Consider the following 70449-nt stretch of genomic DNA (forward strand, 5'->3'; position numbering starts at 1 on the left):
CAAAAGCACCATAAAATTAAACACCTGTTTCTGCTGAAATAAAGTCATAACTTAATAGTTGATGTTTAACAAACATGAGGCCTGTTGGTGAAATACAAAACCATTCCCTCTTGAACAGGTAAGGGTGCCCTTTGGATCACCCTGCCACACAACATTTTACTCAATGTCCCTGCCAATGCAATAAGGCAAGAAAAAAAAAAAAAGGATTAAAATTTCAAATAAGGAAGAGTGTCATTATTTGTAGGCAATCTTATTGTATTATTTCCCTAGAAAATCAGCTAACAAAATAACAAAACTGATATGAGACATCAGTCAAGGGGAAGTAGGTAGACACCTGCACAACACTTAAAATTTAATAATTTCCTTTACTACATAATAATCCACTCTAACATGTAATTAAAACTCCCATTCATAATGAGGAAACATACACGCCCTCTCTAGGAACAAATCTAATAAGAACTGTGCAAGACCTACCTGTAGACAATTATTAAACTTTATGAAATGGATGTTAGCAACCATGAAAAATCCTGGAAAATGAAGAGTCATGCCCCAATCCTGGATGGGAAGATACACTGTAAAGATATCAATCGTCTCCCCAGAATCTTGATATTCAGTGTAACTCTGATCCTAATTTCGGGTGGCCTTCACCTGGAGTCAGATACGCCTTGGCTTTCTTTCCCAGGCCGCTGCTGGTCCTGGTCCGTCCAGCCCCGCGGGGGAATTCAGACCCGCCCTCCCCCCCCCCCCCCCGCCCCGCAGTGTGTGCAAAGCGCATGGCCAAGCCCCTGCATCCACACACCTGTGCTCCGATGTCCACCCCCCCGACGAGAAGCAAGAAGGCTTGTGGCACCTCTGAGCGCCCATCTCTCGTCAGCACTCCCTGGCCTTCACGCCATAGTTATTTTCATTCATAATTATTTCCATTCAGTTTCCCCCGAGAATGAGGGCGAGCAGGGGCTTGATTTTGTTCACGGTTTGCCCTGTCCCCAGCACCTGGAAGCTGCCTGCTCCCCCCCCCCCCCCCGCCCCGCCCCGCTATACATTCAATAGTCATTGGATGAGCTCAGGAAGCCAGGTGGCCTGCCTCTGAGTCCCCCAAGCAGGTCAGTTTCACCCTCTCCTGGTGATGTGGCCCTGAGCACAGTCCTGAGCCGTGGCCCCGCAGGGCCTGAGACCTCTGTGTTAAGATCCCGGTGGTGGGTGGACCCCTCTGATTTGCGGCCTCCCAGGGTCCCACACAGATCGCCCTTCTCCTTCCTGGTCTGCAGTCTCATTGCTTCCCCCCGGAAGCGTCCAACAAGTCTTGCACCTTCTACCTCGCGGGCCTCGGCTGTTTTCTCCTCTGGGCCTTGGTCTCCATTTGCTGGACAATGTAACCCCCAAACCTCCAGGCCAAGGACAAGTCAGGGCTGCGCGGGTGCGGCGGCGGCTTCTGGGACGGCGGTCCTGGATTGGCATTTTCCCGCGAGTTTGATCTTACACATTCCCCTGCACACCTGGGCCGCGGCTCCAGCAGACTAAAGGTTTCCTGTATCTCCTTCCACACCCACACGCAAGGAGAATGGCTAATGTTCTGTCAGCCGCTGCTCAGCAGCTTTCTTTCCCGGGGTTTTGAAACTTCACCCAAAATACTGATTTCTTGAGGAAAGAGCACAGTCAATGCAGCTTCCCAAAGGCGTCCCTGAGAAGCGTGTCTGCCCGCCTGAGCCACCCGGTCTGCGTCCTGCGGGGATTTAGGACGTATCACATGACACGGCCATGCCCAGCCCCCAGGCGGGACTCAGGGGTGGCTGGTTACCGGGCTCACTCGGCACTGGGGCCGGACCTCTGGGCGAGGCGGCCTGCAGCGTGGAAAGCAGAAGAGAAGGAAAGCAGGCCCCGTGCAACCTGCAAGACCGTGGGAACGAGAGCTGGTGCCCCGGGCCTCAGTCTCCACATCTCTGAAATGGCCGTAAGCGCGCTCCCCTCTCTAGCAGTTCTGGGCTGTTACCTGAGACCAGGTGCCCACCAACTGCTCCCTCTCCCTCTGTGCCTCTACAACCCGTACCTCATCCCTCCGCTAAGAAACAAGCCCGGCACGCGGTGTTTTGGGAAACCCTGTGACAGTGTCCATGCAGAGGCTGGTTTTGAGCAAAGCTTTGCGCTGCCTCCGGGGGGAAGCAACCTGGGGACGGCACGGAAGCTGCTGTGGGAGTGTCGGTCGTTTGCGCGAGGCCTTCAAAGGAATGCCTGCACCCGATGGATGCCCAGTCGAGGCGGCCTCTCCTCCAGGCCCTGGGGACAGAGTCCAGTGCTGGCCGCTGCCAGCTGTGGCCCGAGGACCACGGCTTAGCCTCGCGGAACTCGCTTCTGTAGCAGGAGAATTTGCTTTTTAACAGCCACCGTCTGCGGTGGTTGTGGGACTTTTTTAAAGCCTAAGTAAAATGGTGTGGGTGAAACATGTAATGCCGTGCCAGGCATGCTTTCACGATTCCACGCCAGTCAGGGAATAATTAAGCGAGGAGCAGCCGGCAGACGGTGGAAGGAACGGAACACGCTCTGATTCTCAGCAGCGTTTGCTCCCACCTCCATCCCTTCCCAGAGCGGGACAGGGTGCCTGGGCTGGCAGCGGGGTGTGTGCTGGGAGCAGGGCCCATTCAGATTCCAAGTCCAGTTTCCCTGTGACCAAGGCTGGGTGGCTGACCTCCCAGTGCGTGTGAGGGTGAAATGATGGAGGGTGCATGGGGCTGGGCCAGGGCGAGGGGCAGCAGAGGCCCCGGTCCTGCCACTCTTCAGGGTGAGGTCTTCTGGGGTTGGTGAGGGACAGGCTAGAGAGTTGGGGGCAGGAGGAAGGAGGGGGTCTCGGAGGGCTGTCACTGTCACACCAGGACGAGGGAGGAGAGAAATGAGGTCCCAGGAGCCGCAGACACGCCTCAGTCCCAGGCAAGCTGAGGTTGGTCATCCTAAAGGCTGGACTGAAACAGCAGCACCGGGAATAGCTGGGTCCAATAAAGCGGCCGGGGCAGGAGAAACAAGGGTGCCCGGAGGCTCCTGGCGAGGAGACTTCAGCACCACGGACAGCGCCCGGCAGGCAGAGCCACTGCCTGAAGCAGCTCAATACAGGCGATTGTTCATGGGGACATCTTGTCAACCACGTCCCCGTCCCCGGTGGCTGGGAGTCACAGACCTTGTTCCCATCCGTGAGTCCCCTGCCACAGGACTGTCACTGAGAGAGAAGATGCTGACAGAGCCATCGGCCCTCTGGCCCAGGAGAAAATAGATGCTCAGAATCGGGTCAGGCATGGACTGGAGGACAGAACAAGGAAACTGAGGCACGTGCCCAGCCCCTGGGCAAGGAGGTACCAGTGGTGAAATCCTCAGAGAAACCTGTAATGATGGTCCTGTGTTTGCCTTCACAGTTTAAAGAATGTGCCTGTGATTTCATAAACCAGGACAAGCAACAGTAATTGTGACGGTAGCTAACATTCCTAAGCACCTACTGTGTGCTAGGAACCCACGGGTTTATGTTTTTAGTCCTCACAGCCATTCTACTTATTGTGCGAGGTGGGAGCTCTATGCCCATTGTACAGGTTGGGAACATGAGGCTTCCAGATCTCAGATCACTTGCCCAGATCACCTGGAGCCACAGAAGAGCTCAAAAGGTGGGCCAGCTAAGTCCCAGCTTCCACTCTTGACACGCCAGGTGGAGATCTGTGCCCCAAAGAAGACGGGAGGCAACACCCAAGCCCGCAGCCCAGTGCCAAGCAGGGCGAGCTACCTGCAAACGCTCGCCTTGAGCACCGCCGCAGTCAGGGCAATCCCACCTAAACTTCAGCCTGCCTGAGCCTTTGTGTGTGTCAGTTATAGGGTCGTTTAAAGCAAAAAGCCTTTTAGATGCAAAGCCATTGGCCATACACTCCACGTGCTCCAGCCCCCAAAGACTGGTTTTGCATTAAGTGTTTTTCATTTCTGACAACTGATAATGAATTCTCCCTCAATGTGAGAACGCTTCTTTTTTGTTGTTTTGTTTTTTTAACCTCTATGAAAACAGGGTGTGCAATTAACAGCTCTTTCCAAAGAATCGGGCTGCTCTGGCTGTTTGTGGTGTTGGTCTAAGCACTGAAGACTCTACTTGCACAAAATTATAAACATAATCAATCATCCTTCCCGAGAAGCACTAAGTGGGGACCTCTTTTTCTGGAAGGAAAACAAAGCAAACCTTTTCTCAATGACAAGTAAGTCACACAAGGAGAGGCAGTTTGCTTTGTGGTCTGAGCCGCCCTGATGAGATTCCAACCCCCGTCCTGCCCTGACCTGCTCTGTGACCTGGGACAAGCCCCTTAACCACTCAGAGTCTCAGTTTCCTCATCTGTAGAATGGGGATGAAATGTGAGGTCAGCAACATCGTGCCTGTCAAAGCGAGTCCCCGAGTGCCTGGGACAAAACCAATGCTCACTAGCATTTCTACTTGGCACCTTGATATCATGTCATCGAATTACGACGATGGACGGTGCGAGCTCTTAGTAAACTGCCAACCCCTCTCCTCTTGCTCAGTGTCCGGATGACACGTTCACCGCCTACACCTGAGGAAGTCACCCCTCTCCCCCTTGTCCTCTGGGAGAAGCCCAGACCAGACCGTGAAGCTCCGGGAGACATGAAAAGACCCTCAGGCTATGCTCCCAGGCCTCAGTTTCCCCTCCGGTCATGTTCACCCCAGTGGCTGGTTGAGAACGTTGATGAAAGTGTAGGGAACATACTCCTCAGGGACCAGCTCATAGTTGCTGCTCCACAAACAACCTTTCTTCCTTCTGGTGCCCACTCGGTCCTTCTTTGCTCTCTACAGTCCTAAGAGGGAAGCAAGACAGGGGTCTGTGTTCTCGCTGGAGCAGAGAGGTGACGGATCCCTCGGAGGCACTCGCGGGAAGAAGCTGGATTGTAAGTTCCGTCCTTGGCTTCCACTCCTGCGTTCTTGTCAAAGTTCCACGTCGCGCCACCTCACTTATTCAGCAAAACCTACTGAGCGCTCCCAGGTCCAGGCCATGGGCTGGGCTACTGCACAGTCCAAGCTCCATTTAGCAAGAGCCTGGCCCCGAGCAGGGGCAGCTCAGAGGGGTGAGGGGGCAGCTCTGTGTCTCCTCTCTGGGTGCCTCCTCCTGGCTCTCCCCTGCGTAGTCTCCCTCTCATTTCCTCTCTCCAGAGCTTCGCCACCCACACAGCCAGCCGCATGCTGATGAAGTTAATAACAGGGGTGTCAGCTTTAAATACCAGTTAGCTCAAGGGAGAGAATCTACTTGTCAAAAAAAATCCAGCAAGAGGAAAATTCCAGTTGAGCTAACCCATTACCACAGCCCACAGTGCTCACTCAGCCTGTAGGATGCTGTTATATTGCATCCGTCCGTCGGTCCGTCCATCCATCCATCCATTCGTTCATTTGTTCATTCATTCTCCAAAGAAGTATTTATTTATGAGCATCTATCGGTTAGACATTATTCTAGGCCAGAGCTTTTTCTACAAATGGCAAGAGAGCGGCTATTTAAGGCCTCCTGGGTCGTGTGGGTTCTGTCCCTAGGACTCAGCACCGCTGCTGTGGCACAGACAACACAGAAACAAAGGAGGTGCCTGTCCCAGGACAAGTTCACTGACAGACATGGACTAGCAGACTGACAGACAGACTGGCCCACCCTGCGCTGGGCACCCCCTCATGGAGGTCAGAGCCTGGCGTGAGGACAGCCGTGGGGACGCACTGTGGTGAGAGACAGGATGGAGGGCACAGTGACAGTGAGAGTCAGTAGCTAATTATACACGGAGTGCTGCCACATGCCAGACACGTTACCTAAATTATTTCACTTGTTTTTCCAACAACCCTGTTGGAGGTATTGTTTTTTTTGTCGTTTACAGAAAATGAGGCTCAGAAGGGTGAGATGACTTGTCTGGGCCACATGCTGGTGATAGGTGTGGCCAAGACTGTCTGTGTGTCTATCTATCAATTATCTATCTATCTATCATCTATCTATCTATCTATCTATCTATCTATCTATCTTAAAATTAGAATTCAGAGGTGCTATAGTTGTCTCAAGATCAAATGTATGTGAACTGAGTAATGAAGTCAGATGTTTTCTAACAGTTTGATTTGGCTGATGGTTTACATAAACGGCCTTTCATGTCGGTGAGGGCAGGTATTTTTCAAAATTGAGTGACATTCAGGACGTAAGCAGATACTTAAGAGCACCCATTAGCTCCTTAGGGTCTCCCCCAGGGGAGATCTGGGCGGGCAGCAGCCCTGCTGGGGCGAATCCTGCTCCGTGGGGGCAGCACCTCCCCAGCCCGCACACGGGGGTCGGGTGGACCTCACAGGCAGCAGCCCGGGGGGTGACCCGACGCATGCACGGGCCAACGGCAACCCAGACTCAACTACAGCAGCAGGGCCCACCTACCCCCACGGGGACATTCCTGGAGCACCCGGCTCAGGTGGTCAAGGAGCCTGCGCCACTGGGTCCCACAGGACACCCATCACATAATGCCACCTACCACGCCTGGGAGACAGACCGGGGATAATGGGGTGGGCGTGGCTGTGCGGTGGGCATCCGTGGTGATGATGTAAGGGAGGCCTAGAGCAGTGGTTCTCAACCTCCTGGCCCTTTAAATACAGTTCCGCATGTTGTGACCCAACCATAAAATTATTGTCGTTGCTACTTCATAACTGTAATGTTGCTACTGTTATGAATCATAATGTAAATATCTGATATGCAGGATGGTCTTAGGCGACCCCTGTGAAAGGGTTGAGAACCGCTGGCCTAGAGGAAGGGGCAGTGCTGTGAGCATCCTAAGTCCAGGGAGAGGAATAGGCACATCACAGCCACTGCCTCATTTTAAGCCACAGCAGCCCTATGAAGGGAGGGGGGGGGGTGCTATTTATAAATAATTCCAATTTAGAAATAAAAACACTGAGGCTGAGTAAGACACTTATTCAAGATACAGTAGCTACAATTTGTTGAGAACCTGCTACAGGTAAATCTGTAAAAATATTTCATTGAATTCTTGCAAAAAGAGCAGTCGGTACAATGATCATCCCCATTTACAGATGGAGACACAAGCTCAGGAGGGGCCAGAGTTGGTCGAGGCTGGAGATCCAGGAGGCCTGAGGCTGGAGGCCGGGCTCCTCCTGGCGGCTCTGGGCTCCCCTCTGCCCCGGGCCCCACCCCATACCCAGCAAGGCGCTGGCCAGGGACCCCAGAGAGGCAGACACAGGCAAGGACCCATCAGGAGAGACGAGACGGAGAGGGAGAGAGGAGACAGGGCCCAGCGCAGGGAGGCCGCCTGTGGGGGCAGCTTCGGGGTGCGCTCGGAGTCTAGGTTCTCAGATACACATCATCCTGAGAGGAGGGCAGGCAGATCAACACCCGCTGTGCCAGGCTGCGTGGGTCCGCGGACGGCGCAGTGTTGCCATGGAAACCAGCCCTGTTCTAGCAACTGCTCAGGAGACTTTTTCCTTTCCCTTTGAGATGGTGTCGTGTGCATCTTGGAAAAATGATCGGGTATTTCTTTCTTCTCCTTTCCTCACATGACTCCCCAGTTAGGTGAGTCCGCATCACAGGCGGGGAGGGGGCGAACTCATGGACAGCAGCTCCCACAGGTGGTCTTTCCATTTTCCAGGAGAACGTCTGTCTCCGTCTCCTGACCTGGCCACTGGCGGGCTCACCGGGCGCCATCCGGCCTCTCCAGCCCCGACTGTGAGCCCGCGGCGTCCGCAGCCCCTGCACCTACCGAACCTCGGTGCCCAGCCCGGCGCAGGGACACCCAGGAGCAGCCCCTGCACCTACCAGACCTCGGTGCCCAGCCCGGTGCAGGGACTCCCAGGAGCAGCCCCTGCACCTACCGGACCTCGGTGCCCAGCCCGGCGCAGGGACACCCAGGAGCAGCCCCTCCCACCCCACGGGCTGTCCCAGGGCAGACAGGAGGCTCTGCGGTCTCCTCTCCACCCCCCGAACTCCTCCCTCAGCCCCGAGGCCTGCTCCCCACGGCCCCTGCTGACGCCAGTGATGCCCACAGAGACACCCGCCCCGAGATCGGCTGCCCAGGTCCCCCGCACAGGCGAGCTCCCCGGGGCGAACGTCGGAGTGTTGGCGAGAAGACGTGAAACGCGTGCACAAGCACACACAGCTGCCCTGTGAACCACGTGCTGTTTGTCAGCATTTCCTGGCTCCCGCCCCCTCTCTGCCGGGCAGCTGTGCCCGCGGAACCCCATCCCCCAAAACCAGAAACCGCCCCTCCAGAACCCCGAGCGGCTTCTCCCTGAGAAGCCCCTTTGTTACCCTCTCCGACCCCCCGACCTCGGGGCTCCTGGGGGCAGACAGGGCCTCCTTCCTTCCGAGGAGAACCCCTGACTCAGCAGGAGCAGCGCGGCCCGGTCCCTCTTTGGGGCCCCTCCGGCCCTCACTCTCACTCCCGGTCCCTCCTTGGGGCCCCTCGGACCCTCACTCTCGCTCCCGGTCCCTCCTTGGGCCTCTCCGACCCTCACTCTCGCTCCCTATCCCGCCTTGAGCCCCTCCGGCCCTCACTCTCGCTCCCTGTCCCTCCTTGGGCCTCTCTGGCCCTCACTCTCGCTCCCTGTCCCTCCTTGGGCCCCTCCGACCTTCACTCTCGCTCCCATCGCACCTGCAGCCGCGGGCAACGGAGCAGCAGGTCATTGGTGACGGAGCGTTTGAACCTGTGTCCACTTAGCCGCGAGCTGACTGTGTAATTGGAAATCCAGCGTGTTTACAGGGGCTGGAGGCCGGGCTGTGTGCGGGTGGGGGTGGGGGCTGCCTCACGCCCCAGCTCGGCAGCCACAAAGGGCAGGAGCCACGTGTCCTCCCTTCCTCCCACCAGCACGGCTGCCGGTCACAGCCCTGGTGCAGCCATGAGCTTGGAGTCAGCCTCCCGCTCCGCCCGGTCAGGCCTGCCCCCCCGCCCCCAGACGCCTGCCCCCGTGGGAGAGGAGGGGTGAGCACAGCTCCCGGCTCCCACGGCTCCCAGGCCCACGGTGGAGGGGAGCGGTCAGTGCCGACTGGCACCGTGGTGACCATGACGGTACCTGAACCCGCGGAGCTGCCTCCTGACCGCGGGGTGGGAGCCAGGGGCTGTCCTGCCCGGGCCCTGCCTCCACCTCCAAACGGGGTGCTGAGCACATGACAGCGAGGAGGACGCTGGGTCCCCACCTCACGGAGGTATCTGAACACACAGCGCTTAACCAAGGCACGTGGCGCGGGCACGTGGCTCGGGCACCGGCGTCACTGTCAGCGTGAGCCCTGGACCCCGAGGCCGGCTGGGGGCGAGCCAGTGCTGGTGACTCTGCAACTTGATGTCTGAGGATGAGCCGCAGCCTCCACAGATGAACAGACGGACGGACGGACGGACGGCTCAGGGTCCTACAGAAGCGGGGCGGGGGGGGGGGGGGGGTGAGCGGCCAAGGAGCACATACCTGCGTTTGAATCCCAGCTCAGCTGCCACAGCCCTCGGGCACCTCTTCATCCCTCTGAGCCTCAGTTTCTTCATCTGTCAAATGGGGTCCATAACCCCCAGCTCCCAGGTGATGAGAAGATTTCAATGAGCCAAGTACGAGTGGGCCCCACCCATCGCCCAGCCTCCCCCTCAGGCTGGGGGCTCGCGGCCAATCGCATTAGGTCAGGGCAGAGGTGCTCCTCGCCCTTCCTGCTGCTTCCGCATTGGCTCCACCTCCAGGCGGCAGGCAGGGAAAGGCTGGGTGCTACCTGCACAGCCGGCCCCCAGGCGCTCACAGGGCAGGACCTGGGCCGCAGGCAGGGAAAGGCTGGGTGCTGCCCCGCACAGCCGGCCCCCAGGCGCTCACAGGGCAGGACCTGGGCCGCAGGCAGGTAGGCAGGTGCCTCTCTTGGTTCTTGCTTCTGACCTCGGCATTGTTTCAGGATGGAGGTCCCCCCACCGCCCAATTCCAGGCCCAGCCCCGGGGTCCCTGCCCCAGCCTCTCCCCGCCGGGCCCCGGAGCAGAACATAAAGGAAGGCCACGACTCTCAGACACATCTATCTTTATTTGTCTCCTGTCAGAAAAGTTCAAGAATTACACAAAAAATACTCAGCCTCTGCTACCTACTGACAAAAATACACCACAAAGTTAGAAAGCGCTCAGCAGCTGGGCTAGGGACAGCTTGTCATGGGCTGTGGATGACGCATGGAGGTGGGTGACCTGCGGCCGGGCGGAGGGGGGGAGGGTCGGACGGTGGCCTTGGTGGCCTTGGCGGGACGCTGGGAGCCACTGGTCTCGGCCCAGCTGCTGTGCACAATGACACAATGATGGCCGCACAGCAGCCACCCAGGCCCTGGCATGGCCGTCAGAGCTCCGTGGGGAAACCTCATCTCAAATCACACCTCCCAGCCTGCAGCCCTGGCCCGCAGAGTGGGCCTCCCAGAATGTTTGTGGGCGCACCGTGGGTGCGAGGGTGTTCAGGGCCGGGTGGGGCGGGCTGAGGCCGGTGCTGCCTCCTTGTCAGGAGCATCTAAACCAGCTCAGGGGTGGACGGATGTCCCTTCGACACCCTGCGTGGGCAGGAGACCCAAGTGTGCGCCTCCTTCAGAACCAGCTCGCTTCGCTGAGGCCCCCGCCTTGGGTCTCCGGCCCCTCCTGAGCTTCCTGGTTATGACCTTTATTGTTCTTCTCATTGCTATTAGCACTTTGGGAAACAAACAACCGAACAAAAGTTTAAAATGGGTGCCTGTGCGCTTTCTGCAGCCCCCCCCCTCCCCCCCCCCCCCCCCGCCCCGCCCCGGCCTGTCAGGAACGAGGGCAGCGCCCAGGTGAGGTTCTAGAAACACCAGGAAAAGACACAGGGAGTCGCCCGCTCCCGTTTGCGGACACCACCCCCCCAGGCGGCTCGGAAACCCTCACACATCTGTGCTGACCTGCAGGGCACCCCTGCTGGGGGCTGTGGCCGTGAGCTGTGGCTCCCACAGAGCCCCGCTGTGTCCCCAGAGCCCACACAGAAGCTGCGGCCCCTCATCTGAGCAGCCGAGGGTCCTCGCTGCCCTCCACGCCTCCCCACGCAGCCCGCTCACCCTTTTCCTGTTGGTGTTCTGTCTCCTTTCCTGTTTTTAATGTTTCCTAACAAACACTAAGCAGTGGCCTTGAACATGTCTTACATGGGGACGGTCAACACGCAACATGCCTTTGTACACGAGCCGGACTCGGGGAGAAGCGACAATACCAGGGACGAAAAGAAAGCGATTTGGACAACGCCAGCGCATGGAAGTTCAGGGGAGCCCCCCGCCCCCCACCCCGGGAGGACAGCCTTGTCTGGTAACTGGAGCTTTTAGCCAGCGGGGTCCCCCCTGCGCCCCGCCCCCTGGCGGCGGCAGCCCCTAGTGGCCCTGGGTCTTGGGCGGCTTGGGCTCGTGGATGACGGCGGCAGCCGAGAGCCAGGGCCCGATGGCGCGCGCGGTGCTCTGCTTGGCCACGCTGTAGTGGCTGATGACCGTGTAGAAGCGGCTCCGGGAGCTGGGCTCCTGCGATGAGTAATAGGCGTCCAGAGAGGCTGGGATGCAGCGCTTGTGCTGGGGACAAGAGAGCCGGTCAGCACCGCGCACCCCCTCCCACCGCCTGGCAACACCCCCCCACTCCACGGGGGGCCCAGCCACAGAGCAGGGGACAGCGCCCGCCGGCCCTCCCCCCATGGTCACCATTGCCCTCAAGGCCGACACTCCCTGAGGCGGGAGAAGGAGGCCTGATGGTGCTGACTCAGCTGCCTCCTCTGTTACTGGCTGGTCACCGCCGTGGTCACTGTGGGCGCCACCAGGTCCCCTCACCTGCGGCTCCCGTCACCCCACCCCACGCACTGCCCGCAGCCGTGGCCGCCTATTTCCTTTAGTTTGCTCTTGTGTCTCCTCCCCATCAAAGCCTTGGTTCCCGCCCTGGCCGGTTTGGGTCAGCACCGGCCTGCGAACGAAAGGGTCCCGGGTTCGATTCCACTCAAGGGCACATGCCCGGGTTGCGGGCTCGATCCCCAGTAGGGGGTGTGCAGGAGGCAGCTGATCAGTGATTCTCTTATCATTGATGTTCCTCTCTCTCTCCCTCTCCCTTCCTCTCTGAGATCAATAAAAGTATATATTTTTAAAAGCCATGTTTCTTCATTTTCCAGTGCATTTCTTCGGGAGCTTCTCTGCCAATGTCAGCACACCTGCCCCGCCCCTCTCCCTCACACACGGCAGCACCTCTGCCTTCGTCTTATCCTGGGGGGGTTCTGTGTCCGGGTCCAGACACCTCCCTGCCTTATTGTCACCGCAGCACGGAGTCCCCGTGTGGTTACGTCGCAGCGTATGCACCTATCCCCGATGGCAGTGTCACCACCACCCAGAGCCCGGGCTCCTGCTCAGGATGTGTCCTCGGGAGTCACGTGGCACATGTTTCCTGGGGAACCTGTTTTGAAGGACGTTCCACGAGCAACTCCCTCACTTTGCAATGTTGGGTGACGTCTCAGAAACCGCTGCTCCCCAAACGCCCTTCACCTCCCTTCCCTCGGATGGAAATGGGGCGAACCCCCTGTATTTCTCAATGGGGTGCAGCTCTACGAGGGAACGTGCATGAAACGCCCAGCGTGGGCTCCCGGGAAAGGGTAATTTACGAAGGCGCACGTCCCCTGCTCTAGATCCAGACCAGACGTCTCTAGTCTGACCAACGTTTGTGGAGAGCGGTTATCTAGAACAGTGGTCGCTAACCAGTGGTCTGCGAGGTGTGAAAGGCTGGCGACCGCTGATCTAGAAGGCCCTTTGCGGGCTGGCTTTACTAAGTTCTCTCCTTCAGGCCTCACGAAAGCTGTGGGCGGATGATGCGCGCCCATTTGGCAGGTAAGACAGCTGAGGTTCAGAGGGCGAGGAGACGCCCCGGGGCCATGCAGCCGGCTCAGGTCTTGGAGGGAAGGAGCAGAGTGGGGCTGCGGCCTGGGGGCCCCTCAGCAGCTGCCTGTCATCCATCTCTGCGGGCCGGTGGGGACAAGGACACAGCCCTCAGACCAGGGCGCTCTGGCCAGGGAGAGCCCCGAGGACGGGACGGGCAGTGTCCCCGAGGGAGCGGGACTCTCCTCACTGCGATGTGCCACAGCAGGGTGCACCTCGTCTACTGTCCCCCGAGACCAGTCCTTCGTGCCAAGTGGCAGACCCTTGGCCACCCCTTAAACAGTCTGCAGGGAGGGGTGGACCCAGAATCTGGGCGCCACTGAGAAGAAGACCTTGATAAACCCTCCCAGGGAAGCTGCTGTCCCCGGGCCACTCACCTGCGGAGGCCCTTACCTTGTAGACAAACCCCTCCGGGCAGCTGTGGTCGTAGGTGAAGGCTTTGTAAACCACCAGGAACACGATGCAGGCGAGGAACGCGAGGGCCAGGCTGACCAGGATGGTGACCTGGAGGGACAGAACGGGGTCACCAGCCGGCTTCCTGCCTCAGGCCCGCAGCCTTCGAGCCTGGGTTGGGGGGGGCGGGGGGAAGGGACGGGCTGTCGCTCACTTGCAGTGTGACCCTGAGCAAACCACCTGTGCTCTCTGGGCCTCAGTTTCCCCTTCTGCCAGATACTTTCTGAAGCTGCTTCTGGGTCCAACATGACTCTCCCCCCTGCCCCCATTTGCTTTCCCTGCGAGCTCTCTGGGGGGCGGGGGGCCGATCATTCCCTCACCACCTGGCGCCGGCACCGAGGTCCACTCTCAGGTGTCACTGCTTGCTCACCTCCACGTGGACGCCCAGGACATGTTCCCGCCCCCAACTCCTGCCCTCCCGCCCCCGACCTGGGCCCTGCACGTTCCCGCCCTCGAAGGCTCAGGCCAAACCCTAGACGTCCGCCTTGACTCTGTTCTCCTCAGGTTCTACACTCAGCCTGCTGCAGGCGCTGTCCCTCTGCCTTCAGACCCGTCCGCCATCCGTCCGCTTCTTGTCACCTTGGTCACCTCCACCCTGGCCCACGCCATCGCCGCTTCTCCCCTGCGGCCCCTGCGCCCCCACGCGGACTCACACAACCGCCACCAGAGGCCGTTCAGCATCGAAGGCCCGGCCCGGCTTTGCTGGTCTCATTGCCGAGCCCAAGCCCAGCCCCTAACGCGAAGGACAAGCAAGCTTTCAAAATAACACAGGCCCAACAAACCGGGGGCGGTGCGGGTCGATGGGAGAGGGGTCCTGGTGGATCCCCGGCCCCGGGGGCTGGCCTGGCCAGGCCCCTGTGCACAGCTGGTGGGCCCAGCCCCAGGACGGCACGCATCGGGTGTTACATAACCAGCTGTGTGTTTGTCTGATGCTCTTTTTATTTCTTTTATTTTTGCATTTCTTTTCTTTTCCCTCACCACCTGGCGCCAGCACCGAGGTCCAATATATATGTTGTTTATATATGTTCTTTCTCAGGTCCTTTCAAAGCTGGCAGCCCGCTGAGTCAGCTGGCCTAGAAACATGGAGTTCTCCTCTCATGAGAGGAGGGTGTTTTGATTCAGAAGAAAAAAAATAATCATATCGACGTTGGGGGTCCCCATGCCCTCTCCTGGCCGCCCAGGCAGGGGGCGCGCAGACAGGAGGAAGCGGCGCATGGCTGCCCCACAAATGGGGTTGTTTGTTGGCATCTGGGCGCATGGACGGGAGGACTTGGCGAAGGGAGAGGTGGACACGGGGCGTCTGTCTGAACCCCACGGTCAGACCCCGTCCGTGTGAGCATGAGCTGGAGGGTGGAGTCTGTGTGAGCATGAGCCGGAGGGTGGAGTCCGTGTGGGCATGAGCCGGAGGGTGGAGTCCGTGTGGGCATGAGCTGGAGGATGGTACATGTTTGGTCTCCATTCCCAAGCTGGGACCTCCAGCCCCGCCCTGACTGAGGGAGGAGGGAGAACGCTGGGTCTTGCTCTGTAAGGAACCTCCTAGAAACCCCAACTGAAGAGGCTCGGGAGCTTCCGCAGCATCTGGGCCCCACAGGCCCCACAACTGCCCTTCGTTGTGAGGAGGCCACACCCTGGAGCCCCGGAAGCAACAGACCCAGCGCATCAGGAGCGGGCGCTTCGTGGGGAGATGAAGCAGCTGCCCGCGGACATCCGTCCTTTGTATGTGACAGCTGGGCCCCCAGAGACAGACGCTGCCACCCTGCACCTTGCCAGCGGCTGCAGAAGTCCCACCCCAGGGACACCTGGTCCCGCCGCCTCCCAGCGCCGGCCGGGCCAGCAGCAGGAGCAGCGCCTTTGGGGCCAGGCTGTCCAGATGCAAAGCCCAGCTCCGCCCTCGCTGTGACTCTGGGGAGTTCCTTGCTCTCGGGAGGCCTCAGTTTACTTCTCTCTGGACGGGGCGACACTGGTGACTTTCTCACGCTGTGAGGCAAAACGGGGCGGTGCACGGAGCCCCGGGCTGGCCTGCCCGAGGTCACGCCCTTGGTTAGCACGCGTGGAGTGCAGACGTGTCCTCGCGGCCTGGGCGGTAGGCACCATCACTGTGCCCATTTCCAGACGGGCTTTCAGAGGCGGAGGGAATGACGGCTTTCCATGCATGCGGCAGAGTGAGGCTAGGGACTCGGGTCCGAAGTCCCGCTGCCACCACATGTCCTACTGCCAGTGTATCTCTAACTACATGAGCGCTATTTTTATTAAAAATTCATTGCCCTGTGATTAAAAAGACAAAGGTGGAAGTCCCAGAGGAAAACAGCCGTCACTTCCGGCCACCATCTCAGGCACGTCCTCACTCGAATGCCGCCTGTTCCTATGCACACGCGTCCCCCAGGAACCCGTGTTCTCCTGCGGCTTCCCTTTCTGCCCCTTGCGGCCCAGGACCAGCTCGCATGCCTGCCGGGACCAGTGGAACCGAGGAGGCCTCAGTTCTCCTATCTGGAAAATGGCTCACCACCTCACCAGTCCACACACACGGACACCAGGGACAACCGTGGCGATCCCGTGCGAATGTGAGAGTGACCGGCGAATGCTTCCCGCTGCCATCCCTGCGACCACGGAGCAGAGTTTGGGTCAGGGGTTCCCTCGGCACGAGGACCAGCAGGGTTTGCTAGTATACCGTGCTGCCATCAGCCTTGATCTGTGCCCCCCAACTACCTACACCCCCAGGGCAAGGCTGTGCCCTCGGTCCTGGGGCCTGCGAGGGCCCGTGGGTCCTGCTACTTAAAGGGTCTGCTGGTGGTTTGTGCTGATGGGGCTGAAGCACCTGAGGTGGGCGTGTCCTCCCTGGCCCCTCCCATCCGTGGCCCCTGCTGCACGGAGGGATCTCCCGAAATTACTCCTCTGAACAGTTGGTGATGAGGCTGAGAGTGTGCCACACCCCTCGTGGGCTGACTCACGGCCTGATACCATGGGCCTGCGACTCCCTGAGCCTCAGAGACATGTGAGGAGGTAGATCAGATACAAAGTCCTGGGCCCTGCACCCTGAGGTCCCGGCCCCCTGTCGGTACAGCGCCCAGGAACCAGCATTTCCACGCGAGTCCAGGAGGCCATCCGTGCACCCGCCCCGTCAGAGGCACAGCTGTCTCAGTGCATCTCAGCCCATGTCTGCACGCAGCCTGCATCCCATCGCCATGGAGACACCAGCCCTGCAGCACACAGCGCGTTCCATTAAGCTACTTCCATTCCTCAATCCCCTTTCTTGGCACAAGAATTGATAAAGAAAAGAAAATCAGGTCAGCAAAATTGGTTTGGAAAATGAGAAATCGTCGTCTTCCAGCTCCAGTGTGTGGCTCTGCTACGCGTGCCAGTGGGGCTCCCGGCCAGCGAAGCTGCTCTACACCCCATAGCTCCTGTGCAGGCGAAACCACGCCAGCCGCACGGCGACAGCATGCGCAGGGTCCCGCACAGCCGGCAACGCTGGGGACGCAGCATGTCGGCCCCACTCTCAGTGTGCATCTTCCCAGCAGGAGAAAGGGTTTCTCCCCAGTCTCTGCCTCCTCACCCCTCCCGCCCTGTACACACACACACACACACACACACACACACACACCAGCACACAGACACACAGGCATACGGACACACACACACACACACCAGCACACACACACCAGCATACACACACACACACCAGCACACACACACACACCAGCACACACACACACCAGCACACACACAGACACACACACACACACACACACACACCAGCACACAGACACACAGGCATACAGACGCACACACACTGACACACACAGTTGCCCCCTGACAGGAGTTCTCACAGAGAAGGGGTGACAGCGGGGCCTGAGGCTGCCAGCCCTGGGAAGGTCTGCTTACAAGGTTGGCCTCTGGCCTCTGGCGTCGGGGGTCTGGGCTCGGAGGAGGGCCCCCACCTCTCCCAGAACTGGTGCGAGAGGCTCAGTGTGACACACGTGCCACCAACACCAGCGGGCGCCTCGGTGAGCCAGCCTTGGGTGGGAATGCCGAGCCCCGCATGGCAGGACCGGCCGAGAGTGGGCGTCTGCTCTGTGAACCCTCCGCTGGGCTCAGCACCCGGACAGGGAGGCAGCTCGTCGTATGGGCCAGGCTCCCACATCCAAGATGACTTCATTGGGAAAGATTAAGATGGACATTGAGAATTACTAACCACAGTGAGGCTGTTTACCTTGATCTCTTATTAATGTTTAAAACCAGCCCTTCCAAGTAGGTCTCACCATCTTCCCATTTCATAAATGAAGAGCTTGAGGCCCAGAGAAGCCACGTGCCTAAGGGAACTCAGACGCGGCGCCGGGGCAGCAGGGTTTGGGCTCCGCTGGCCCGGAGGCTGTCCCTGTGCACTCACCCCAGGCGGCTGCCTCCGGAGCACAGGGGAACGGCATGCTCCCACCCCACCCGGAGGGCTTGTGCCATCACCCCGCTGGGTCAGCTCCCCGTGGAAGCCCCCAGCCCATTAAGGCGCCCATGTTGGGGGGGGGGGGTGAGTCTCCTAGGTGGGCTGCCTTGTGAAAGGAAAGGAAGCATCTGTGGCCTCAGGAACCCAGGGGGCACCCCCGCAGGAAGGAGGTGGGAGGTGAGACTGGCCAGGGCCAGCAGTGCATTAATATTGGTGGAACCCTTGACAGAAAAAGGCTCGGTTTACACTGGAACCTGCCAGAGCTGTAGCTCAGTTCCCAGTCTAATTCGCTTTCGCACGAGCATTAAAAGTAAGGGATGAGGGGCGGGGCCTGGCTGATGAAAGAGCTCAATCTCTGGCCTCCGACTCCTCTGGGTTTCTCATTTGAGAGCTCACACCACGGGTCAACCTGAAGCAGAGGACAGAGCCGTGGCAGCGCGCCCCCTGCAGGACGGGCACGGCCGTGCCACAGGAGGTGGTGGCTCTATCAGCAGTAAACCGAGGACCAGTACAAATGAGACCTGGACACGGCACCCAGATCCAGACCGCCTGTGGGAAGGAGCCACGCTTCCTCGTCACCCCTGCGTGCGGGCCCAGAGCGGACAGGCGGCAGGAGCCAGCGAGGACGTCCCGGTGTGAGGAAGGGGCGTGAGGGCGCTGGAGGGACGGGAGGGAACGCGCCCATCTCCCCCAGCACAACACCTGTTGGCAAGGACAGGAGAAGGCCAGATAATGGCTGACTGGGCTTTTCAAGAAGAGACAGGCCCTAAACTGTGAGTTCACCTCCTCAGCTCTTAAACCGGGGGCAGTGGATGCAAATCTATGCTTTCGTTTTTAAACCTTTCAACAACCTATTTTACAGGAAACAAGGTTTCAGAAGTGGTGACTTCAGGATCAGGTAGCAGTAAAGGCTAAGACCAGACTGCCCTACCCCCTCCGCCCCCCACCCCCGCGTCTGTTCTAGAAGCGGGGATGATGGGCCCGAGGAAGTCAGGGAGAAGACCAGCAGCACCTGCGACCAGCTACGTGCGGGTGGGTGGGGGTTAAAGGGCCAGGACTGCGTGTCCATGAAATAGCTCCCGCGCCCTCTCCTGCAGAGGCGGGAGTGGGGGGCGGAGAACAAGGACCTAACATTTACGGAGCATCTACTACCAGCCGGGCCCCGGTGTGCGCCTGGCGCATGGAGCCCGTGCAGGAGTGGTCTTACCGCGGGGACTCCTCGGTCACAGCCAGGCCAGGCTGCACCCCTTCTTCCTACATCTCCCCACACGCCCGGGCCTCCTCCTGCCGGGCCGCTGGGCCGGGGGAGGCGTTGGAGCTTCCACTGTGACCTCGTCAGTCGCCTGCATTTTGTAAAAGGTGGTCCAGAGACAAGAAGGCCCCACCCATCGGAGCAGGGCTGTTGTGACGGAGGGAGAGTCGGTAGCTGATGCCACCAGCCTGCTGTCTCCACGGGAGTGACTGTGGCTACAGATCCGTCCCCACGGGCAGGCGGCGGGCTTCGAGCAGACGGGTCCGAAGCTCCTTTACTGCTCCCCTGATTATATGTGAGTTTATTACGAAAACAAAGCCGTCCACAGGTTCGGGGGACGGCAGAGTGCAGTTCACTCAGGCTACTCAGAGCCTGGGGTGCAGGTGTAGGAGGGAATCGGTGGGAGGTGGCAGGAGCAGGCTCTAGGAACAGACTTGCTGTGTGACTTAAGCAAGTGGCACCCCCTCTCTGGGCCGCAGTCTCCCTACCTGCAGACGTGGGATCCATTGGAGTGCCCACGGCCCAGGCACACGGCCAGGCACACGGGCGACTCCCACAGACCCGACGTGAGCCTCCCGCCGGGCTGGGCTTCGGGCTGGCGTCACTGTTGAAATGCCTGCCTCAGGCAGTGGCCTGTGGAGCCAGGTGCTGACTTCCTGTCCCTGAAACAGCAGGCTGCCCAGCTGGACCTCTAATTGCATCAGAAAAGCCTGTTGAGTCACAGCCTTAATTAACTTTCCCTGGTTTTACTGGAGAAGGAACCAGGCCCCAGCCTCTCGCCCACTCTCCCCCGCTCCTCATAATGGGAGTGCCTGTCCCTTATAAACCGCCTGACTCTACAAAGTCGAGCACCTCAGCCAGCGGACCCGCGGGGCTGCACAGCCCGCCCGCAGGCAGAGGCCTCTGCGCTGAGCACGAGGGCAGGGCTGGCCCTGGTGACCTGACCTTCCCCCAGCCGGTTCCGTGGCTGTGCTCCGGGTCCGGGTCTGGGTCGGGCTTTGTGCTTACTCACCTGTGACCTCCGCCCTGCCCTCCCAGCAGCCCGGCCCAGCGGGCGGGATGCGAGGGCGTCATGACCCAGAGCGAAGGGTCAGCATCCCTTCCTGCAGGGGAAGCTGCTCTCTGCAGGTTTGGAAACCCCCGGGTGGAGGGTGAGTTCAGGTCAGGGCCTCCTCCTGGCCTCGGAAAATAAAGCGGAGAGTGTGGGGGGTTCGAGCTCCGGGCTCAGAGGGAAACCACGCAAGCGGCTGAGGAAGTGGGTTTGACACCTGCCTGGGCGAGACCTGAGTTTGGACCCAGCTGTTTGCTCCTTGAGGGCCCCGCCGGAGGACCCCAGGGCTTGGCTGATCAATCAATCAATCAATCAATCAGTAGGAAGTCAGTAAGTGCCACCTGACCAGCTTCATTCATCCTGTTTGTACTCCACCCTCTCTGGTTCCAGAAATGACTGCAGGCACCGTGCAGGCCCCAGGATTTAGCAGCCCTGACCCCCCGGGGAGATGGCCGTGTGCCCAGTGCTGCCTCGAGCGTGCCAGCGCCTCTCCATGTGCCTGCACAGCCCTCAGAGGCCGGAGCTGTTGTTATGTCCCCTTTCACAGATGAGGAAAATAGCAGCGAATAAAGGGAAGGATGGAGCACGGCCCTTCCTGGAGGCAGGCCTAGCAGTGCCGGTACCTGCAGCAGGGGCAGCACGTTGGCTCTGGGTTTTCTGGAAGCCTGACCAAAGCCAGGACCTGGATCGTTAAACATCCACAGACTCCCGAGATGATAACACGCGACTGCGCAGAAGATGCACACAGGGCTCCTAACCCGCGTGGCCCAGGCGGGTCACCCTGTCCTGGGCTCTGACTTCCTCTGTACAGAGAAGGGATGACAGTGCTGCCCCCACGGCTGGTCTGGAGGCCCAAGGAGAGGCTGGATGCAGCAGGCACAGGGCCTGGGCCCGGGAGACGCCGTCAATACGCACCTCCTGCCCAGTGTCTGGCCTTCCCCTCCACTGTGGAAGGAGGCGTGGTGGCCGTGGGTGTTTAGCTGTGAACCCTGGGCAAGGCTGCAGCCGGCTCATTGTTGCTTAGAAATAAGAAAGAGGCCGTGCGAGGCGCTGGGGGCGTTGCCACCGTGTGCTCCTGAATTCCACAGGCGGCGGCTGAGGCTTGGTGGCTCCCAGCCTGGGCCCCGCTTGAAATCCACATTAGAATGAAAGGTGCCTCCACCCCCACCCCCTATACTGCGGTGCCCTGGGAGGCTCGGGAAAGTCACGCTTGCCTTCATCTCCTGCAGCGAGAAGCGCAATTGATTTTCCCGGTCTCATTTTCGTGTTTTAAAGAACCGTTTCCCGAGGGCTCCTCTGAGAACTGAAATGGAGAAAATCTCATTCATATTTCACCATGTAACCCAAAGACTAATTGTGTCCCTGATCCTGGCGGAACACCTCGTTCACGGCCCGGGCCGGGCACACGGGAGGCGGAGACGCCATAGCAGCCTCTGCCTCAGGAAAGCCCTCAGAAGCCAAGAGGAGCACTGAGATCAGGAGGGGCGGGGGGGGGGGGGGGGGGGGGGGCGAGGGGGGAAGGTCTGTGCAAAGGCCTGCAGCTGTGGGTGTGCAGATGGTGAGGAGGAAGCTTGAAGGGAAACAGAGGCAAGCTTACTCGGGGAGCGTGGACCTCAGAGGGAAATGTGGCTGGAGGACCAGAGAGCTAGCAGGGAGTTCCTGACAGCTGCTCACTGACGGGGCACAGCTGAGATTTAAAAATTACTCTGCCCGTGTGGTTGGCAGTTGACTGGAGGGGTGAAGTGGGGAGATAGGGAGACCGTCACGGCTTGGGGTCTAAAAACAATCCATGACGGTCCTCATCCTAGTCGGGCGCTGGGCCAGGTATCGGGGAGATACCAAAGCAAGGAGGTGGACTCAAGTTGACCAGGTGCCCACTGTGTCCTGGTGCTTTCCATCCGCTGGCCCATCTAATCTACGGTCACCATTAGCATCTTCAGCTCAGGTTAAAGCCTGAAGCTCAGGGAGGGAGAGAGAAGCGAGTCACACAGGGAGCTGGCGAGTGAGGCAGGTCGGGCTCCCCTCCCGGAGACAGGGCGGCTCAGCATCGAGGGCCGCGGCTCCTGCACAGGAAGGGGACCCGCTGCCTTGGCTGTGCCGCTGCGGTGAAGGCTGTGCTGAGGGTCCAGTGTGACTAATGCACAGAGCGCAGTCACTGTGAGCACAGAGCCCTGAGCTCGATCCATATTCCATGATCAGCCAGGCAGCTTTCGAATCAAATTCACGGGAACGGGGGCTTCAGCGGCAGCCAGCCTTCCAGGACGTCACATGTGGGCCGTGTCTGGGATCCCATGAGTCACCCACACTGCCTACCCCATGGTGGTGGCTACTCTGTACATGCTTAGTGCCTGAATGGGGCCACTTGGAGCAACATCTCTGAAGGGAGTTACACTTAAGAGATGACAATGGGTTCGTTTCAAAATGTCATAGTTCAAGAGGGGTACCTAGGTACAAAATGGAATTTGTCTATTAATTCTTCACATATTTACTGAAAACCACCCACACCCTTCCAAATTTCACCAAGCCAGATGATTTAATGGGTTAATTCTTTTTTTGGTTTAAAAAACAAACTTGAAGAAACAGATTATTTTTCTCCTCTTTTAAATTTTCCAGAGCTTGGTTAAAGAAAAAGGTATGTTCTCTTTACAAAGGCAGCATAACACTAATACCATACCTGACAAAGACAGCACACACACACACACACACACACACACACACAACGCAACCTCATAATATTAATAAAGAAAAAAATTAATATAATAGCAAACAGAATTCAGTGCTACACCATGACCAAAGGAGGGCATGTAAGAATGGCTTAATATTTAAAACGCTATCAGCATAATTCACCATAAAACTAGGTCAAAGAAGCCAAACCATATGATCCTCTCCTTAAATGCAGAAAAGAATCCCTCAAAATGTACATGGTCAAACACTAGAAACAGTAGACCAGAGAGTACTGACCAATGCAATTGGATAAGAAAATGACATTGGGAGTGTAAAAATGGAAAAGAAGAAATAACATAAGAAGGCTAAATACCAGCAAAAGGAAGCGATAGTAGCATTATGGACAGATGATACAATTATATGTGTAGAAAAACCAAAGGATCAAATTTTTAAACAAATTATTAGAAACAATAAGAAAAGTTGGTTACTTGTACACTAATACCAATCTTGTACTTACCAAAATGTACAAGATTCAAAAGCATTTTTATTAAGTATAAATAACAACCAGTTTAAATATATAATGGAAAAAGGTGCCCTTTCTAATATCAACAACAAAAAAATAAGTGAAATGCTTTGAAATAAATGAAATAAGACTGTAAAGATGATTTCAAAGCTCATGAGAACCCTGAACAAAGGCTTCAACATATGTGAGGTTCAATCTTGTTTCTACATAGACTCAAATTTTTAGAGATGTAACTTCTCAAATTAATCTATAAATTTATGGAACCCAAATTTAAAAGTAGCATGATTCTTGGAACCTAAACAATATATTAATATTTATATGGAGACACAAGCATGTAAGAATGGGTAAGGAGTTTCTGAAAAGTAAAAGGAATGGGGGAAGAACAGTTTACATGGATTTTAAGATGTATTATAAAACTATGTAACTGAGAAAAGTTGGTATTGTCTTGATTTTCAATACCAAATAATTGTCAGACGAATGGAAGAAAAGAGAGCACAGAAGTAACTCAAATACATATTGGAATCCGTGTCTTAAAAAGGTGGCATGTCAAGTCAGAGAGAGGATTAGCTGATGACCACAGACAACTGCCCACTGGCCACTCACTAAGAAATAACATTGGATTCCCAGCTTACTCTTTACAAATTCCAGATGGATCCAAATGTTAGCATAAGAAATAAAATAAAAGAAGCACTAGAAGAAAACAAGAGTTTAGGGTGGGAGAAGGCCTTGATTTTTATAGAGTTGAGGGTATCAATATTTTCCTTTGTGCCTTCTGGAGTTTGTGATCAAAGCAAAAGGAAGAAATCCCACAGGCTTGGAAAAGAAGTTACACCATAACCAAAACCAAAAGGCAGAGGACAACTGAGAAAGGATCAAACAAGTGAGAAGGAGTAAGTCCCTAGCTGGGGGAAGAGGCCATGCACATCAGTAGGAGGGACTAACAAGTGCTCCAACCAAACAGAATGTTTTCCAGGCAAGAAGCCAAGGCCAAGAGTCCATGAGTACATGCACAGAGGCTCGATCTCACCAATAATGAAAGAAAGACACATTTAGACAAAGCCGAGGTGCCACGTTCTACCCATCAGCTTGGCAAAACTAACAATGTGGGAAGAACGCATTTGTAGGTATGGTGGAGGAAGGATTGGTGGGACAATTTTGGAACATAATGTGGCAAAATCCATTAAAATTAGAGATTACCATAGTCTCTGGCAAGACTTTAAAGATGAAGATTCTTGTACCCTCCAAATATACTTGTAAAATCTATGAAAGACGTGTGTGTGTGTGTGTGTGTGTGTGTGTGTGTGTGTGTGTGAGAGACACACTAGGAAGCTAGGAAGTTCACTGCAGAGGACTGAGAGCTGGAACAATAGGGTACTGATTGAGGAAGATGAGGACCATCCTCGGTGTACATCACTAACAAGAACAGAAAGGGGCCTCAATGTGCTGATGCAGAAGGATCGCTGAGATTATGATTAAGAGGGAAAAGCAAGGTACGGAAGAATGTGTATAAAATGGTCCCATTTGAGACAATGAAAAGGTATCAAATGTAAACATGCGTATATAAAGATACATGTGCTGATGTGTAGAAAACGCCTCTGCGTGAGAACATCAGAAGCTATTTCTGACCTGTCCGATAGAGCATCTGCAATGATGGAAATGGCCCACAGACCCGAGCTGTCCATCTGGGAGCCACTAGGCTCACATGGCCACTGAGCACTTGAAAGGTGACTTGTGTGACTGAGGAATTGAAGTGTGAGTTTTGGTTCATTTTCATGAATGTAAGTGCACGTAGCCACATGTGGACGGCACAGGCACAGACGATGGCTATTTGGGGTGAGAAGGATTATTGAGAGAGATAAAGGAGACTTCCTTCCAGTTCATGCTTTTCTATTCTGTTGGGATTTGCATGTGTAATTGTGTCCCTTTTATTTTAAAAGGAAAATGGCTGGCCTCGCAGGGTCGATAGTCACAGGGGATGCAGAACTGTCCTCAGAGCCAGGTCCATAGGGCCGTGGAAAAGTGCAGGCGAGGAAGGAACTGCCGAAGGAGGTCAAGGTGACAAATCCCCAGTGTAAGGTCCCAGAGGAGGAAACGGCCAGCTGTGAGGACAGGTGCATGCAGGAGGTGATGGGGTGGGGGGGGCTATGAGATGAACAGGTGCACTAGATGATGAAGAGAGGAGCATTCAGGGCGGCGGGGACAGCTAAGCTGAGGAGTGGGGGTGACCTGGGTGGTGTGTCCAGGATTCCAAGAGTAATTCCGGAAGGAGAGGAGGCGGAAGAGAGGAGCAAGAGACAGGTTCAGAGAGCCAGGTTCCATGGACCAAGAGGCCCAGATTCCACCCGGAAGCCAGGGGCGGCCCCAGAATGGTTTCAAGCAGGAGGAAGAAGTGGCTACACTGGACTTTGAGAAGAGACATGCATTGGCTGCGACTTGGAATGTCAAAATCAAAGACTGAAGCTGGAAAAGACTCATCTTTATCCTCCATAGGAAAATCACAGTAAAGCTATTATGGACCTAAGTTGCATTCTGTACATTCTATTGTGTTTGCCCATAAAAACAATCACGTTTGATCATTGAGTTATTCAGCATCAAGAGAAAAGCCAAAGGAATGTGTGATCCCACCCCCCATAGCCATCTCATTTTTTCTGAAGCCCCCAGGCCCTTGAGAAGTCTTTGTCTTTATCTCCACTGGTTTCGCTAGGACCTCAGTGATCCGGGAGATAGATGGCTGGGAATGCAAACCGACGCCGCCACACCTGACGCCCCAGGTGGGTTGACAGCGGTGTGATTTCTGTTTTTAGACCAATAACCACGGCGGGAAATCCTAGGCCGAGGTTTCTCAGCCTTGACACTACTGACATTTGGGGGCCGGATAATTCTTTGTTATGGGGGCCCTCCTGTCCCTTAGGAGGCGTAACGGCATTGCTGGCCTCTGCCCATTAAATGCCATTAAATGCCGCGCACACAGCAGTCCTGACAACCATAACTGTCTCCAGACTCTGCCAAATGCCCCCGGGGAGCCAGGTCCGCCCTGGCTGAGAACCACTGTCGGCAAACATCAAAGACAGAAGAGCCCCTGGGGACCAGCCCCCCCCCCCCACCCCCCGCCACTCTGCATTTTACAAACGGGAAAGTGAGGCCCAGAGACTGAGACAAGAAACATCTCTGTTTAGAGATGTTTTTAGAGATTAGAGAGTCTTTCCTTAGCCTCAGAGAAGTGCGATAACGGAAAAATATTGGAGGATGGAAGTCAGTTTCATGTCGCCAAATATTCTCTCCCTCCCTCCCCGCTCCCTCTTCCTAATATGCATGATTCATGCTAGAATTTCAATTTCAACTTGGTTATCTAGCTACAAATACTATCAAGATTAATAATTATTATAATGAAGATTATACAAACAGCCCCTAATTCAGCACTTTTTCTTTTTCTTTGTCCACAGTGAAGAGGTTAATGGAAGGTGTCTGATATATACACATTGCAGACGGCTCTGTGCAGGCCATCTGCAAGGCACAAACATAATCAACACACTACCCTCCGAAGGGGGCACTGGAACCCCGTTTTACAAGCGGGAACAGGCTCATGGAGGTGAGGTGACTGGTCCAAGGTCACACAGTCAGTGCATTCTAGAGCCTATCGGGTTGCACGGTGCCACAAGGTGCAGGATGTGGAATTAGAATGAGCTCGTGATTATCTCCCGAGAGAGCTGAACCCCCTCAGGGAGCCACATTCTCTCCGAACTGCTTGGATTCCGGCGCTGGGAGCTTGTCAGCATCTCCAGAAGGAGGCTCGGTCTGTGTGGCAGTTGCTATGACAACTAGTTTTCTTATAATTATAGAACATGGTGGTGACACCACAAGCTGCAGATACAGTTGCTTTGTTAGGACCTGTCTTCCCCTGACAGTTCCAGGAGCTTAAGCATCACAATTTTAAAAAATCACATTTAATGTAATTACACATTACAGCCATGGAGGCCAGAGGATGAGAAAGGTGGGAGGTTGACCCTTTCACTGTGTGATGAGCCTGCGAGGCAGGCCACGTGACAGGTCAGAGGAAAACGGCCTTTCTCCCTTGGGAAGTCTTTGCTTTTGTATTTTCTTTGGGCTCAATGCATGTCAGGGCTCGGCCAAAAGTATATTTAAAGAGAAGAGAGAAGCAAAAAGAGCCAAATGAAAATTAGCCTAATGCTTTTCAAATAGCAGGAGAGGCAGCAAACTGTTAGTATTCCAGCAACCACTTGCCAGTTTAGTTTAGCTTAGCTTATGTTCTCTCACTCAGTCCTCACATCAGGCTTTTGGCGTGGGCGTCATTATCCATCCTACAGACAGGAACAGAGAGGCAATGTGGCTTGCTTTAGTCACACAGCCCCACAGTGTCCAACCCCAATCCATGTTCCCTGCTGCCATGCTGCCCTTCTCACAATAGAGTGTGGGAAACAGCTCCTGAGGGTGGGGGTAGGGGAGGGGGCATGGTTTGGAGGGTTTGCCCATTTCGGTGGTGTAAATACTCCTACCATAGTTGTCAACAACTGGTTTGCAAACTTATACTAATTGGCCCTGGGGAGCCCTTCCCTGCAGGAGCGCCTGGGGCAAGAATACTCACTAAGCTCTCCAGTCCCCGTCTGCACTACGTGTGTTAACGAGTGGCGTTCTCCATCATGGCCCTTACTCAGCCAGGTCCGAGTCCAGGAGGAGGAGAAGCTGGCCCTGGGAGCAGCCAGTCCCCGGCCCCGCGTGGTCACCCATCAGCCAGTCCCTCCTGCAAGCCCCCAGCATGTTCCTCCTGACGCAGAGCCATACATGTTTTGTTAAGGAGAAAATCAATTAGGCCACACTTGCTTTTCAATGATCAATGACAATAGAGATTTTTGAAGGTCACTCTAACAGCACAGTTGCATCGGCCGGAGAAAGCACCAGCCACAAACACAGACCAGCATCTTCCTCCTGATGTTCAATAAAACCCTAGCCAGAGGGCGGCCTGCCGCCCCCGCCCCCCCGCCCCCTGCTCCCCACCTCCACATGCAAATGCTTCCCCGCCAGGTAACACTCTCTCCTCACCCAGCAGGCATTGTTTTCAATAACTTACCTAAAATGCTCCTCAAAATAAAAAAAGAAAAATAGGAGAGCAATAAAAACCAAGGCAGCAGATAATAAAGTAAAATAGCTTATCTCCATTTGCTGCTGTCAGCAAATATTAGACTCCTGAACCACGGAAGGCCGCCCCTGGCGCTTGGATGAAAAATTAGGAGAAGCAAACGGTCAAGCTAAAAATGGGGTCTCGCCTCCCTGGGAGCGGCATGAGGCAGAGACATTGATAAAAATGTGTCGCGGGCAAGAAGCAAAGCTAGGCCCCGATTTTAAATAAAGATCCTGAGTCCAGGCAGCCAGCTCCGTGTGTGTCAGCGTGCGGTCCCCGTCAGCCCGGGGCCTTTCCTGTTGGCTCATGCCCGTGTGCTCAGTTATTAACACGGCTTTCGGTGCCTGTGGCCAGGGACTGGCGAGGCTCTCAGGTGCAAAGATGAAGAAGACACCGTCCCAGCTCAAGTCAGTGGGAGACATGGCAGGTCACTCCATGGGGCCACCACTGTGACTGGTGCTAGAATGGAGTCATAGAGCAGGAGCCGGGACCCTCAGGAGGAAGGACAGACTGCGCATGGGCGGCGGGCAATACCGCACAAGCCAGGAGCCCCTGACTTGGGTGTTGAGGGATGAGTAGGGGTTTGCCTGGCGGTGGAGGCATTCCTGAAGCACCAGCACCTCCCGCGGCCCCGGCCCCTCCCATTGCAAAATCAGCTTTCGAAGCCCCCAGCTCCCAGGAGTAAGAAAGAAGGAGGGGCTTCTTCTCAGGCTCCCATCTCCTCAACAAGCCTCTGCAATGACTGCGAGAGCCTGCTGGGTTTTAGAAAAGACAACACCAGGCCTCTTGCAGCCGATCTTCCTCACCGTGTCTCCCTGCCCTGCTCTCTCCTCGCATCCTCTCCCACGGGCCTGTGCTGGGAGCTGCTCTCCGGGGCAGTTTTGAGGTGTGCAGTCATAGCTGTTGCACCTCTGTCAGGTACTGAAATGAGACAGATGCGTCTCTGCTGTCCCAGGGTTACCTCTGCCTGAGCAATATGCTGGAGGGTGGCCCGCGGGGTACCAGCGTCCTGCTCTCTGAGACAATGAACACCTGACTTCCAGCCCAGGGTCTCCACCCGGTCTCCATCTGAGCTCCAGACCAGTTACATGCAAGGGCGGTTTGACCACCCCCCCCTTCTATCCCCGCAGGCACCTCACACTTAATGTGTCTCCCCCAGCCTCCCCCCAGGCGCCTCACATTCAATGTGTCTCCCCCAGCCTCCCACTTCAGTGGATGGCCTCCCTCAGTCAGGCGAGCCCCCGTCTCTCCTCCTCCAACCAGGAACACATCTGTCAGGCCCACCTCCATCTCAGCCCACCCGGACCCGAGCCCCGCTCAAAATCATTTTGCAATGATTTTCCTTATCCCTCCAGCTCACACACCGGCTGCAGGAACAAGGATCTGGCACAAGGACAGAGAAGACCAGAAACAGGCCAGTATGTTTATCCATGTTCACCCGCCAGTTCCCAGACAACCTGCCCAGCGCTGTTTGCCTATCGAAGGCCCCAGTCCCCGTTGACACAAACAGTTACTGTTAGCTGTGCGCTGGCCATGCACGGAGCCAAGTGCTTTGCGTGTACTCTGCGTCATCCTCACAGCAATCCTATTGTCTCCATTTGGTCACGGAGGCTATGCCCTGCTTGTGGCCACATGGCTCAAACCCAGCCAGACCGCTCCACCGTCCACCCCCAGGACCACCTGTCCTGCTGCCTCCGTGGCTGACTTTGCCTCCTCATTCTCGTTAGGTCTTCCCACGTCTCTCTATCCACTTACCATCCTTGTCTGAGCCACTGTTGATTTTTACTTGGACCATTGCAGTAGCCTAAGAGTCTCCCCACAGTCCTTCTTGCCCTCTAAAGCCCATCCATCAACCACATAAAAGCCAGTGCTTTGGTCAAAACCCAAATTCAATCCTGTCTCACTCCTGTTTAAAATCTTTCAGAGGTTTCTAGCATGAAGCCCAAACTCTCCATATGTGAACTAGACCTGGGACTGTCAGCCCTCTGCCCACTCCTCCTGCCTCATCTCTACCTGCTCCCTGTGCCCCCCCTAGAGCCCAGCCTCATTGCCCCTTTCCTGATTCAGTGTTGGGGCCAGACTCCCTCCAGCCTCAGGGCCTTTGCACAAGCCGAGCTCTCCTCGCCACTAAAGTCCAGAAAACTTCCCGGGGCTCCTTCCACAGAGCAGGCTTCTCGGCTCCTCCACGCAACTCGTCCCCGTGACACAGGTTGGTCACTTTTCCTCGTGACCCCTCCACCAGGAAACGGAAAGGCAACCGTCTGCTTTTTCCACTGGAAAGTCAGCTTTTCTTTCCCTTTGTTTTTATTGGATTCTGTTGCAACCTTCTACTGAGTAAAACCTGAGTTTCCTTATACATTTCCTGGAGATTGCGATGGACAGGCAGGGAGATGGGGACAGGAGGAAAAGGAGAAAGGAGACACACTTATCAGTTATCAAATTAGCCCAACATTCCAGAGCAGAAGAGAGCGTGAGTCACCCTCAACAGGCAGCGCTTCTGTTATTTGATTAGACTCAGTGACCCAGACAGTGTGGCCCCAAGAAATGGTCCAGAAATAGCCTGCATCGTTTCCTGTCTCCAGTAGGACCTGCTGCACTCGCGCGGGCTCTGAACCGCCGGAGCCGCCTTACCTTTATCTCTCTCACACCATCAAGACACTGACCGTAAACTCAGCGATCTTGGGCACCCGGAACTTCCCTTTGTTCTTCTGTTCGGGCTGATACTCCGTTCTTGTCTTCACGATCACCTGGAATGTGCAAGCAGAGTTAACACGCATGGAGACTGCAAACACACCACACCTTCCCTCTCCTCTCTTCACTAGGATCATGGCACTGTGCGTAAGAGCAGCAGAGAGCCTCCCTCTCACGCACACACAAGGAAACCGAAAATTCAAATTACCCATCCCACTTCCCCGTTCCAACAGAGACCACCATGGCCAACGATTTGGGTCACACCTTTCCAGATGTTTTATATGCATATAGATGCAGGTGTTATGCATACTTGCTATTTAGGCAAATACATAGGTCCTTTTTATGATGGCTTTGCACTCTATGAATTACAACCTGCTTTTATCACACAACACTATACTAACATTTTCCACGTAGACAAATATGTATTTTGCCTTTTGATGTAGCATAGTATTCAGTGTATGCACAGAATCTCTATCGTTGAACATTTAGATTGCTTCCACAGTTTGGGTTATACAAATAAGCTATGATGAACATCCTGCAGCTAAACCCTGGCACATATATTAGTTCTGAATTGATTTAGGGACTTCCACAGACAAAAACATAAAGGTCTATTAGATCTATGTTATTTTCTTAAAGTCTGAATATTTTGCAACCTGCCTAGACATGTCCGGAGGGAACTCTGTCCCACTGTGCAGGCAGAGTGGAGGGAGAACGAAGCCTGACAGATAACCTGGGACTAAGCCGAGCGCCACAGCGCTACAGGGAACACAAAAGCTGCCTGGGCCTCAGGGCCTCACCTGTGAAATCCGGACAATAATCATAATATAACCCCTCTTTAACCAGTCAGGGTGCCTGTGAGCCAAAGCCTGGGCAGCTTATGGTAGGCAGCATTCTAAGATGGGCCTCCAGATTCCCATCCCAACCCGTGGGCATGTACTGTATAAGATCTTCCCTCGAAAGTGTGGGTGGGACCTGTGTATGTGATAGTCACTCCTCTAATGATGTATGACATACACAACGCTGCCATAGCAGACTGGCCTTGAAGGAGGAAGCTGGCATGTTGTGAGTGGGACATGCGCTAGTACCTGAGGGCAGCCTCTAGAAGTTGAAAGTGAGCTCAGGTAACAATGGGTCATTCAAGATAATGGGAACTTCAGTCCTGCAACCACAAGTATCTGAATTCTGCCAAAACCTGAACAGGCTTGGAGAGGCTCCAGGTGCCAGGTAAGAATGCAGCCCACCTGACACCTTGGTTTCAGACCCAAGAGACCCTGAGCAGAGAACCCAACGTCGGTGCCCGGACTTCTGACCTACAAAAACTGTGAGATAATACATTTGTGTTGTTTCAGGCCACTTAATTTTTGGTATTTTGTTACACAGCAATAGAAAATGAATACAGGCCCTAGCTGGTTTGGCTCAGTGGATAGAGTGTCAGACTGGGGACTGAAGGGTCCCGGGTTCGATTCCGGTCAAGAGCACATGCCTGGGTTGCGAGCTCGATCCCTAGTGGGGGACGTGCAGGAGGCAGCCAATCAGTGATTCCCTGTCATCATTGATGTTTCTATCTCTCTTCCCCTCTCCCTTCCTCTATGAAATCAATAAAAATACATTTTAAAAAATAAAAAATAAAACAAATACAGCTTCCCACATTGCCAAGTCCATCTCAGTGATCACTTGGCTTGATCCCTTCCTTCCTAGATCCTTAGCCAGCAGACTGGCCAGGTGCCGGCACATCACAGCAGGTGCTACCAAGCATCTGTGTCCTAGTCCTTCCCTCTTCCTCTCTTATAAACATCTGTCCCAAAGCTTCTCAACAAGCTCAAAACCGTTTTCATTGTTCCATCTAAACTTAAAAGGCCCTATGCTGTAGCCGACATGTTGAAACAGGAGACAGAACTAAAAATATACTACTATTGGAATGAGACAATGAATAATCACTACAGGCAATATCATTCTAATTGTCATAATAAACATTTTGTGGTTGCTTCTCCAGCACCATTTCTATCTTCAATCAAAATCTCCTCCCAGCCCAGCTGGTGTGGCTCAGTGGCTGAGTGTTGACCTATGAACCAAGAGGTCACTGATTCAATTCCCAGTCAGGGCACATTCCCCGGGTTGCAGGCTCAATCCACAGTCGGGGGTGTGCAGGAGGCAGCCGATCGATGTCTCTCCCTCTCTCCCCTTAGTGCTCACACTCCATCTCTTCCAAGTCCGCCTGCACCATCATAGCTCTCACTGCACAGCACCACGGACCTCACCCAGCACTCAGATGACCCACCGGACATCGGCCCTTGGATCGGCTCAGCGCCTCTCGACCTTTTCTTCCCCAGGTCATCCCCAGCTCGGGAAGTAGCAGCATTAGCCACACCATCACGGATGTCAAATCATATCCAGGAGTCTCCCATGACCCTTGCCTTCCCTTCATCCCAAATGCATTCCATCGCCAGCTCCTGCTTCCTCAGAGATGTCTCCCAAGTCGACCTATTTATGCAGTCACACCTCTGCCACCCTGTCCAGAGCGTCATCATCCCTCCAGGAACGCTGGCCCTGGCCGCTTCCTCATCCCTTCCTGCCTCCCCAAACCAGGGACATGAGCTTTCAACGCCGAGTGGGCAGCACGCAGCAGCGCGCACTCAGACTGGAGGTGGCGCCGGGGAAACGACAAGCAGGTGGTTCCGAGTGGCCAGAGCCCCGGGCAGGCGGTGTGAGGGCGGCGGAGCTCAGGATGGCGGGCCAAGCCCTGGAGCTGAACTGGAGGGCGGTGAGGAGCTGAGGGGTGCAGAGCAGGGAAGGGCTGTAGATGTGCATCCAGGGAGAGGAGTGAACACTGGGGAGATGAGGAAAGCAGGCAAGTCCAGCCCAATAAAGGTACCGGAACCCACCGGCTGCGAGGCCTGGCCCGCGGCTCGCTGCTCGGTTCTCAGGGAGAGGAGCCAGAAACCCCCTTCTGTTGAAGAGACGCGGTAACACCCACTTTTTTTAGTGCCAAGAAGGGAAAGCATTGAAATGCTAGCCAGTCGTTATGAATTGGACCTTGGAGGACTCAGCTTGCACAAGCAGAGAAAGAGAAGAGGAAACGCAATGTGCGAAGAAAGGCTCTATTCTCAGCAGTCGAAAAAAAAAATGGTGCAAAACAGAGCCCCGAGCTCCTTGAATAATAACAGAAATGGGGAAAAAGTGAAGAGAGCGCAGGAAAAATTCTCTCTACTCGCCTTATTACTCAAAGGGGTGATTTTAGAGATATTTGAAAAAAATGAACCTCCAGATTTTCCAAATATCATTGTGGATCTGGGCAAAGAAATAAATGTGTTTCCTTCGCCTATTTCTGTATCAGTCCCCTTGTCCCGTGGGCGGCGGGCACGGAGAACATCATTTACCATCATCGTGAAGGGATGGCATTGCGAAAACAGGATAAATTATTCATCCCGGAAGGACCCTCATCTGGATGGACCCCCTCCGCTGTCCAGGCCAGATAATACATGGCGGTTCAGATGGCGCAAAGTACAGATCATAAAAATTTAAAATACTACTTCCCGGGATTATCAATAATGAAGAGGTTCCCACATGGCGAGCCCCAGGATTGGCAGGAACGATAAATAAAAGTGCAGAAGTGCTGACAAGGAGCAGGACTGTATTTTTATGAGCTGGACGTGCACGGCCAAAAATAGACGAAGTGGCACCTCCGGCCACCGCTGCAGCAGGGAGGGAATTTCAGAGCAGGGCCGACAAAGGCCGGCAGCTGAGCACCTGCTATGTGCCAGGCACTGTGCTGAGGGCCCGGTTCATTCTCCTGACTCTCGACTTTCTCCGACCCTCGCATCTCTCCTTTAAAGTCATTATTATGGCCCTAGCCAGTCTGGCTCAGTGGATAGAGCGTCGGCCTGCAGACCAAAGGGTCCCGGGTTCGAGTCCAGTCAAGGGCACGTACCTCGGTGGCAGGCTCCTTCCCGGCCCGGGCCCTGGTCAGGCAACCAATGGATGTGTTTCTCTCACATCCATGTTTCTCTCTGTCTCTCCCTCTCTCTCCCACTCTCCCTAAAAATCAATGGAAAAATATCCTCGGGTGAGGATTAAATAAATAAATTAAATTGTTATTAGTCCCATTTTTCACGAGTAATTCAACCTCGGAGCGCTGTCACTCGCCTCTGATCGAAGGTCTGCTCCTCTGATCAGGAGCTGTCCTGCTCTTTCCTGTCAGGTCTTTAAAAGGGGCCGCCCTCTCGGTGCCTGTCACGGCGCCAGAGCCTCTACTCCCCGATGGCTTTTGAAACTGTTATAAATTGTAAGAATCCCCTGAATGGGGCCCCTCCATACTGTACTCGACGAAGTCACTTTAACTGAGCACCGTGTCTGGGCGTTAGCCCAAGCAAACCTGCCTCATTTTTGAGTTGATTTAACCCGTTCCCTCTCATGGAACATTCCACTTGTTCCCAATGTTTAAAATACATAAAGGCCTTTGCATACTTGCAAAACTATACCCATAGGGTCACTGCCTGCCAGTGGGAAGCGAATCGTTTTATAAACAATGTCAAACAGCCCCTGAGAGCAGTGCAGCCGGTTACGTAACCAACAAGGGAGTCTGGGACCTGCTCCCGCCAGCGTTAGCAACACCAGCAGCAGTGATCGTTTTTGCCATCTGATAGGTAGAAAGTTATATTTTGTTGAAAATTATGTTTTTAAATTATAAGGATTTTTAAAGATGCTCAGTGGCCATTTTATATCTGTGTGACAGAATCTTCTAGTCAGAGCCTTTCCCCCAGTGCTTGGTGGTTTACAATCCATCTCTCAAGGGTCTTTGAAAAGCAGAACAGGGGCCCTGTGAGCTGAAAGCGGTAGAGATGGGCATTTCTGCTGCCCTCAGGGGAGGTGGAAGGTGGAGGGGGGGGCGGGGAAGGCGGGGGGGAGGGGGGCTGATGGTTCTCTGATCCTGTGTCTCAGACAAAGGAAAGCAGCCTCTGGGGAAGCCACAGGAGACCCAAGGAAGGATGCAGGACTCAGTAACAAGTGTGGTATCTCCTTTGCGCCCCCTTCCCGTCCACATGTCCTGCCCCTGAACCCCGACCCTTGAAACCCCACCCCTCTCAGCTCATGTCACCTTTACAGCTGGCTTCCAAGCTGTCCACTGGGAGGCATGTTCTCGGCCCAGTGAGGAAAGGAAACGGCGTCAGTGAGCACCCCTATGACACTTCTCAGACCTTTGCACGGCTTTCCCTCGCAGCAACCCCATTAGGTAGGTGTTGTGCTCACTTTCCAGTTGGGAAAAACCCCCAAAGCCCAGAGATGCTAAGCTACTTGCCTAAAGCCACACAGCAATTAAGGATCTTAGCTGGGGTTTGGACCCAGGTCTCTAGGACTATAGAGCGCATGTGGTTTGCCATGCACAAGACGGAGTGTGCCAAGCGCTAATAATCGATCTCGAAATGTCTGCACTCCTTCCCCCACGAGCAGGTGAGCCAGGATGTGGAAAGACTTGGAAATCAGTGGGAAGGAGGAGCGCCTGCCCAGAGCCTGGCAGCAGGCTTGCCAAGTGCACGTCTGGGGCTTTGCCAAGCGGGCTGGGCTGTCTGGGCTGCTCTCCGCTGCCCTGCCCGCTCTCGCTCCCAGCACACCTGTGTGCTGACTGGCCGCGCTGGTTCCTTGTGGTGCGTCACCTCTCTGAGTCTGTCTCTGCATCTGTGAAATGAGGGAAGTAGTGTGACCTCAAAGAGGATTTGTGGGGACATCTGGGTTATTGTGGTCATTTAGATAAACCAAAGGCAGGTCCTGAAATTGATGTTCTAGCTCTCGGGCGCCCAGGGCCTGGAGAAAGCCACCCCACTGCTCAGATTCTCGCCTGGTCCCTCGCCTGCCCACTGGAGGAATTATGCTCAGCTTTCAGCCCAAGGCACAGGGGGCCTCACTCAGCCAGCACTGCCCGCTGCCCGCTGCGGGCCAGGACTGGGGCTACAGGGAACAGGGACAGCCAGGGCCCTTGGGCTCAGTGGGCAAGTCTCCATGCCAACCCAGGACCAAGTCTGCATAAATCCACCCACCTCCCCATTCCACCACCACCGCCAGTGCCCACCACCACCTTCCCCCTCATGCACAGGGCAGCGGTCTCCGGCTGGCCTCTGCTTTCTCACCCCCCCACAATGCCTCCCTCCCTCCCTGGTCCTGGTGCTGCAGGACACCCAGCGCCTCCTTTCTGGGAAATGGGTCTGGTGCCTCCAGGAGGGCGGTTTGGAAGGAGAGAGGGAGACAGACCAGAGGACCAAGCCGAGTCCCGTCCCTCCCGTGGCCCGCAGCAGCCAGGGGAATCTTCCTCAGACGGAAGTCCGAGCCGCTACTCTCCAGCCCTAACCCCTTCAGAAGTCTCACAGGCCCCGCAGGAGCCGGCGCCCCCCTCGCCTCACCTCCAAAAAGAAAACTGTGATGGAACATGAGGTCCACTAGACTTCTTCCCGACCCCGTTCCGGCTTCACACACGCCCCCCTGCCTAGGACCTCACCACAGAGCTGACTCCTCTGCCGCCCTGAGCCCTGGGAGGGCGGGTCCCCATGCCGTCAGCCCCACGTTACACACGGGAAGGCCGGGCACTTTAGGAAGCTGCTCAGGCCAGTAAAAGGGGGGGCAGCCTGTGCTGGTCAGGAAGCATTTGGGGGACCCTTCTGGCTTCTGGAGTGCAAGCACTCTGCAGACATGTGTCCTGATGTCAGGGAAAGAGCTTGCTTGCTCCTCTGAAGATGATGAAATCTGAATCCCAACACAGAGAACTGTGGCCTCCGTTCCCACGCAGGGAGAGCACGGAGGCCTGCGCGAGGAGACGCATTCTCACGGGCCTCGCTGTGGGTCGGCTGCTGAGCTCACACTCCAGCCCACGTCTGCAGGCGCCCAGGCCAGCCGGCTCCTGCTTCCTGCCAAGGTGGAAGCTTCTAGAACAGGGGTCCTCAAACTACGGCCCGCGGGCCACATGCAAATACAAATATTGTATTTGTTCCCGTTTTGTTTTTTTACTTCAAAATAAGATATGTGCAGTGTGCATAGGAATTTGTTCATAGTTTTTTTTTAAACTATAGTCCGGCCCTCCAACGGTCTGAGGGACAGTGAACTGGCCCCCCGTTTAAAAAGTTTGAGGACCCCTGTTCTAGAACAACACTGCCTGGGTTCTAGGTTCTCCAGACATTGCCGGGATGCTTACCAACTATGTGCGTTAGGAAGCTACTTGACCGCTCGGTGCCTGAGCGCCATCATCTTTAAATACTGGGTTAAAGTAGCAACTTCCTTGTGGGGTCCTTTTAACTATTAAAAAGGTGAAAGGACATTGTGCGTGTGTGTACGTGTGGCTCAGACAGCATCCAGCGTTTGGGAAGCACCTGACAATGGTCATTACTATTCTCTTACGGTTTTGTACCCAGCACTTTACATACGAGGCCACTTCTGACTGTGTTCTGACCGTTGAGAGGCAGGTGTGAGCGTCCCCATTTCACGGAGGAGGAGACTGAGGCCGCCTCAGGAAGACCTCGTCATGAACGCCAGGAGTCCGGGATGTGCCCGCAGGGAGGTGTTCCTTTAGGGACCTGCTCTCGGGTGCACTGGCTGCCTTCCCGTGCAGGTCCACAATGCACTTCTCCTCCAGGCTTTGGGCAGAGTTTGGGTCCATCCGGACTGGGCGTTCAATGGTGAATGGGTCTGTCTCCTCCTCAAGGAGAGAAGAAAGCCCTTGGAGGCAGGAGGATGGGGTGGGGTGAGGCAGAAAAGGGGGACAGAGGCCACATAACTCTGGATGACTTGCAGGTGTGTGTTGGGGGGGGGGGGGGTGACCACACCACAGTCCCTTCTCCTTGCAGATCTGAGGCTGTAGCTGTGGGCTGCAGGGTAAAGGTTTTTCCTGAAGCCTCACAAAACCTCAGGAGAACATTGCTCCTTTGTCCCAACTGTAATTATTGCTGGGCTCAAAGTCCAGCATCGCCACATACGCCTTCTCTGAGCTTGGTAACTACCAGACTCCCCTGGTCCTCACCTTCTCACCGTACATGTGAGTGTGTAACCCTGACTCCCCGGGGGAGTGTGCCTCCAGATCAGTGGTCCTCAACTCTGGCTGCACACAGGGTCACCTGGGAAGATTGAATTAACTCTGATGCCCGGGTCTAACCCAGAGCTTCTCAGTCCATTGTCCTGGGGCGTGGCCTAGATTTCAGGATGCGCGAAAGCTCCCAGGTGATCCTACTGTGCAGCCAAACACTGGGTGCCTCTGCTATCCCTGTGCCAGGCGCCCAGTCAACACTGTCCCCACTCCACGTCCGTGTGAATTCCGTTTGTAAAGACCTTGTCCCTTTCTCAGTTTGGCTCTGCCACCCCCACGCACATTGTCACTTTCAAAACGGATGACTCAACCCCCGCCATGGGCCAGGCCTGCATCGAGCTCTGCTCCTCTGTTCACTGGAGAGAGCCAATTGGTTAAGACACACAATGCCCTCCCAGAGACGCCAACGAGACAATCAAACAGTTGGAATGATCCATTGTTCGCTCTTCAGCCAGGGAACTCCATCATTTGCCTCCAAATCCATCTTGTCCGGTGTGCAAAAGCTCTCCTGATACAACCCCAGGTGCTCCTGGATGGCTCTTAAACAGCAATGTTTCTCCCACCCGTGCCCATGGTATACCTCCCCCCTCCCGCCACACACACACACACACACACACACACACACACACACAGACACACACACACACAGACACACACACAGACACACACAGACACACACACACAGACACACACACAGACACACACACACAGACACACACACAGACACACACACACAGACACACACACACACACACACACACCTGTGTATCAATGCCCACCTCCACCCCCATGGACTGCGCCCATGTCAGGAGACGTGCCCTCACAGGCACTCATTTCAGCCACGCCTCCCCCGAAGACTCTACAGCAGGCGCGCTACTTCCCAGAGCCCTCCCTGCTCTGCACATGCGTGCCCCTCGCCTTATATGCCCTTCCCTCCCATGGGCTACCTGGACGGTTTGTACTCACCTTTAAAAGCCAAATTCAAATGTCCTCTGCAGCTTACCCCACCTGTCCCCCCTCTCCTCCCCCCCACCCCCCCAGGACTGCATTGTCTCCACCTGGGCTCTCACCGTCTGCACTGCTTGGCAAGAGCCTTTACCGTGATGCACGCATTGATAGGGATTTTGTAACCTGTCTTTCTATAACCAGCTTCCAGCACAGGGACAGGCCCTTCACAGGTGCTAACTAAATGCTGGTTGGACTGCATCTGATTCTCTGTCCCCAAATCTGCAGCAGTCAATTTCTGAAACATCTCCCCAAATAATCTCGGCCACCTTTTGGAAGCTGATTATCAGTGTTCATCTGCCAGGATCAACCCTTAAAAAGGAAGACATGTGAACCAAACAAATGAAGGCACACTCACCACAGATCTGAAAGCACACAGGTGACGTCATGCCTTTGGAAGGAATGACTATATTGGACAAGAAAGGGGCTGTGTTTGGCTGACGCAGAAGGAAAGGGTCTGGGTGGGATGTTTTGCCGCTTTATTTCCTGAGACGGGAGGAGGGGCTGGCGGAGAAGGGCCCGGCCCTACCTTTTCCGGAGCAGGCAGCTGCAGGTGATTCACCTCCAGGGGGGTGATGAGAGGGACGGTCTGGAAGCCATCCTCCACCGAGGGCGGCTTGGCGCCCTTCTCGCCCGGGGTGCTGTTCAGCTTCACCATCCTTGTGCTTTTCTTCCCGGACCTAGGCGAGCAGTGGGATTCTGGTTACGGTGGGCGGTGAGGCAGGGAGAGGAACAGCGCTGTCCTCAGCAGCCCACTGGGCGGCTTTCAGTGGAGAGAGCAGGCATTGATCTCCCGCTAGATTTCCTTACACGATTCCCAGGACAACTTCTTTAATCATCAAAATACGCCATCTGCCCACAGGGCTCGACAGCCCTCAAATTTGCGAACATCCCAGGTGCACACACACAAAACATATACAAGCTTAAAAGTATATCCCAGACACCAGAGCGAAGGCAGGTGTAGGATCTAGGGAGAAGCTTATGGTGCACAATTAAATCCTGTTATTCTGGGTCACCCTGCAGCATGACAAATTTCTCCCTACCACCCTGGCTGCTATTTTATTCTATTGGCTTTTCTTCAGCAATCTCCCTGAAGCACAACAAATATCTTCACCGTCTCTATGGGGGAGTGGACCCTTTTATGTAACATGTATCTTATACAGAAGATACAATTCCCTAAAATAAAACAAAAAGGAACCGGTTTGAACCTGACCCTGTTATTCGGCCACGAATGCCTCCATTTCCTCAATAGCAAAGGGCCATTTGTTATTTTATTTTTTGCTCCCACGGAAAGTTAGCAAGCCCGGTATTGCAAGATTGCCAACGAGATAAACACATCGCATGTATTCCTCTCCGGCTCCCTTGGAAGACGAGTGGCGCTCGCACCCCACCCCCAGAAGCCCAGCACAACTGAACGTCTCCTGTCAATCCGCCGGTGGAACATCATGAGACAAAATAGGGTTGTTGCGGGGGTGAAGGGATGGCGGAGGGGTGGAGGGTGTTGGGGAGTGGTTAGAGCAAAAACAAATGCCTACTTACTGTGCTGCACTCTTGGGGGTCAGAGCAGATTCAAGCCAATTTGGAGAGCAGGAGCAGGGCCAAGAGTCCTCCCTCCTCGGCCGGGCTCGTGGTGCTGAAAGGACAGCGCCTTGCGCGTGTCTGGATCCGGGAGCTTCTGCGAGCAGGCGCCGCCAGCGAGCGAGCGGGGATGAGCTGCTGGCAGCCGCCTGCCTGCGCGCTCTCTCGCCCCCTCCCACCGGGGACCGGGCTCCCACACCATCTGTCATCTGGCACCACCTGCTGTTTCTCATGCATGGCCACAACCAGCGCGGGACAAAATGGTTTCGAGAAAGTGGCAGGGATTCTGGTCACACACGCACATAAAATGTAATACACCCCATAACAGGCCATCCCCGCGCCTGTAGGAAAACTGGAAAAGCACTTTTATTGGGAAAAGCACCGCCTCTGAAGATCTCCCAGAACCATGCTGTGAGGCACAGGGGCTCAGGCCCTGCCCTGCTCGCCCTGCCTGCCGGAAGGAGAGGGGGGGGCGTATTTATTACCTCCCATGCAGAGGGTGGGCAGCGATCCAGGCTCTTTGGGACCATGTCCCTCATTTGCACAATGTAGTGCCTGCAGGAGGGGGCTGGTGGGAGGTGTGAAGGCGGTAACGTGGGAAAAGCATTTAGCTCGGAGCGAGCAGCGCACAAACATAAACTGCCGTCCTCACAATGCACCGTGAGCACACGGGTCACATAAGGTCACAAAACACCAGGAACTGGGATCTGAGCCCTGATCCCATGCCACACGCAGAAGTGGACAAAGGCATTTCTTGGAAGAAAGGAAGGGAGCATTTCCCAAAGTGGACGGGAGTGCCGAGTAGTCCCAATAACAGATACCTGTCCACCACAACACCGTGCCCGCAGTTCAAAGCTCACGGGCTTTACTCTTGACCTAATAATACGCCCTTTAGGCAGTGTATGGCCCAGACTGGATGAAACAGACACACTTGTTCTTCTGAGCCTCATCTGATAATTCTAGGAGGCTTTTACCATCAATTACTTACAAAGAATATTTTTAAATCTGTGTTTTCAGCATAAAATTAGATGCATTGTTTTCACTCAAAAATTTTAATTGCTATTTATTGTTTCTATGAATTTGTAACCAGTTTCCTGAATAATTTTGAGTGTAGTGTAGGACTTAAAGATACAGTCTTTGGAGCCAGACTGTCTGGGTTTCCCTCTTCTGCCACTTGCTAGATTTGTGACCTTGGGTAGTTTTTTAACCTCTCTGTGACCCAATTTCCACATTGTAAATTGAGGGTACTATTGGGTTGTTATAAAGATTAGATGAGTTAATACAGGCAAAGTGCTTAGAACAACATCTCTAAGTGTAAAACAAATATCTACTCTTACTCAATTATTAGATAAGCATTTTAAAGACTCATCTCTTATGGCAATCATTTTTAAGTTTTCTAATTTACCAATTTATACTTTAAAAAATTATTTGCTTCCCCATAATTTCCTGAAGTTTATCTCATTTTTCTCTTTTGAACTTCCTGAGACAGATATCTAGTTTATTGATTTGCCTTGTCCCTGTCTGGTAATGAAAGAAATTAATGCTCTTATTTTAATTTACTTCTGAAATATTTGCTTTTTCATTACAGTTCCTCAGTTATTTTATAACTAAAGATCTGCTTCTCTGACTCCAGTCATTCAGTAAAATAAGTTTGTTTTTCATTTTAATTTCTAAATGCTATTTTTCTCATTGCTAATTTATCTCTTTTAAGACTAGTTTCTAGTTTTATTGCATGTGGTCCAAGAGTGTTTTCTGTATATTCTCTGCTTTGGGGAGTGTATTACATTTTCTTTGTGGTCTAAGATATGAATTATTTCTGTGAAAATTCTCTGAACATAAGGAAAGAAATTATATTCTATATAAATATAGATTTTTATACATAACTATTAAATCAAGTTTGTTAGTTATTTAAATCTTCTGTACACTCATTGATTTTGTTTTTACTTGCTTGACCTGTCAAGGAATTAGAAAGGGGTGTTGTTATGTGCCATTACTGTTGTGACATTTCTCCTTGCATTAAAACTATGCTATTTGGTATATTAGCCTCACAAGTTTGCATCTTTTTGTGAACTTTGCTTTAATGAACGTAAAAGAATCTATTTGTCCATTTCGTGTTTTGTGATTTGAGTTCCTCTCTATCTAAAATACAGTTGCGAACCCTTCCTTCTACAGATCCTATTTGTTCTTCCCAGCCTTTTAAAATCGCACTTTATTTCTTGACTAGGTCATTTTAAGGAACCTTTTTAACATGGGAATGTAAATACTTATAATTAAGTCTGACAATAAGACAATTGTCTTACATTTTTTATTATTTTTATTATTTCTTGTGATTTTCTTCATTGTTTTCTACATACACTTTCCCCCCTAGCTACTTGGGACACATATGTGGGGTGTTGTTCTTTTTTCCCCCTTTGGTGATTTTTAAAAAATATATATGTTTATTGATTTCAGAGAGGGAGAGGGGGAGAGAGATAGAAACATCAATGATGAGAGAGAATCATTGATTGGCTGCCTCCTGCATGCCCCCCACTGGGGACCGAGCCCACAACCCAGGCATGTGCCCCTGACCGGAATCGAACCCGTGACCCTTCAGTCCGTAGGCCGACGCTCCATCCACTGAGCCACGCCAGCTGGGCTGGTGATTTTTTTTTTTTTTTTTTTTTTTTTTTTTTTTAAATATATTTTATTGATTTTTTACAGAGAGGAAGGGAGAGAGATAGAGAGTTAGAAACATCGATGAGAGAGAAACATCGACCAGCCGCCTCCTGCACATCTCCCACTGGGGATGTGCCCGCAACCCAGGTACATGCCCTTGACCGGAATCGAACCTGGGACCCTTGAGTCCGCAGGCTGACGCTCTATCCACTGAGCCAAACCGGTTTCGGCTGGGCTGGTGATTTTTTAATGTCAGAAAACATCCCTGAATTGACAGCCATCTCTCAGCCTGAAGAACAAAACAAATTCTTTTGATCTCCTCCCATGGAAAAGAGATAATTATAACACATTCGTGCCCTTTCCTGCTTCTCCTTTCCCCCATGCCCATCAGATGCTAAGCCTGTGTTTACTTTCACTGATGCCTTTTTCACATTTTATTCCCATTCCCTGAGACACTCCTGTCAGAACTGGAAGTGGGAGGAAAGTGAACAAATGCGAGTCTTTTTCCAAAGGACTCAAAGGAGGAGGCTTTATGTGAAAATAATTACTTTACATACATACATGTCAGAGAACCGGGTCTTCTGTGATCAATGTCATCACGTCTCAGCACTAAGAGTTTTGCTTTGTCTCCATGTATAGATATATCTCCAATGAAAGAGATGATAAAAGCACTTTAACTGTCTCATTATAAATCACGCTGTCAGTTTAAGAATGTTATCCCAAATTTAATGGTGTGGTAGAAATATAAGCCTTTTAGAAATCTGTTCTAAGACTCTCCCAGAGGCAAGCATAAAGGGAAGCTATGCTCAGGCTCTTGCTAGCAGCTCTATATTTAAATTTCAAATAACAGCAGTCAGAGAGCTATGAAAAGCATGAAGCTCTCTTACCACTTAAAAAGGAAATGGGTCATTGCCGACTTCGGACTTAAAGGGGGAAGGACAATGGTGAGGCAGAGAGGCCATGGCAGAAAGGCTTGCCCCAACTTCTCCTCTGAGTGGCAGGAAGGGCTGAGGACGGCGAAGTGAAGGAGGCAAGCCCTGTGGGTGAAACTGACATCAGCTTCACACAAGCAGGATGACTTACACAGAGCTCTACCCACGGAAGTCTGGGGATGCACTCGGGAAGAAATAATTTGATGAGAGTTTTTGTATTTTGCCTAGAATGTTGTCTTTAAAAGGCATTCCGAGGCTCTCTTCCTGTTAAATGATCCATTCAGCTGTCTCTTCAACAAAAGCTGTCCGGTCTGTTGTAAAATAAGTCACCATTGAGTGGAAAGTTTGGGTTGCAGAACAGGTTCCCCAAAAACCAACGCGGAGAGCTTGGAATGCAGGCATTTACTGGGAGCGCGCTCAGGATGGAGCGGGAAGGGGAGGAAGCAGACTTGGTCAGGCAGAGAACTTGAACGGCAACACAGTCCCAACAAAGCCCTCAGCCATCTCCCGGGTCCTCTGCAGCTAGGCTGGCCCTTTGTAGTCGTCCTTCACCGAGATTGGGTGCCCTTCCCCAGCAGGTTAAGACTTGGGCAAGGTGGCTGTCCTCAGCCAAGGGCAATACCCAGAGAGGGCTCACAGCTAAGTGGCAGCTAACAGCAGAGGGACAAGACTTTCAGTCCTGAAGGCGATCTACCTGGGCAGCGCAGCTTCCATCGTGGGCTCTGCTCCAGGCTGTCTCCACACCATACTTGACAATCATACCTCGTGACTTCAAATACCATTCAGATGCCAATAACTCTTAAATGTGATCTCCAGCAGAGAGATTTCTTCTGGACTTGATAGGGGCAGAAATAGAATGTTGGGGACCAGCTAGAATTGTGAGAAATATTAATCACGCTCTGTTAACCGTGATGGTTTTGTTCTGATTATTGAAGGCACGTTCTAACCTGGCTGGGAGTTGCACCGGGGACCTGGGAGCTCGCCTGGAGATGCAGCCTATTGTCATGGACAGATGAACAGCCTTATTGCAGAAACCAGAGTCTCCAGCCCTTTGAAGACCCCCAACCTTTGCTTACCCACAGGCCTTTGCAAATCTCCAGCCTGTATTACCTGTAAACTGCCCATTTGGCATATCATTTTGCCTACTTCCCTGTGTAATCTTTGTCCTTCTACTCAATATAAGCAGCTAGCTTATGGGGGGTGGGGGTGGGGGAGGGGAGACAGAGAAGATTTTTGTGGGTGACCCGCTGCTCTCATATTGCCAGCAGTATTGGAATAAACGCTCATACATGATTCCACTCTCTCTCTGCTTAATTGGCTCAAGTAGTGACAGGCAGCTACCCCTTGATTGTCGGGTTATAGACTCAGATCCCAACATACAACTGTTCCCTTGACATCTTCATTGGGTGGTTCAGAGGCACTGAGCTGAGCCTCAACGTGTCCCCAAACTGCACTCCCTGGACCTGCCCCTCCTCCTGTGGCCCCATCATCCATCCACTGCCCCCGCCAGGAAACAGAGAGGGGTTCTCGACATCTTCCTCCCTCCTTCATTCAATCACCAGCTCGCTGTCTCTCCCTCCCATGTCTCCAAATCAGCCCCCATCCTCTCTGCTGCCTCCTCATCCCCTCTCCCTCCCGAGCTGACAGGTCTCCTGACACCTGCACCGCCCCCCTCGCCCACCTGTTTTCCATACCAGCGTCCAAGCAATGTCTGCACAACGAAATCCTGGTGATGTTGCCCCCTTACCTGGAACTCTACAGGGGCTTTTTTTTTTTTTTTTTTTAAGATAAAGACTAAAATCTTAAACTTATCCTCTACGGCTCTTTATGATTTGCCCCCTGCCTACCCGACAAGCGTCACCTCCTGCCACTCTCCCCCTCCCCTGCCCCCAAACACACACTCCTCCCCAACCCAGACTTTCAGCACGAAAATGGCGCCCTCTTCAGGGAATGCTCTTTCCACTCCTCCCATGTCCCAGGGTCTTTCAGAGCCACTTAGACATGACTTCCTCAGAGAAGTCTCCCCGAGACCCCAGACTATATTTGGCTTCTCGTGTACATGCTCCCTTCATACTCTGTTCTCCTATTGAAATACGGATCATTCTTTAAAACTGCATGATTATTTGTGTAATGGTGGCTGGGTAAGAATCGGGATTGACATGCAACCTACATGTTAACCAGGGGGTGGATGAGCACATTTTGGTTCATTCATTTTGATGAATACTATTCAGTCAATAAAAATTACGTCACGGAATGTTGCAATATGGCAAATGTTTATAATGTTGAGTAAAAAGAATAAAATTGTATAAACATCTCAACTATGCGAAAATATAAAGATTTAAAGACACTAAAATGTTTATAGGGTTTTTTTCCTAGATGTTTTTATGGGTGATTTTCATCTTTTCTTAATATTTTTTTTTCATCTCCCCAAAACATGTTAATTATTTGCAAGTTCATGGAAAAAACATGAATAATTTTCTGCTAGAGAAAAAAAATTTTGAGTTCTAAACAACAAACTTTAAAAAAACATATTATTTTATTGATTTCAGAGAGGGAGAGGGAGAGGGAGAGATAGAAACATCAATGATGAGAGAGAATCATTGATTGGCTGCCTCCTGCATGCCCCACACTGGGGATCGAGCTCACAACTCGGGCATGTGCCCTGACGAGGAATCGAATCGTGACCTCCTGGTTCACAGGTTGATGTTCAACCACTGAGCCATGGGCTGGGCAAATACCAACTTTTTAAAAAGCAGTGGGCTTGGAAAAGGCTAGTAAGCCATGTGGTGAAGTCAGAGCTGAAGGTAAGGTCGCTGGGCATCATGGGAGACCTTGTGGCAGATTCCCATCATGGCCCTGAAACCCTCTGATCCACCAGAGAGGATGAGCACACTATAAACACTATTATTACTTTTTCTCCCAGTTTTATTGGAGTATAATTAAAAAATAAGCATTGTGCATATTTAAGATGTAAAATGTAATGTTTTGATATATGTATACATTGTGAAGTGATCCCACAATTAATCTAATTTACATATTCATCACTTCACAGTTACCGTGTGTATGTGTGTGTGTGTGTGTGTGTGTGTGTGTGTGTATGACATTTAAGATCTAGCATATCAAGCACAGATACCTTCCCAGACCAGTGGATGCCCAAAACTGGCTAGTACTGAAGCCTTCCTTTCACTTAAAGGAAGCTCTTTACGGCTTCTCTTTGACATGTGTGAACTGCTAGGATCGCCACTCTTGCACTTCGAGGCCATCAGTAAGTAAAATAAGGGTGACTTGAGCACGAGCACTGGTGCACTGCGACAGTTGGTCTGATGACCAAGGCGGACGACTTCATCGCACGTACTCAGAATGGCATGCAATTGAAAACTTAAGAACTGTGTATTTCTGCAATTTTCGATTTAATGTTTTCGGACCACAGTTGACTCTTGGTAACTGAAACCACAGAAAGCATAAGGGAGACTACAATAGACAACACAGCAGTATTCACTACAGTCACCATGTGCCGTGGGGCTCCAGAACCACTCACCCTGCGTGACTGTTCCCTCGACCAATGGCTCCCACTGCCCCCACTGCCCAGCCCCTGGCAGCCCCCACTACTCTATGAGCTCGGCTTTTCTGGATTCCACCTATAAGTGAAACTATGCAGCATGTCTTTCTGTGCCTGGCTTGTTTCACTTAATATGATGTTCTCCAGGCTCATCCATGTTGACACAAATGACAGAATTTCCTTCTTTTTAAAAGGCTAATATTCCATTGTGTGTGTGGGTGTGTGCATGTATGTATGTATCACATCTTCTTTATCAATTCATCCTTTTTTTAAACTTTCAGATTTTTAAAAATATTTTTTCTATTGATTTCAGAGAGGGAGGGGGAGAGATAGAAACATCAATGACGGGAATCACTGATCGGCTGCCTCCTGCAAGTTCCACTCTGGGGATGGAGCCCGCAACCTGGGCATGTGCCCTGACCCGGGAATTGAATCATGACCTTTTGGTTCATAGGTCAATGTTCAACCACTGAGCCATGCCAGCTGGGCTCCATTCACCCACTGACGAACACTTAGGTTGATTCCATATCTTGACTATTGTGAATAATGCTGCAGTCAACTTGGAAGCTCAGTTACTTCCTCAAGACACTGTTTTAATTTCCTCTTCATCCCCACCCAGAACTGGAGTAGCTGGATTGTATGGCAGTTCTATTTTCAAGTTTTTGGGGAACACCTGTACTATTTCCCACAGCGGCGGTACCCACTTACATTCCTACCAACAGTGCACGTGGTTCCCTTTCCCCACATCTTCACCAAAACTTATCTTTTTTGTCTTTTGATATCAGCCATTCTAACAGGTGTGAGGTGAGATGTCACTGTGGTTTTGTGCATTTCCCCGGTTATTAGAGATTTTTAGAATTGTTTCATATACCTGTAGTTCTTAAAGTGCAACAAGAGTGTGAGTGTCCCCTCCCAGGAGATGGACTATATGTGTTTGCCAAGGAAAGAGAGCTTTAGAATTTGCAAATTTCCCAGGAAAGTCCCTCTCTGCAGAGAAGTTCCACCTGCTTGATTTTTTATGCTTATACTAGAGGCCCGATGCACAAAATTCGTGCAAGGGGCTCAGCCCTTGTGGGTCGTCCGGAAGGACGTCCAGTCTAATTAGCATCTTATGCTTTTATTATTATAGATGAGAAGACAGAGAGAAAGACCATCCCTCACTGACTCTCAAGTTAAGACCAGTCCCTTCTCAAAACAGCTGCCAGAGTAGCTCTGTTAAATGTTGGCGGCTCATGTCACTACTCTGCTCTAAACACTCCGACAGTTCATCTCACTCGGAGGAAAAGGAGAGTCCTCAAAACAGTGCCACACAGTCTGGCGTCTGTTACCCTCTCATCTCCTCTCCCCCCTCCCCCACGGGACCTCTTCTTCCCTCTCCTCCAGCCTCAGAGTCCGGCCTCTACACGCCTGGCATCCTTCCTTCCAGTTTCATCTCCATGTCACCTTCTGCATGAGGCCTTCCCTCCACTGCACCCCTCAATACACCCTTTATTTTTCTCCATAGCACCTGCTCTTTAAACATACAGAATACTTTAGGTGTTTATTATGTCTTCCCCTGAAGCCAGATATGTAATATGTTTTTTTCCCCTCTGCTCCCCCAGTGCCTAGAACAGAACCTAGGACATAATATGTCCTCAGTAAGCATTACACCAATAAACGCGTGAACTAAAGAAGGCCCCCTGAACCCAGCTCACAAAAGGCAGGAGCCTCGTGCGGGCTGGCCCACGCCCGCCTCTGCCCCAGATGGCGTGTAACTGGAGCTCCTGCCTGCAAGAAGGAGTGGGCAGTGCACGTCTGTGGCTCCTGCACTTGGCATTACCTTTGCTGGGATAAGTTCAGCTTTTAGTCGGTCTCTGTCTCTTGATGTCCAGAAGATTCCATTTCATGGTGGTTTTTAAAAAATAAAATAAAAGGTCTGGCTTCTGGCCTGTACTCAATCACATAACACAAATACTAAAATGACACGCCCACACACGGAGCTCATCCAGTCACCTGTTTAAAAGGTTTCTCTAAACGGCACCAATCCCAGGCAGAGAGTCCTAGGAAGGCACAGCAGGGTCACAGGAAGCCCGACTAACAAGTGACCATTCCATGGAGCCGCCTGAGATCAGACTGGGACACTTCCAGAAACATGAGAGTGTCCCTCGCACTCAGAGAGGACAGAACCTTGTAGTTTACATGTATAGAGTGTCCCTACCCTCAGAAAGGACAGAATAGGGAAGTGAGGGAGCCGCGAGACAGCCCTTCACTTAGCATCCGCAGGTGGACTCCTTTCCTGCTGTAACTTCTCTGGGAATACAAATGTTTCTAGGCACACACCAGAGTTCTAACAGCACAGGGATCATTTAGGATCATCTTTAAAATTAAACAGATGAAGCACGTGGTTAGTAAGTTTATGCTGAGGAACAGTGAGATGATCGGGGCTCAGAGTGCATTATTCCCAGGAACGTGGCGATTCCCTCACACTTTACTTGACTTTTAGAAAGTGCAGAGCAGAACAAACGCACCCCAATGGCAGTCAGCAATATGCACGGATGTTACAAGGTAACAGGAAAAGTCCGAAGAGTATATGCGACATGATGCCTCAGAGAAAATCAGACACCTAGACGCACTTTCAGGAAGACATATAGACACTGCAATAGAACGACATGAACAGTAATCACGTGCACAAATGCGGCGATGGTTACCTTGAGTGGGAGAGGCAGGGAGGCGGGGGGAAGGGGTTGGGCACTGTGATCAGATGTGAGTACTTTCTAGATACTGTCAGCAGAGAAAAGTTGTATTATGTTTATTATGTTCTATTAAAAAAACAGAGGTTTAATACATTTTCACCAGAAATGTTTAGATAACAATGAAAAGATGTAGAGCACCCATCGAGAACATTTCTTTTCCTAGGAGTCTCCACTACCCAGGGCTCTGGAACAGTGAGGCACACTGAGTCTGGACCCAGCATGACACTTAGTTTTAAATCTAATAAATACTGACACATTCAATCATTAAAACAGGTTACCTGACTATGTCAAGTACTGTAAGTTATATAAAAAAAAAGCCGACATTGAAATGAACATTCCCATTCACCACAAAACTTGGTGCAGCACAAATTACAGCATAAACAAGTAAATGTCTCATTTTACAAGGATTTGAGCTTCATACGCTAAATCTGGAAGCTTTCCCCAAGAATTCAGCAGCCTCAAAGTTACCCAGCACATTCCCACAGTGCAGGTCCCGCCTTGCCGGGGGCTTTGGAGACTGCGTGGTGGGCAAGGCCTAGGCCATCTGCCCGGGCACCGTGTCCTTCCACGGGAAATAGGCAGATTCGCTGAACAGTCACAGAAGAACACGCTGCCACAAATCCTAGTCTCGTCGTAATTAAATTATAACTAAAAGAAGAAACAAAACTAGGAATTACTTTACAGTGCTTACTTCTTGTGCTATTTCGTGAGAACGCTGTGTGACTGCCACTTTGGGAAGCCATTGTAAGAGAAACGAGGAAGCCCACCTCTCAGCGCCCTGAAGAACGGAAGCCGCGGTGCCCTCATGCTGGACAGGAAGAGGACCTGTCACCGCGGGAAGCAGCAGGGCGGGGCGGGGGAGGGGGGGGGCACAGAGAGAGAAGAGAACTGAGCAGATACAGGAACAAAAAGGAAAACGATGGACCATGGAGAGAGCAGTTTCAATAGCATTGCAGACATGGGCCCCAAATAGTTTATCAAATGTCAACAAATATTTAATGAGTGCCTACTATGTGCCAAACCCTGGGTTCAGGAAGGAAACTGGCTGGAGTTAGCAATGGGTATACACTAAGGGTTGGAGAAAGTAGGATATAAAGGGGAAATTTTAACCCCTAGAGTGCCGGGAGCGCGATCGCTCTCCTGTCTTTCACCAAAAGTGCCGGGAGCGCTATCGCGCCCCTCCTGCAGAATCACTATTAGATGCTAGTAGTTCGCTCTTTATTGACAGATGGCACCTAAGTGCAGATTACTTATGATGCCGAATGTTTGTAGTTCTAAAATTGACCACTGGCATTTATCTGCCTAATTTTTTACAGGTACTACGATTTTATAAAGTTTACTCAGACTTTGTAGCCCTAAAGCTTCGAAATGGTGTCCAGTTCTAAGTCTGCTTTTATTAGTGATGATATTGCTAAATATGTCAATTCTTGCTGTGAAGATGACGATTTTGTGGAAGATATTGGAGAAGGGTGTCCCTCTATTTTAACATTATATGTTTTGTTCAAATTTTTTTTCTACTAGTATTTTATAATACAATCAGCAAACAATATATGTCAAAGATGAAAGCAAATGTAGTAAAGGTTTCCTTAACTTTTTGAATATGTAACTTCATTTACTTGCGATTCATAATTTTTTTCCTAAACTGCTTGTTTAGGAAAAATGCCTTGGCAATTTTAGCATAGTTCCTAGGATATTGGTTGGCACTCAAAGGGTTAAAGTCTATACTTTATAATTGTTATCAAAATAGATTCTTACCAGAAGACGATGAGAAGATTCATCTTGTGTAATCTCAGTCTAGAAACAATATAAAATATAAGGAAATTCAAGTGGGCCTCTAGGAAAGGTTTTCCCATTAATAAATGCATATTAGGGAATAAGTTATAATACATCTTAGAGGCGGGATTATTAGTTTTTGTAATCTGGTTTAAAATTGTAATAATGAATTACAAGGATATCTTTTGTTTGTAAGAGGCTGTTTCTGAAAAACACAGCATATTATTTTAAGTTGTTAAACAATCCTTACAAGAGTGTTTGATGGTTAATAGAAAGCCTCTTGCTGAGGCACAAGAGAACCCGCAAGTTCAAGGTTACGGCCAGAGCAAGACTAGATCTGACCCAGAATGTTTATTCAAGTCACTGGATCTGGACTAACATTCAGAACAAGGTCCGGGTTTTTGCACACGGCACCACTTATTCAAACATCCTTTCCCCTAAGACACCACTGACTACTTTTTTCTCCTAATCACTCTCTTGCTCCATTCATTCTCTTTCTTAATTGGGTAAGAAAAGTAAAATAGAGCATCACTAATCTGAACACTGGCATATATGCCATAATTGCAAACAATTTCTGCCATTATTGATGCACTATTACACAAACAGTAATGAGTTTCTAGTATCACATTGTTTACAAAACGGCGTTCCGTTTCTAATTATTATTGTTTGAAAATATTCTTCAGAAAATTAAACTCTGCAGATTTACTGTCAAAATAGACATTGTCATCAAGTGACTGTACTAAGAACCTACAGAAGCATCCAGCATGGTAACACATGTGATAGGACATCCATGTGAAGGAAAGAAAATAACTATTATGATTATCAATCTGTGTGGCGTTATTAGTTACATACGCAGAGATTTTTATCCAACTTAATTGCGTGCGAATCCAATTACTCTAATGAATGTACTAGATCACATCTAGTGTTGCTCTGGCCACAGCATGGAACTCAATATTGATGCAGCTTTAGCACCTGGTTTAATCTACAAGATGTTTCCCAGGAATGAAGTGACATCAAGGCCACAGCTCAAGGGCAGGTTTTGCCAAATGCATTAAGTTAGATGGCAGCACCCACGTGACTATGTAAAGTGACATATAATTTACATTGCTGACAGTGTCTTCCTTCGTCACTAGGGATCAGCTTTGTAATCTGTATTAAAGGTTGGCATTGAAATTCAGATCTAAGAGGTAAGCGTGCTCCCTTGTTCACTAAATTCCCGTCAGCATTCACCTCTGCAGCCCTCCACTCCCGCCTCCTCCGGCCTCTACTCTACCTCACGGCTGTGCTGTTTGCTGTACTTTTAATGATGATGAACAGTGGTTAGCCTCGTTTCCAGAGTTCTGGACCTTGCATGACAATTAGGAAAAGTACTGTTCTCATGTGATCCAGGGAAACTAAACTGTTATAGAAGCCAGTGCTTTAATACAATAAATATTATAACTTACTTTCACCAGCTAATCGTTGGCATTTCAGCCTGAGTCTATATTTTTCGTTTTCTTTGAGCATTCTAGAAATGACTTTGTGTACTTTTTTCCACACTGAAACCTTAAAAAAAGATAAGTACAGGTTAGGAACACTGAGCAGAAAGGCAAAATTAAATTCTGCAGATTTACTGTCAAAATAGATGTTGTTATCGAGTGACTGTACTAAGAACCTACATTTTGATGGAGGCGACTGGGAGTGACTCAACTGTGCTGCATGTCAATTGATATTATAATTATAAAGCAATATTAGCACTTAGAGACTCAAAACTTAAATGTAACCGTCTTCCGTGATCACTGAATTCTGATTTCTCTGCCCAGCTTCCCAGCATTCCCTCTCTGTATTAAGGCACCTGTCCTGGATGGAGTTTCCTCTCCAAGGCCATGTCTACAAAGCTCTACCTAAATGGTTCCAACACATTCGATTTTGTTTCAAAAGATAATAAAAATAATGAATTTCTATTTCTATGTCTAAGCCAGTGGACAGTAATTTCATTTTGATGTGTTTTATTTTAGATAAGAAACACTTGTACTAAGACACACCAAAGCCAAACGACTAGAGCAAGAATGTGCTAGAATGGAGAGTGAGGACCACGGAAGCAAGTGCACAGACCTCGGCTCAGACTCTGGCTTTGCCTCTCGCCGTTGCTTGGCACTGGGCAAGTGTCTTAATCTCATCCAGGAAAAACCTCAAACATCCGATTATTAGAATTAATGAAAAATATTTGTAAAGCACGTACCGTGTCTGGTACACAATAGTCATAATATTGGCTATTGCTCTTTTCTCCTCACCCAAGAGGAATTGGTTCTTGGAAAAAATATTTCTAGTGGGAAATTCAAAATACATTTGCTGCAAGGGTTAGTCACCTCGAATGCTATTTTATACTATATGTAAACTACAACTCACACACTAAGCTCAGAAAATATTACTTTATGTGCCGTCATTAACTAACCATTTCTTTAAACTGAAGTATAAAATATATGGTGGAAATGAAAGATGAGCAAATGATCTTGAATATGTTTAAACATTCAGGTTACCATGACCTTTGGGCCAGAGGGGAAAAGATTCAGCACTAACGGTTCGTCCGTGTCCGCTTTCCTGGCAGACGCTTAATGTACGTTCCTTGTCTTTAAAAAAGCAACATGACCCAATAGATACATTCTTTTCTGTGAAATCCATGATTTTCTCCTATGTTATCCATCAGAGTTTGTTACAGTCTATAGGACATATATTTTAATGTTCTGAAAAATCTCCCGGTGGGTTACATTTTGATTAAAATGTGTTTTATACCTTCAAACACCACAAGGACTAGTCTTTATTGTTAATAAGTATTTCCAAACCAAATTCCATTTCTGATAAATTACTTTTACTTTTTCATTTCAGTTAATCAAACTTTTCAAAAGATGGCACTATTTATACTGTCTTGAGCATATTCACACATTTGTATTTAGAGAGCTTAATGTAAAATTCAACGCTGCTCATCCCCCTGTTCTATAATATACCTTTTTCTTTTTCTTCATTACTTTGGAAGCTCCATTGAAATGTATGGGAAACTCAAACTTTTTAGCTAACGTCTTCTGGGTTAAACCTAATCGTTAAAAAAGAAAGTGAAACATCAAGGTCAGTACGTATTTTAAAGGAGGCGCCATCCTGAGAACAGAGACAACTATGAGGGTCTCTCGAGCTCTCTGTGGGGATTTTTACAATTGTTGGTATATTGCTGATCACTAGGTAATACCAAATCTATTGCAGGCCTAACAATGGGTAAAAGAAAAATTCTGTTTATAAATAATAGTATGCCTGGAAAATGCATATCAACAATAACACTAACTCTAATAATAAAAGAATTCAGTGAAGTACGAGGATCTGAAATTAACATACAAAAATCACTAGGCAAGTGAAAAAGCCAATCAGGAGAACTGACATATTGTAGGATTTGACTTATATGAAACTAGAGGCCTGATGCACGGAATTCGTGCAGCAAGGGGCTCGGCCCTCGCAGCCCTGGCTTCGTCCGGAAGGTCGTCGGGAAGGACGTCCAGAAGGTCGTTTGGCTGTCTGGTCTAATTTGAGCCAAGGGGGGTGTCCCTCAGCTTGGCCTGCACCCTCTCCAATCTGGGACCCCTCGGGGGATAACCGGCCTGTGGGATCGGGCCTAAACCGGCAGTCAGACATCCCTCTCGCAATCCGGACTGTGGTTCTTAACCGCTCACCTGCCTGCCTGCCCGCCCGATGGCCCCCAACCACTCTGCCTGCTGGCCCCCAACTGCCCCCCTGCCCCTGTGGACCTGATTGCCTGCAACTGCCCCCCACTGCTGGCCTGCTCGCCCCTAACTGACCCCCCCTGCCCCACCGCCAGCCTGATGGCTCACAACTGCCCCCCCTTCATGCACCTGCTCACCCCCAACTGCCCTCCCCTCCTGGCCTGATCACCCCTAACCGCCTCTGCCTGGGCCCTGCCACCATGGCTTTGTCCGGAAGGACTTCCGGAAGGTCTCCCGGTCTAATTAGCATATTGCCCTTTTATTAGTAGAGATGTCCAGAGCAGGCAAAGCTATGGAGGCAGAAAGTAGACTGGTGCTTGCTTGGGCTCAGGGGTGGGGTGAGGGGGCGGTGAGAAGCAGTGAGCGCTGACGGGGCAGGGTTCTCCTGGGGGTGATGATAAGGCTCCGGATGGACAGGTGAACGGCTCCGTGGAAGGCTGCACTGCAGGTTCAAGGGGAGCCGGGTGGACGGCGATTCTCCCAGCAGAGCAGACGGAGGGCCGCCCGCAGAGCAAGGCAGGGCTTGTGACCGGTGACCAGGGCACGGGACTTGGTCAACCTCCTCACCATGTGTGTCATTCAATGCTGAATACAGGTGATTTTTTTTTAAAGATCAAGAGGCCTCATAAGCACAAATGTCAGGCATGAAAGGGGCCGTTATGGGAGAGGGAGCCACTCACAGAGCAGAGCAGACCCCGCACCCGGGCAGGAGCTGGACGCAATGGGCTGCCCTACGGGGGGTTCAACACAAGACAGTCCCGGAGGACCCGCAGGGAGACGGGGGGGGGGGGGGGGGGGGGGGGGGGGGGGAGGGGGGGGGGCAGCAGAGGAAGCGACACCGTCTGAACGAGGCCCTGCTCCCGAAGGGAACGCTCAGCGCAGACCCCGGGAGCCGCCCCGGGAGCCGACCGCAGGGCCAGGCCCTGGCTCCGGTTCGGGCTCCGCCAATGGCCGCTCCGACGCAGATGGCCGGCGGGTGGCGATGCCTTTCACAGGCATCTGAGCGCCGCTCCCAGGCACCCAGGAGCGGACAGGACGCTGACGGGGCCGGGCCGCGGGGCCGAGTGGCCCGCAAGCGGGGGGCCTAGAGTCGGGAGGACTGACAGGCCGCCACTCCGACACCGCGGGACAGACAGACGGACAGAGGGCCGCCAGGAGCAGGGCAGGCGCCGGGCCGCGGGCCCCGCCCCTCCCACCCCGTCCCCTTAGGCCACCTGCACGCGCCGCCGACCGCCCGCCGCTCCCCGCGCTCGACGCCCGCGCCGCCGCTGAGGAGGCCGCGGGGGCCCCGGGCTCGGAGCCGGGGGGCAGCTCCCCTTCGCCGCGGGCCCCCGCCGCTCCCTGCTCCTCGGCCCGGCGCCCGCCCAGCCGCAGGACGCCGCCGCACTGGTGCGAGCCGAAGCGGGGCACGTAGACGAAGCGCGCCGGGTCCCGCGCCTGCTTCCCTCGCCGCGCCTCCGCCATCGCAGCTTCTCGTCTGCAACCACCTCAACCGCCACCTGCCGTGACCAGAGGACCCTGGGCCCGGGGCTGGCGCTGCGGGGGCGGGCGGACCCAGCGGGACCACAGGCTGTGGGGGGAGGAGCCGAGGGGCGGGGCCACTGTGGGGGCGGGGCAGGCTGGGCTGGACCACTGGGTGTGTGTGGGGGGCCAAGGGGCGGGGCCACTGTGGGGGCGGGGCAGGCTGGGCTGGACCACTGGGTGTGTGTGGGGGGCCAAGGGGCGGGGCCACTGTGGGGGGCGGGGTCCCTGTGGGGGGAGGGTCAGAACCACTGTGGGGGCGGGGCAGGCTGGGCTGGACCACTGGGTGTGTGTGGGGGGCCAAGGGGCGGGGCCACTGTGGGGGGCGGGGTCCCTGTGGGGGGAGGGTCAGAACCACTGTGGGGGCGGGGCAGGCTGGGCTAGACCACTGTGTGTGGGGGAGGGGCCGAGGGGAGGGATCACGTGAGGGCGGGTCCACTGTATGGGGGAGGGGCCTAGGGGGCGGGTCCACTGTGTGTGGGGGGGCGGAGGGACAGGGCCACTGTGGGGGCGGGACGCTGCGGGGGGGGGGGGGGGGGGGGGACGGGCGGACCCAGCGGGACCACAATGTGTGTGGGGGGGAGGGGCGGGGGCCACCATGGGGGCGGGGCCACTGTGTGGGGGAGGGGCCTAGGGGGCGGGTCCACTGTGTGGGTGGGGGGCGGAGGGACAGGGCCACTGTGTGGGTGGGGCCACTGTGGGGGCGGGACGCTGCGGGGGGGGGGGCGTGGGGGGGGGCGGGCGGACCCATCGGGACCACAGTGTGTGGGGGGTGAGGGAAGGGCCATTATGGGGGCAGGGCAGACTGGGCTGAACCACTGTGTGTGGAGGGAGGGCCCGAGGGGAAGGACCACTGTGGGGGGCAGGGTGGGGCAGGGCAGAGCTGGACCACTGTGTATGTGGGGGGGTGTAGTGAGGGCAGGACCACTGTGGGGGGCAGCCAGCAAGGAGTAAATAGTTGAGGAACTGGACTGGACCACTGTGGGGGGGAGGGCTGGGGAGGGCCACTGAGGACCATACCACTGTGTGTGGGGGGGAGCTGAGGGGAGAGACCACTGTGGTGGAGAGGGGGACTGGGCTGGACCATTATGGAGATGCTGGAGAGAGGACTACTGTGGGGGGTTTCAGCTGGGGAGCCAGATCACATGCTGGAGGGGGGCTGCCAGTGCGGGAGGAGTGAGGGCTGGGGAAGCAGGAGGGCAGTGAGAGGCTAGGGAGCCAGGTCGCCCTGGGCAAAGGGGAGAGGGCCCCCTGGGGAAGCTGGAAGGAAGGTCGCTTGGCTGTGGGATGATGGGCCACTCATCTGGAAAGCGGTGTTAAGAGTTTGGGGATCAGCTCCCTTGGGGTGGGGGCCAGACCAGAGGGACTAGCAGTAATCAAAATACTCCCAGCAAACAAAAGCCCGCCCGGACGGCTTCACGGGGGAGTTTTACAAAACCACTTATGTAATACCCTTTGTAATACTTTTAGCGAAAAATTAATAAAGAAAAAAAAAAGAAAAAGAAAAAGAAAAAAAAACATTCAAAGAAGAACTAGCACCTGTTCTCCTCAAACTATTTCAGAAAATCCAAGAGGAAGGAACACTTCCGAGCTCATTTTATGAGGCCAGCATTACCCTAATTCCAAAACCAGATAAAGACACTAAAAACAGAGAGAATTACAGGCCAATATCCCTGATGAACATAGAAGTTAAAATCCTCAACAAAATATTAGCAAATCGCATCCAGCAATAAAAGATCAGACACCATGACTAAGTGGGATTTATTCCAGGGATGCAAGGCTGGTATAATATTCACAAATCAATAAATGTGATACATCACATAACCAAATTGAAAGACAAAAAATCACATGGTCATAGCAATAGACACAGAAAAAGCATTTGACAAAATCCAATACCCATTTTTGATAAAAAAAACTTTCAGCCAAGTCTGAATAGAGGGGGCACATCTCAACATGATAAAGGTATTTGTGACAAACCTACAGCCAACATCACACTCAATGGGCAAAATCTAAAACCATTTCCCCTAAGAACAGGAACAAAGCAGGGATGTCTGCTTTTACCACTCCTGTTCAACATAGTACTGGAAGTCCTAGCCAAAGTGATCAGACAAGAAGAAGAAATAAAAGGCATCCAAATTGGAAAGGAGGAAGTAAAACTCTTATTGTTCACAGATGACATGATATTGTACACAGAAAACCCTAAAGATGCCACCAAAAAACTACTAGATTTAATAAAGGAATTTGGCAATGTAGCAGGATACAAAATCAACACCCAAAAATCGGTGGCATTTTTAAAAAAATATATTTTATTGATTTTCCACAGAGAGGAAGGGAGAGAGATAGAGAGTTAGAAACATCGATCAGCTGCCTCCTGCACATCTCCCACTGGGGATGTGCCCGCAACCCAGGCACATGCCCTTGACCGGAATCGAACCTGGGACCCCTGAGTCCACAGGCCGACGCTCTATCCACTGAGCCAAACCGGTTTTGGCTCGGTGGCATTTTTATACACCAATAATGAATTCTCAGAAAGAGAAACTAAACAAACTATCCCATTTACCATTGCAACAAAAAAATTAAGATACTTAGGAATAAACTTAACCAAGGAGGCAAAAGACCTGTATTTGGAAAACTACAGGATGTTGGAAAAAAGAGATAGAAGAAGATATAAACCAGTGGAAGTCTATACCATGTTCATGGATTGGTAGAATCAACATCATTAAAATATCCATACTACCCAAGGTAATCTACAGATTCAATGCAATCCCTATTAAAATACCAATGGCATATTTCACAGACCTAGAACAAATACTCCAAAGTGTATATGGGATCAAAAAGGACCCCTAATAGCTGCAGCAATTTTGAGAAAGAAAAACAAAGTTGGAGGAATTACAATACCAGATTTCAAGTTATGCTACAAAGCCACCATAATCAAAACGGACTGGTATAGCACAAGAACAGGCATATAGATCAATGGAACAGAACAGAGAACCCAGAAATCAACCTAAGCCAGTGGTTGGCAAACTCATTAGTCAACAGAGCCAAATATCAACAGTACTTCTTCAAAACAGACTCGCCCAGGCCGAAAACCGACTTCTGCGTATGGGCCACGAAGTTTCAATCGCACTGTACGTGCCCCTGCACGTGGTATTTTGTGGAAGAGACACACTCAAGGAGCCAAAAAGCCGCATGTGGCTCGAGAGCCACAGTTTGCCGACCACGGACCTAAGCCATTAAGCTCAATATTTGACAAACGACGCAAGAGCATACAATGGAGTCAAGACAGTCTCTTCAATAAATGGTGTTGGGAAAATTGGACAGATACATGCAAAAAAAAATGAAACTAGACCACCAACTTACACTATATACAAGGATAAACTCAAAATGGATAAAAGACTTAAACATAAAGTCGTGAAACTATAAAAATCCTAGAAGAAACCATAGGCAGTAAAATCTCAGACATCTCTCATAGCAATATGTTTATGGATACATCGAAGGCAGTGGTTCTCAACCTTCCTAATGCCGCGATCCTTTAATACAGTTCCTCATGTTGTGGTGACCCCCAACCATAAAATTATTTTCGTTGCTACTACATAACTGTAATTTTGCTACTGTTATGAATTGTAATGTAAATATCTGATATGCAGGATGTATTTTCATTTACAAATTGAATATAATTAAAGCATAGTGATTAATCACAAAAACAACATGTAATTATATATGTGTTTTTCGATGGTCTTGGGCGATCCCTGTGAAAGGGTCCTTCAACCCCCGAAAGGGTCGTTCGACCCCCAAAGGGGTCGCGACCCACAGGTTGAGAACCGCTGATCTAAGGCAAAGGAAACTATGGAGAAAATAAACAAATGGGACTAAATCAAAATAAAAAGCTTCTGCACAGCAAAAGAAACGAAAAGGGAGTCCACTGTATGGGAGAACATATTTGGCAATGATACATCTGATACAGGGTTAATATCCAAAAAATATAAGGAACTCATACAACTTAACAAAAGGAAGACAAACAATCTAACTAAAAAGGGGCAAAGGACCTAATAGACACTTCCCCAAAGTGGACATACAGAAGGCCAAGAGACATATGATAAAATGCTCAAAGTCACTATTCATCTGAGAGATGCAAATCAAAACGACAATGAGGTACCATCTCACACCTGTCAGAATGGCTACCACCACCAAATCAACAAATGACAAGTGATGGAGAGGATGTGGAGAAAAGGGAACCCTAGTACACTGCTGGTGGGAATGCAAATTGGTGCAGCCACTGTGGAGAACAGTATGGAGTTTCCTCAAAACATTAAATATGGAACTGCCATTTGACCCAGTGATTCCCACCTCTAGGAATATATCCTAAGAAACCCGAAACACCAATCAGAAAGAATGTGTGCACCCCTATGTGCATAGCAGCACAATTTACAATAGCTAAGATCTGGAAACAGCCCAAGTGCCCATCAGTAGATGAGTGGATAAAATAGCTGTGGTGCATTTACACCGTGGAATACTATGCAGCTGTAAAAAAGAAGGATCTCTTACCCTTTGAAACAGCATCGAGGGACCTGGAGAGTATCACGCTAAGTGAAGTAAGTCAGTCAGAGAAAGACAAGTATCATATGCTCTCACTCTTATGTGGAATCTAATTAACAAAATAAACTGATGAATGGAGTGGATCCAGAGACTGAAAGCAGGGGACAGAGTACAGAATCTGGGAGGGAAGGAGCGGGAGGTAATCAACCAAAGACCTTGTATGCACATATGCATAACCCACGGACACAGACAATAGGGTGCTGAAGGCCTGGGATAGGGGCTGGAGGGAGATCAATGGGGGGAAAAGGGGGACATGTGTAATACTTTCATCAATAAACAATTTTTTTTTTAAGTTTGAGGACCAGCTTCCTTGGGGTGAGGGGCAGACCAGAGGGGCAGAGCCCTCTGAGGAAATGAGCCAAATCAAAAAGAGGGTGGCGGAAGGGGACCAGGGCCGGGGGCACCCCTCCCTGTGAGTGGGGAGTGGGGAAGATTTAAAAGTGAGGAGCTGACCCGGACTTGGCCAATCTGGATTGTCACTCAGATGACGCTGGGGGCCTGGGGGAGGGAGAGAGAGAGGGCACCACGCTGCAGGGGGCTCCAGTGGGACCTTTGTCTAGCATTTGTTGGTGCTGGGCCATGGCCCTCAAAGACCCTGCCCAGAGACACCATGGTTACTTTATAAGCCACTTTCCCTAGGAGCCTCCAGTTTTCTCAGATGCAAACTCAGGATAATTGAGTTGTTAAGATAACTCACAATAAGGCATATTAAGCGTCTGGCACATAATAAGAGGTAGCTCCCTTAGACTTCATTTTAATTTCACAATTACTGAGTACATATCCTGTGAACTGCACATGGTGACATTTTTACTTAGCAAATAGCTTTCCCTTAGACCAGTGGTCAGCAAACTCATTAGTCAACAGAGCCAAATATCAACAGTACAACGATTGAAATTTCTTTTGAGAGCCAAATTTTTTAAACTTAAACTATATAGGTAGGTACATTAACTTAATTAGGGTACTCCTAAGGCTTAGGAAGAGCCGCACTCAAGGGGCCAAAGAGCCGCATGTGGCTCGAGAGCCGCAGTTTGCCGACCATGGCCTTAGACCATCTTTTTTCAAGCCGTGCACAATCTGACAGCAGAGAACTGGGGCTCCAAGATGTGGAGTGACTTCCCCAAAGAAATAGGCAGTGGCATACTTTCTTAAAATAAACTTTTTCAATGGAATTATAAATATGTGCAGAAAAGCAAAGCCAACATCAGTATACAGCTGGATGGATTTCCACAGTGAACACACCCGTGTAATGCCCACGCCGGGGGAGAGAGGGCGCCCTGCACAAGCACCTCGCGTCCTCAGTCAGGACCAATTCCTTTCCTCTTTCCCCGTTTCAAACACCAACTAGGTCTGGCCCTCCTGTGAGACTTCCCTCACTCACGTTGTGTTTGGGAGAGGCATGCTCGGCACGAGTTGTCCATCATGGAAGAGACTTCCATTTATTCATCCGTCCCACTGTTGTGGGACATTCGGCTGTGTCCAGTTGTTAATAGTGCTGCTAGGAACATCCTTATATCTGCCGCTTGTTGAACACAGGTTACAGCGTATGTACCTCCGTGTGGAATTGCTTAGGGTGTTCATATGTTCAGCTTTAGTTGCTACTGACAAGCAGGTGCCAAAGTGGTTGTACCAATTCACACTCCCACCAGCAAAGTGTGAGAATTCCAGTTGCTCCACCGGGTCAAAACCACGGGGCTTGTCAGTCTTTTTTTTAGCCATTTTGGTGGATTTGTGTATTAGGGTTCTCCAGAGAAAGAGAACCAAATGGGGGGGGGGGGGAGAAAGAGAGAGAGAGAGAGAGATTTTAAGGAATTAGCTCAAGGAGTTGGGGAGGCTGGCAAGTCCAAAATCCTCAGGACAGGCCAGCAGCCCAGGGAAGAATTGATGAGCTGATACTGAAGTTCAAGTCTGAGGGCCGTCTGCTGGCAGAATTCCCCTTTCTTTGAGGGAGGTCATTCTTTTGCCATTAAGGCTCCAACTGATGAGATGAGGCCCACCCATGTTGTGGAGAGTAATCTGCTTTACTCAAAGTTCTATTGGTTTGAATCTGAATCTCATCTAAAAAGTACCTTCATGGAAATGTTTGAATAATGTTTGACCAAAATCCAAGCCAACATGACACATAAAATTAACCATGCGGCATTACTTTCTTGTAATTTGCATCTCCCTGGTGACGGATGAAGTTGAGTTCGTTGGCCATTGGATATCACCTTTGATGTTTTAATCTCTTCTCTATGTATATGTGGGTCCTCATGCATGAAGAGGAGTTCTTTACATATTCTGTATCTTAGCTTAGCTGTACGTGTTGCACAATGTTTCTCTCACCCGTGGCTTACCTACTTTGTGCTAAGCATCTCCATGGAGTGTGCACTTTAATTCTCAGGATCACCCTCTGAGATATGGAGCGCTGTCACCCCCATTTTATAGATAAGGAAGCGAAGACAAGGAGAGGTGAGGTCACAGCAGGGGCGGTCCGAGAGCAGGGATTCCAACCCGGGCTGGGTGGGTCCTGCGTCCACGCCCTTTGCCCCTCCTCAGGACTGTCCTATCACAGCCTCTATCACACATAACACACTGTGCTGCAGCTGTCTCTCTCTCTCCCCTTCACTTAGCCCCCCGCCCCCGCCCCCCCACTGCCCAGAAACAAGGGACCAGAAGAGTGGCGAACCTCAGGTAAGGAGCCTTTTTAGTTGCTCATCTATTACCAGCCACCAGGTGGCAGTCACAGCTCCCAGATCAAATCGTCTCTTCCCCTCCCTTGGCCACCTTTAAGAAAGAACTCCATTCTCATGTTTTGCCCAGGAGTAGCCCGAATTCCAGCCACGACTCTTTCAGGCACGTGGAGAAAGTGCATTCCAATCCGTGTGCACTGGAGGGGGGGGCGGGGGGGCGCCTGACTGCTGGCTCAGTGCAGGGCGTGTTTGGCTGGTGCTGGGTGTGGGGAGACACCAGGGGCAACTCTGCAAGATGCCATTGCAGCCACAAAAGACACAATATCCTCCTCCCTCTCCTGGGCCTCATCAAGCAGCTGCAGGGGCTGCGAGGAAAACCATCAATGCCGTGGGGCCAGGGCGGGCACCGAGGACTGTGGCCCCTGTGACAGCCACCGGTGACCGTCAGAAACCGGCCTTCCCACCTCACCTGTTCCTCCCCCTCCACGGGCTCTGCCTTGTGCTTCTGTTCCTGAGTGTGGAAGGGACTGAGGACCGGCCAGGAGGGCAGGGGCCCTGGCCAATCCCGTGGTTGGGGCAACAAGAGGGGAGCTGTATGTTTTTAAGTGAAGAAATTGTGAGATATTTTTAAATTCTTACATTAAACAAACGAATGCTGTTAACTCGCAAAATACAACGTGACAGAAGTGTGCTTTTCTCCAGAAATTGCCGAAGCTTGGGGTGGTTTTATATGGAGATAAAATTGACGCCTAACCTGACATTAGCTTCAGGTGTACAACATAATGATTTGATTTTACGTGTTGGAAATGATCGCCGCAGTAAGTCTAGGTAACGTCCCTCACCTCACACAGCCTCACCTTTTCTTCCCTTGTGATGAGAACGGGGCTAATTTTTTAAGGCTGCAGTCTTCCTGCAGGATAAGTGGAGGGTATGAGCGTGGCACCCAAGCGTCAAGGCAGGTGACGGCTGGAGTACTGGCACACCTGCCAGGGGTGTCCCCGGCCCCGTTAACCTGGGATAATGCCAGCATTCTCCATCTCCGGAGTTTGTAGGGACTGAAGGGACGGGAGTAACCCGCCCTACGGGAAACTGGGAAGTGCGCCCCATCCATCGGCCCATCTTCCTTCCGTAGGCCCCTCCCAGCGAGAAGCAGCTTCATCAGAGTTAGCGCCTGCACAGCGAGCGAGCACATCTAAGTGCCGCCAGTCGTTCCTTGTTAAAGGTGATCGCTCACCCCTTTCAAAGGAGCAGAGACCGTCCAGGAGGCTTCAGAGGGCGGGAAGGGGGCCGGGGCCAGCTCTGCCTCTGGCCCTCCCCTCCCTCGGAAGGAAGGGCCCGCGTGTCTGCGTTGGAACAGGCCTGTCTCCCTTAGTCGCAGGGGGCCTTGCCTTTGCCGCCGGCCGAGAAGTGGGGTCAGTCCTGCCGGCACATTGCGCTTCCTCCCCAAACAGCAGAGCAGGTGGGATTTTGCCCAAACCCGTCACTTCCCTGCATCTTCCTCACCGCCCTCCCCCGCCTGTTCCCTCCAACATGTAGCCCTAACGCACCGCCTCTCCATTCCACTGCCATCATCCTGGCCCCGCCACGTCACCCCGTCACCCCCGACATCACCGTCACCCACCGTCACCCACCGTCACCCACCGACATCACCATCACCCACCGTCACCCACCGTCACCCACCGACATCACCATCACCCACCGTCACCCACTGTCACCCACCGTCACCCACCGACATCACCGTCACCCACTGACATCACCATCACCCACCGTCACCCAGTCACCCCCGACATCACCGTCACCCACCAACATCACCATCATCACCGTCACCCAGTCACCCCCCGACATCACCGTCACCCACCGACATCACCGTCACCCCCGTCATGTTCACCAAGCCCATCGCCATCCCCTCTCAGCAGCCCTCCTGCCCACTCATGCCCCCTGACCCCTAGGAGCTGGTCCCCACGCAGTTTCCAGGGAGATCACAAGTCAACTCAGCCCCCTCCCCGCAGCTGCTCTCCATCTTATTTTCAACAAGGTCCATGCCCCTCCCTGGCCCCTCGGCCTCCCTGATCTCATCTAGGCCCCTCCCCCGTCACGGCTGTGCCCAGCCACCGGCTCCTCCTTGAACCCATCGCACTCAGCCTTGCTCAGGCCTCGGCACGGCGTTCCCTCTGCCCAGCACACTCCCCCAGACGCCGGCAGGCTGTCCTCTTGTCCTTACTCGGACCTCACCTCCCGTGTCGCCTGTGGGAGCCGCTCCTCCAGCTCCGGCTGAAGGGCCTCGCGCCCGTCCCACCGGATGGCCCCGGCCGCTTTCCCAGACCACGCGGCACTGGCTGTTCTGGTTACCCGTGTGCGCTGGCCGGTGTCCCGTCCCTCCCAACACACCTGCCTCCAGGACGGGGCTTCGCCAGCTCCCCCCACAGCGCCCGAGCCCGGGCCGTGGGACACCTGCTGGACGAGAGCGCAGCGGCGGACGGACACTGGGGCGCAGTTCTCCCCGCGGGTCGCCGCCTTCTGCGAGCAGCAGGCGCAGCATCAGCGGTTCCGTGAGCAGCGCCAACCGCACCTGCGGAAGGCGGTCTCCTCGCTTCCTCCCAACACGCCCCGCGCCGGCCGGGCAGCACGTTCCACCAGGGCCGGAGGGCGGACTGGGCGCACCCAAGTCCCCTTCGCACCTGCACGCAGGCACGCACACACACGCACACACACGCACAGGCACGCACACGCACACACGCACACACGCACAGGCACGCACACGCGCACACACATGCACACCCACGCACGCACAGGCACGCACACCCACGCCCACGTGCGCGCGCGCGCACACACACGCACAGGCACGCACACCCACACGCACAGGCACGCACACACAGCACACGTCTGAGGGCTCAAATCCAGGTCCTTCTCGGACTGTAAATGCCAAGAGGACAGAGACTTTGGTCCCCACGGTGTCCTCGGGGCTGATAATGCGCAGACATTGGTTGAGGAAATAAGTGAATAAGGGAAGGAGCAGGCTCCTGGCTGGAAGCCTCTGGGACCAGGAGAACCTGAAACAGTCCATCCCAGCCTCTTGCTCTCCGGCTGCTCGGCTGGGGGACCAGAGGGACCCAGCTCTTTGCTCCTCGCCTCCCTGCCCCTGGGTCCCGGGTCCCAGCAGCTCCAGCTCGGGAGGCGCACCCACCACCCAGCCAGGCTCTGACCCCCCGGGCACCTACGCTCACCCTGTCCGTGACCCCCAGGTTCAAAGATGGAGGCTTTTCTAGGGACTGTGCTCTGGCTTCTCCTGCGGGGTCTGAGTGTGTGGGGTTCACACAAGAGCAGGCTCGACATGCAGAGTCTCGGGTTCCTCCTGCTGAGTCACCACCGGCAGTGAACCATCTCCCAGGTGAGCTGGGAGCACGGGCGCCCTTGAGGCCCCAGCCTTTATTGGCATTCCGAGCGATCTCCAGGTCCCTTGTGAAATACCTGCCTGGGCCCATTAGCGGCCGGGCCCTCCCGAAGCGCAGCCGCCCCCTCCTGAGAGCAGGGCTAGGAAACATTTATTAAGCACTTAGGATGTGTCAGGCACAGGACAGGTCCTGAGGACACAGCGGGAGTAAGACATTCATTGTGTCCGCCACCCCCCACCCTGTAAAGAAATGACACACAGTGATAGTAGGTTGTGAAAAGTGCCAGGCCCAGGGAGTGCTGCTGCCAACAAATCAACTGTGATGGTGGTGTGATGGGGTGGGGGAGGAGCTTTGGAAAGGGGAATCCTGGAAGTCTTCCTGGAGGAGGTGACGTGTGAGCTAAGTCCCAAAGGATAAAGGAGGGGCCACTCTGCTCTGAGTTGAGTTGGGGAAGGGGTGGGGTGGGGAGAAGGAGCAGGGCAGCAGGTAATTTTTCACGGAGGAAATAACAGGTGAGAAGACCCTCCCCCAGGGAAGGGGGATTGCATTAACTAGAGGAAAGGTGAGCGATTCACACCACATGGCTGGAGTGCAAGATAGACGGAGAGTGTCAGAGACTAGGTGGGCGGGCCCAGGCCAGGACACGCAGGGACACCAGGGAAGCTGAGGGGGGTTTCAGCCGGGCAATGGCAAAGCCAGCTCTCTGTCCCACCCCTGGTGCAGGGGGTGAGGGCCGCAGCGAGGTGCCAGCCGGAGGCTCTGCTACAGCCTGCCAGGTCACTAACCTGACCCTGACCACAGTTCTGGAGCTGAGGGTCACTCCCCTCCCTCCGAGGTGGCAGGGTGGGGTTGGATGGTACACGTAATGTCTCAGAAGGGAAGAGTCTTGCCCAGGGTCGCTGCGGCCAGGAATGGCCGGATCTGGGACAATCGTGGCAAAGGGAATGGGCGCCTCTGAGGTTCATTGTTTAAGTGTTTTTCTCGTGATTGCCTCACTTAACCCTACCTCAGCCCGTTGATGGAGAGATTGTTATCTGCCCCTTCCCACTGATGAGACAACTGATGCTCAGAGGTCACCTAACATGGTCAAAGTCACTGGGCCAGGGGTGGCAAAGGGCCGGAAATCTGGGTGTCTTACCCC

At 52.6% G+C, this 70449-nt stretch overlaps 2 protein-coding genes across 3 annotated transcripts; both read right to left on the reverse strand.

Moving 5' to 3' along the window:
- Window positions 1-10752: 10752 nt before the first annotated feature.
- On the reverse strand, window positions 10753-41776 carry NSG2 (neuronal vesicle trafficking associated 2). Of its 2 annotated transcripts, none has more exons than XM_070414381.1 (5): window positions 41695-41776; window positions 40685-40835; window positions 31061-31144; window positions 13273-13383; window positions 10753-11541 (listed from the first exon to the last, which is right to left on the reverse strand). In XM_070414381.1, the coding sequence occupies exons 2-5, from the start codon at window positions 40811-40813 to the stop codon at window positions 11350-11352; spliced, it is 516 nt and encodes a 171-aa protein (XP_070270482.1). In that variant the 5' UTR covers window positions 40814-40835; window positions 41695-41776; the 3' UTR covers window positions 10753-11349. The 2 variants fall into 2 exon arrangements, with proteins under 2 accessions (XP_070270482.1, XP_070270483.1); XM_070414382.1 differs by lacking the exon at window positions 41695-41776 and adding an exon at window positions 41369-41505.
- Window positions 41777-51701: 9925 nt separating this feature from the next.
- Window positions 51702-58594, reverse strand: CUNH5orf47 (chromosome unknown C5orf47 homolog). Its single transcript, XM_070417071.1, has 5 exons — window positions 58345-58594; window positions 56369-56454; window positions 54830-54929; window positions 53367-53405; window positions 51702-52259 (listed from the first exon to the last, which is right to left on the reverse strand). The coding sequence occupies exons 1-4, from the start codon at window positions 58592-58594 to the stop codon at window positions 53401-53403; spliced, it is 441 nt and encodes a 146-aa protein (XP_070273172.1). The 3' UTR covers window positions 51702-52259; window positions 53367-53400.
- Window positions 58595-70449: the final 11855 nt, after the last annotated feature.

The sequence above is a fragment of the Myotis yumanensis genome, unplaced genomic scaffold, assembly GCF_028538775.1.
Source record: "Myotis yumanensis isolate MYYU_CA2020_CCGP unplaced genomic scaffold, mMyoYum1.0.hap1 SCAF_5, whole genome shotgun sequence".
Taxonomy (NCBI): Eukaryota; Metazoa; Chordata; class Mammalia; order Chiroptera; family Vespertilionidae; genus Myotis; species Myotis yumanensis.

What these genes read in the sequence shown, in the direction of transcription:
- NSG2 (XM_070414381.1), bottom strand. Translation starts at nt 40,813, where the DNA reads ATGGTGAAGCTGAACAGCACCCCGGGCGAGAAGGGCGCCAAGCCGCCC. An exon ending in AGCTGCCTGCTCCGGAAAAG is followed by an intron (nt 31,145 to 40,684) that starts GTAGGGCCGGGC and finishes TGCACATTCCAG; the next exon opens with GTGATCGTGAAGACAAGAAC. An exon ending in CGGAGGGGTTTGTCTACAAG is followed by an intron (nt 11,542 to 13,272) that starts GTAAGGGCCTCC and finishes TCTTGTCCCCAG; the next exon opens with CACAAGCGCTGCATCCCAGC.
- CUNH5orf47 (XM_070417071.1), bottom strand. Translation starts at nt 58,594, where the DNA reads ATGGCGGAGGCGCGGCGAGGGAAGCAGGCGCGGGACCCGGCGCGCTTC. An exon ending in GCGGTCGGCGGCGCGTGCAG is followed by an intron (nt 56,455 to 58,344) that starts GTGGCCTAAGGG and finishes TTTAACGATTAG; the next exon opens with GTTTAACCCAGAAGACGTTA. An exon ending in TAATGAAGAAAAAGAAAAAG is followed by an intron (nt 54,930 to 56,368) that starts GTATATTATAGA and finishes TCTTTTTTTAAG; the next exon opens with GTTTCAGTGTGGAAAAAAGT.